This window comes from Tamandua tetradactyla, chromosome 8 (genome assembly GCF_023851605.1).
Source record: "Tamandua tetradactyla isolate mTamTet1 chromosome 8, mTamTet1.pri, whole genome shotgun sequence".
Taxonomy (NCBI): domain Eukaryota; kingdom Metazoa; phylum Chordata; class Mammalia; order Pilosa; family Myrmecophagidae; genus Tamandua; species Tamandua tetradactyla.
In genome coordinates, this window is record NC_135334.1 from 9,307,753 (window position 1) to 9,379,841 (window position 72,089).

General features: G+C 37.5%; 1 long non-coding RNA gene across 1 annotated transcript; it reads right to left on the reverse strand.

The window, feature by feature from the left end:
• Positions 1-20,770: 20,770 nt before the first annotated feature.
• On the reverse strand, positions 20,771-28,548 carry LOC143643166 (uncharacterized). Its single transcript, XR_013156166.1, has 3 exons — positions 28,460-28,548; positions 28,216-28,372; positions 20,771-21,110 (listed from the first exon to the last, which is right to left on the reverse strand). It is a non-coding gene; the product is annotated as an uncharacterized LOC143643166 (long non-coding RNA).
• Positions 28,549-72,089: the final 43,541 nt, after the last annotated feature.

A 72,089-nucleotide genomic window follows, 5' to 3' on the forward strand; every position in this document is an offset into this window, starting at 1 on the left:
GAGGGAGGACATGAAGAGGACATGGGCTGAACATAAAGAAGAAATAGAAAAACTGAAAAAACAAATCGCAGAACTTACGGAAGTGAAGGATAAAGTAGCAAACATAGAAAAAATAATGGATAGCTACAATGATAGATTTAAAGAGACAGAAGATAGAATTAGTGATTTGGAGGATGGAACGTCTGAATTCCAAAAAGAAACAGAAACTATAGGGAAAAGAATGGAAAAATTTGAACAGGGTATCAGGGAACTCAAGGACAATATGAACCGCACAAATATACGTGTTGTGGGTGTCCCAGAAGGAGAAGAGAAGGGAAAAGGAGGAGAAAAACTAATGGAAGAAATTATCACTGAAAATTTCCCAACTCTTATGAAAGACCTAAAATTACAGATCCAAGAAGTGCAGCGCACCCCAAAGAGATTAGACCCAAATAGGCGTTCTCCAAGACACTTACTAGTTAGAATGTCAGAGGTCAAAGAGAAAGAGAAGATCTTGAAAGCAGCAAGAGAAAAACAATCCATTACATACAAGGGAAACCCAATAAGACTTTGTGTAGATTTCTCAGCAGAAACCATGGAAGCTAGAAGACAGTGGGATGATATATTTAAAATACTAAAAGAGAAAAACTGCCAACCAAGACTCCTATATCCAGCAAAATTATCCTTCAAAAATGAGGGAGAAATTAAAACATTCTCAGACAAAAAGTCACTGAGAGAATTTGTGACCAAGAGACCAGCTCTGCAAGAAATACTAAAGGGAGCACTAGAGTCAGATACAAAAAGACAGAAGAGAGAGATATGGAAAAGAGTGTAGAAAGAAGGAAAATCAGATATGATATATATAATACAAAAGGCAAAATGTTAGAGGAAAATATTATCCAAACAGTAATAACACTAAATGTCAATGGACTGAATTCCCCAATCAAAAGACATAGATTGGCAGAATGGATTAAAAAACAGGATCCTTCTATATGCTGTCTACAGGAAACACATCTTAGACCCAAAGATAAACATAGGTTGAAAGTGAAAGGTTGGGAAAAGATATTTCATGCAAATAACAACCAGAAAACAGCAGGAGTGGCTATACTAATAACCAACAAATTAGACTTCAAATGTAAAACAGTTAAAAGAGACAAAGAAGGACACTATATACTAATAAAAGGAACAATTAAACAAGAAGACATAACAATCATAAATATTTACGCACCAAATCAGAATGCCCCAAAATACGTGAGGAATATACTGCAAACACTGAAAAGGGAAATAGACACAAATACCATAATAGTTGGAGACTTCAACTCACCACTCTCATCAAGGGACAGAACATCTAGACAGAGGATCAACAAAGAAATAGAGAATCTGAATATTACTATAAATGAACTAGACTTAATAGACATTTATAGGACATTACATCCCACAACAGCAGGATACACCTTTTTCTCAAGTGCTCATGGATCATTCTCAAAGATAGACCATATGCTGGGTCACAAAGCAAGTCTCAACAAATTTAAAAAGATTGAAATCTTACACAACACTTTCTCGGACCATAAAGGAATGATGTTGGAAATCAATAATAGGCAGAGTGCCAGAAAATTCACAAATACGTGGAGGCTCAACAACACACTCCTAAACAACGACCGGGTCAAAGAAGAAATTGCAAGAGAAATTAGCAAATACCTCGAGGCGAATGAAAATGAAAACACAACATATCAAAACTTATGGGACGCAGCAAAGGCAGTGCTAAGAGGGAAATTTATTGCTCTAAATGCCTATATCAGAAAAGAAGAAAAGGCAAAAATTCAGGAATTAACTATCCATTTGGAAGAACTGGAGAAAGAACAGCAAGCTAACCCCAAAGCAAGCAAAAGGAAAGAAATAACAAAGATTAGAGCACAAATAAATGAAATTGAAAACATGAAAACAATAGAGAAAATCAATAAGACCAGAAGTTGGTTCTATGAGAAAATCAATAAGATTGATGGGCCCTTAGCAAGATTGACAAAAAGAAGAAGAGAGAGGATGCAAATAAATAAGATCAGAAATGGAAGAGGAGACATAACTACTGACCTCACAGAAATAAAGGAGGTAATAACAGGATACTATGAACAACTTTACGCTAATAAATACAACAATTTAGAGGAAATGGACGGGTTCCTGGAAAGACATGAACAACCAACTTTGACTCAAGAAGACATAGATGACCTCAACAAACCAATCACAAGTAAAGAAATTGAATTAGTCATTCAAAAGCTTCCTAAAAAGAAAAGTCCAGGACCAGATGGCTTCACATGTGAATTCTACCAAACGTTCCAGAAAGAATTAGTACCAATTCTCTTCAAACTCTTCAAAAAAATCGAAGTGGAGGGAAAACCACCTAATTCATTCTATGAAGCCAACATCACCCTCATACCAAAACCAGGCAAAGATATTACAAAAAAAGAAAACTACAGACCAATCTCTCTAATGAATACAGATGCAAAAATCCTCAATAAAATTCTAGCAAATCGTATCCAACAACACATTAAAAGAATTATACATCATGACCAAGTAGGATTCATCCCAGGTATGCAAGGATGGTTCAACATAAGAAAATCAATTAATGTAATACACCATATCAACAAATCAAAGCAGAAAAATCACATGATCATCTCAATTGATGCAGAGAAGGCATTCGACAAGATTCAACATCCTTTCCTGTTGAAAACACTTCAAAAGATAGGAATACAAGGGAACTTCCTTAAAATGATAGAGGGAATATATGAAAAACCCACAGCTAATATCATCCTCAATGGGGAAAAATTGAAAACTTTCCCCCTAAGATCAGGAACAAGACAAGGATGTCCACTATCACCACTATTATTCAACATTGTGTGGGAGGTTCTAGCCAGAGCAATTAGACAAGAAAAAGAAATACAAGGCATCAAAATTGGAAAGGAAGAAGTAAAACTATCACTGTTTGCAGACGATATGATACTATACGTCGAAAACCCGGAAAAATCCACAACAAAACTACTAGAGCTAATAAATGAGTACAGCAAAGTAGCAGGTTACAAGATCAACATTCAAAAATCTGTAGCATTTCTATACACTAGTAATGAACAAGCTGAGGGGGAAATCAAGAAACGAATCCCATTTACAATTGCAACTAAAAGAATAAAATACCTAGGAATAAATTTAACCAAAGAGACAAAAAACCTATATAAAGAAAACTACAAAAAACTGCTAAAAGAAATCACAGAAGACCTAAATAGATGGAAGGGCATACCGTGTTCATGGATTGGAAGACTAAATATAGTTAAGATGTCAATCCTACCTAAATTGATTTACAGATTCAATGCAATACCAATCAAAATCCCAACAACTTATTTTTCAGAAATAGAAAAACCAATAAGCAAATTTATCTGGAAGGGCAGGGTGCCCCGAATTGCTAAAAACATCTTGAGGAAAAAAAACGAAGCTGGAGGTCTCGCGCTGCCTGACTTTAAGGCATATTATGAAGCCACAGTGGTCAAAACAGCATGGTATTGGCATAAAGATAGATATATCGACCAATGGAATCGAATAGAGTGCTCAGATATAGACCCTCTCATCTATGGACATTCGATCTTTGATAAGGCAGTCAAGCCAACTCACCTGGGACAGAGCAGTCTCTTCAATAAATGGTGCCTAGAGAACTGGATATCCATATGCAAAAGAATGAAAGAAGACCCATCTCTCACACCCTATACAAAAGTTAACTCAAAATGGATCAAAGATCTAAACATTAGGTCTAAGACCATAAAACAGTTAGAGGAAAATGTTGGGAGATATCTTATGGATCTTACAACTGGAGGCGGTTTTATGGACCTTAAACCTAAAGCAAGAGCACTGAAGAAGGAAATAAATAAATGGGAACTCCTCAAAATTAAACACTTTTGTGCATCAAAGAACTTCATCAAGAAAGTAGAAAGACAGCCTTCACAATGGGAGACAATATTTGGAAACGATATATCAGATAAAGGTCTAGTATCCAGAATTTATAAAGAGATTGTTCATCTCAACAACAAAAAGACAGCCAACCCAATTACAAAATGGGAAAAAGACTTGAACAGACACCTCTCAGAAGAGGAAATACGGATGGCCAAGAGGCACATGAAGAGATGCTCAATGTCCCTGGCCATTAGAGAAATGCAAATCAAAACCACAATGAGATATCATCTCACACCCACCAGAATGGCCATTATCAACAAAACAGAAAATGACAAGTGCTGGAGAGGATGCGGAGAAAGAGGCACACTTATCCACTGTTGGTGGGAATGTCAAAGGGTGCAACCACTGTGGAAGGCAGTTTGGCGGTTCCTCAAAAAGCTGAATATAGAATTGCCATACGACCCAGCAATACCATTGCTAGGTATCTACTCAAAGGACTTAAGGGCAAAGACACAAACGGACATTTGCACACCAATGTTTATAGCAGCATTATTTACAATTGCAAAGAGATGGAAACAGCCAAAATCTCCATCAACAGAAGAGTGGCTAAACAAACTGTGGTATATACATACAATGGAATATTATGCAGCTTTAAGACAAGATAAACTTATGAACCATGTAATAACATGGATGGACCTATGTGGAGAGCCGCCTCCCGGGTCAGGCCTAGTGGACACGCTGCAGCCTGCTCTAGAGTTCCCCCCGCCCATCAAGTGAGTCAAGATGGCGCCCGCATCCTGTTTCCGCGTATGACGTACGCGCCCACCAACCCTATCTTCCAATCACCTCTGTATACGTGGCACTAACCTATTGGGTTTGGGCACAGTATATAAGAGGTTACCCGGACAGGGTGGGTGGAGACGACCCACAGGGAGCCGTACCTGACGGCCGCATAGAGGTTGTTCCCCCGCGGGGCATCTTGTCCCGCGTGGAACCTGTAACAGAGAATGCAAGCTTAACTCCAGTAAAGGTCTGTGCTCACAACTGCTACATGTCTTGGATCTGTGTTTCTCACCAGCGCGGATTTGTCTGCGTCTCTCTGTCTCTCCTCATTGTCTCACCCGCCGGCCGGGGGCTTGATGCTGAGCGAGAAGTCGCGGACAGACCTAGAGAATATTATGCTGAGTGAATCCAGCCAAAAACTAAAGGACAAATACTGTATGGTCCCACTGATGTGAACGGACATTCGAGAATAAACTTGAAATATGTCATTGGTAACAGAGTTCAGCAGGAGTTAGAAACAGGGTAAGACAATGGGTAATTGAAGCTGAAGGGATACAGACTGTGCAACAGGACTAGATACAAAAACTCAAAAATGGACAGCACAATAATACCTAATTGTAAAGTAATCATGTTAAAACACTGAATGAAGCTGCATCTGAGCTATTGGTTTTTGTTTTGTTTTGTTTTGTTTTGTTTTGATTTTACTATTATTACTTTTATTTTTTTCTCTATATTAACATTCTATATCTTTTTCGGTTATGTTGCTAGTTCTTCTAAACCAATGCAAATGTACTAAGAAATGATGATCATGCATCTATGTGATGATGTTAAGAATTAATGACTGCATGTGTAGAATGGTATGATCTCTAAATGTTGGGTTAATTTCTTTTTTTCCGTTAATTAAAAAAAAAAAAAGAGAAGGGATAATTGGAGATGAAGGGATACAGACTGTACAACGGGACTGGATATAAAAACTCAGAAATGGACAGCACAATACTACCCAATTGTAATGCAATTATGTTAAAACACTGAATGAAGCTGCATGTGAGGTATAGGTTTTTTGTTTTTGTTTTTTTTGTTTTTTTTTCTTTCTATTATTGTTTTAATTCTTATTCTGTTGTCTTTTTATTTCTTTTTCTAAATCGATGCAAATGTACTAAGAAATGATGAATATGCAACTATGTGATGTTATTAAGAATTACTGATTGTACATGTAGATTGGAATGATTTCTAATTGTTTTTTTAATTCTTTTTTTAATTAATAAAAAAAAATGTGAAAAAAAAAAAACAAAACAAGAGTTCTAGGTCAAGTAAACAGAAGTCTAACCTGGATTACAAAAACATAGAGTCATGGTCCCTTAATCAATTTTCAGACTTGAGACAGTTTACAGACCCAGAGCCCCTTGAATGAAGGGGAGGCCAGGTCCCTTTGGGAGAGAACTCTATTACACTGCCACAAATTTATACTGTTAATCTTCCTCCAAGCCTTCCCCAAGGAGACTGATGGCCTTTTACCAGGGTAACTGTGCATTGGGGAAAAGGAAATGATCAGATATTTTGGAGGTTATTAGGCACTGGTTCAGAAGAGACATTAATTCCAGGGGGCCCAAAATGTCACTCTGGTCCACCAGTCAGAGTCAGGGCTTATGGGGGCCAGGTGATCAATGAAGTTTTAGCTCAGGTCTGTCTCACAGTGGGTCCAGTGGGCCCCGGGGCCCATCCTGTAGTTATTTCCCCAGTTCCAGAATGTATAATTGGTATAGACATACTGAGCAACTGGCAGAATCCTCACATTGGCTTTCTAACTGGTGCCCTGAGGGCTATTATGGCGGGAAAGGCCCAGTGGAAGCCTCTAGAACTTCCCCTATTGAGCAAAATAGTAAATCAGAAGCAATACCAAATTCCTGGAGGAATTGCAGAGATTACTGCCACTTTTAAGGACTTGAAGGATGCAGGGGAGGTGATTCCTACTACATTCCTGTTCAACTCTCCAATTTGGCCTGTGCAGAAAACACATGGGTCTTGGAGGATGACAGTGGATTATGGTAAACTCAACCAGGTGGTAACTCCAATTAGAGCTGTTGTTCCAGATGTGGTATCATTGCTTGAGGAAATCAGTACATCCCCTGGTACCTGGTATGCACTATTGATCTGGCAAATGCTTTTTCCTCAATAGCTATTAGTAAGGATCACCAGAAACAGTTTGCTTTCAGCTTGCAAGGTCAGCAATATACTTTCACTGTCCTACCTCAGGGGTATATCAGCTCTCCAGCTCTATGTCATAATCTTGTCCGCAGGGACCTTGATTGTTTTTCCCTCCCACAAGACATCACACTGGTCCATAATATTGATGATATCATGTTGATTGGACCTAGTGAGCAAGAAGTAACAACTACTCTAGACTTACTGGTAAGGCATTTGCGTGTCAGAGGATGGGAGATAAATCCAACAAAAATACAAGGGCCTTCCACCTCAGTGAGATTTCTAGGTGTCCAGTGGTGTGGGGCATGTCAAGATATCCCTTCTAAGGTGAAGGATAATTGCTGCATCTGGCCCTTCTTATGACCAAAAAAGAAGCACAATGTCTAGTTGGTCTTTTTTGGATTTTGGTGACAACATATTCCTCATCTGGGTGTGCTACTCTGGCCCATTTATTGAGTGACCAGAAAAGCTGTTCATTTTGAGTGGGGACCTGAACAAGAGGAGGCTCTGCAACAGGTCCAGGCCGCTGTACAAGCTGCTCTGCCACTTGTGCCATATGATCCAGCAGATCCAATGGTGCTGGAAGCATCAGTCGTGAATAGAGATGCTGTTTGGAGACTTTGGCAGGCCCCTGTAGGAGAATCACAATGCAGACCCTTAGGGTTTTGGAGCAAAGCCTTATCATCTGCTGCAGGTAACTACTGTCCTTTTGAGAAACAGCTTTTGGCCTGCCACTGGGCCAAGTTACCATGAGACCTGAGTTGCCTATCATGAGCTGGGTGTTGTCTGACCCCCCAAGCCATTAGGTCGGACATGCACAGCAGCACTCTATTGTAAAATGGAAATGGTATATATGAGATAGGGCCAGAGCAGGTCCTGAAGGTAAAAGTAAGTTACATGAGGAAGTGGCTCAAATGCCCATGGTCTCCATTCTTGCCACATTACTTTATTTTTCCCAGACCAGAGCTACGGCCTCTTGGGGAGTTGCTTACAGTGAATTGACGGAGGAAGAGAATACTCAGGACTGGTTTACAGATGGTCCAGCACGATATGCAGTTACCACCCAAAAGTGGACATCTGCAGCACTACAACCCCTTTCTGGGGTGTCTTTGAAAGACAATGGTGAGGGGAAATTCTCCCAGTGGGCAGAACTTCGAGCAGTGCATCTGGTTGTTCATTTCGCTAGGAAGGAAAACTGGCCAGAGTTACATTTGTATACTGACTCATGGGCTGTTGCTAATGGTTTGACTGGATCGTAAAGTACTTGGAAAGACCATAATTGGAAAATTGTGACAAAAAGGTCTGGGAAAGAAGTATGTGGACAGACCTTTCTGAGTGGGCTAAAAACATGAAGATATTTGTGTCCCATGTGAATGCATACCAGAGGGTGACTTCAGCATAGGAAGGTTTTAATAATCAAGTGGATAAGATGACCCATTCTGTGGATACCAGTCAGTTTCTTTCCCAAGCAACTCCTGTCATTGCCCAATGGGCTCATGAACAAAGTGGTCACGGTGGTAGGGATGGAGGTTATGCATGGGCTCAGCAACATGGACTTCCAGTTACAAAGGCTGACTTGGCTACAGCCACTGCTGAGTGCCCAATCTGCCAGCAGCAGAGACCCACACTCAGCCCCCAATATGACACCATTCTCCAAGGTGACCAGCCAGCTACATGGTGGCAGGTCGATTACATTGGACCATTCCCTTCATGGAATGAGCAGCAATTTGTTTTAACTGGAATAGACACATTCTCTGGATATGGGTTTGCTTTCCCTGCATGCAATGCTTCTGCCAAAACTACCATCCATGGGCTTACAGAATGCCTTATCCATCACCATGGTATTCCACATAACATTGCTTTTGATCAAGGAACACATTTCACAAAATGAAGTGTGGGAATGGACATATGCTCATGGAATTCTCTGGTCTTACCATATTCCCCATCATCCAGAAGCAGCTGGATTGATAGAATGGTGGAATGGCCTTTTGAAAACTCAATTATGGTGCCAACAAGATGGCAATACCTTGAAAGGCTGGGGTAATGTTCTCCAGGAAGCTGTATATGTTATGAATCAGCATCCATTGTATAGCTCTGTTTCTCTCATAGCCAGGGTCCATGGGTCCAGGAACCAAGGGGTGGAAATGAAAGTGGTACCACTCGCTATTACCCCTAGTGATCCACTGGGAAAACTTTTGCTTCCTGTCCTTGCGACCCTGAGCTCTGCTGGTCTACAGGTTTTAGTTCCAAAATGGGTAGTGCTTCCTCCAGGAGAAACAACAATGATTCCACTGAACTGGAAGTTAAGACTGCCACCTGGTCACTTTGGGCTACTTATGCCCAAAGTACTGGATCAGCAAGCCAAAAAGGGGATTACATTATTGTCTGGGGTGATTGACTCTGACTATCAGGGGGAAGTAGGACTGCAACTATGTAATGGGGGTAAAGAAGAGTTTTCTTGGAATATAGGAGATCCCCTAAGGCTTCTTTTAATACTACCAGGCCCTGTGATTAAAACCAATGAAAAACTGTAATAACCCAATCCGGGCAGGACTACCAATGGCTCTGAAACTTCAGGAATGAAGGTTTGGGTCACCCCACCAGGCAAAGAACCACGGCCAGCTGAAGTGCTCACTGAGGGTAAAGGGAACATGGAATGTGTAGTGGAAGAAGGTACTGATAAATATGAACTTCAACCACGTGATCAGTTACAGAAACGAGGACTGTAATGCTGTTTTTTTCATATTATACTATTAAAGTCGTAAGATATCGAGTTATGAATGAATATTACCCAAGGTTTTGCACCCTATTCTGGAGATATTTAATATGTTTCCAGTTTTATTCAGGACTGTTGATTATTGTTAGGTGAAAGAAAAAATGCACATTTTCTTGTTTTTATTTGGAAATTGGTTATGATTTAAGGTGATATATATAGCTGCTAAGTTGACAAGGGGTGGACTGTCATCGTCAGGTTCATGTGTCAACTTGGCCAAGTTGTGGTACCTGTTTGTCTGGTTGGGCAAGCACTTGCCTGTCTGTTGCAATGAGGACATTTCATAGAATTAGCTCATGATCACGTCAACTATATCCACAGCTGATTCCACTTGTAGTCAGCCAAAGGGGAATGTCTTCTGCAATAAGTGATGCTTAATCTAATCACGGGAAGCCTTTTAAGGAGGATTCAGAAGAGACAGGCTCTTCTGGTTTTGGCTGGTGAGCCTCTCCTGTGGAGTTTGTCCAGACCCTCCGTAGGAATCTTTGACTTCACAGCCTGCCCTGAGGATTTTGGACTCTGTGTTCCTGCGGTCACATGAGACACTTCTATAAATTTTATATTTGCAAGTGTTCCCTGTTGATTCTGTTTCTCCAAAGAACCCTAGCTAATACATGGGGTTCTAACTCAGGTGGTCTGACTCTAAATCTTTTAATCTTACCATCTAAATTATACTGGGTTAATCATTTTCTGGAGTTCAGCACATGCCTCTGATAATTAAAAAATAATAAAGTATTAAAGAAATCAACTAGGTATATTGAAAAAAAAGAAACTCAGTTTAAAAGAGCAGCTTCTTCTGAGCTAAGCTGAAGTATGGTTATAACTCAAGTCTCTGCCGATACTCAGTGCTCTCTGGTGGCACTTCAGAGCTCAGCCTCATTGCTAACAAAGAAAACCTGGAGCAAAGACAATTAGGAGCCCGGCAGTGGTGGTGGGCCCGTTTTCAAGAATGAAATGCCTTGGGCAAATTGCTTGTGCTCTGTCCTCATCAGGATTGGATCAAGAGCCCAGCCAGCTAGGATCTGCACCCGAAGCACACCAGCAAGTTGCAGGGTGCTGGCAAAGAACAAACACAGGGGAATAGAGCAGGTGCCGACCTCTGATGGAATATAGACATCTAGGGCCAGAAAATCTTGATCCTCTCCCCTCTTATTTACCACTGAAAATAACAGAAGAGAGCCTATATCATGATGCTTCTCTCTGTGTCATTTTTATCCTCAGGGGCATTCAGTTGTGCCATTTTGCCTGGACATTTTTCACTTTTTTAACAAATTTCATTTTGAAGCTCTTTGGTCAGGTCAACAACTCTCCTACATTCCTTGTGAGATGATCATCATCTTTTGCCAGGAACTCTTTGTTCTGGAAAGCCAGAGTCCAGGAAAACAAATCTTGCCTTGACACCATCTATAGAGCCAGCTGTTCTCTACTCATGTCTTAATTTCTCTGCTAAACTTATAACCTCTAATTAGAAAAGGAGTTCAAAAAGCAACACTTAGTCCCATTGCTTTATTGTTCAATCCTCTATCCAGAACCTCAAAATTATTAGAGGTACAGACCAGTTTTCTTCTTATTGCATCATTTGGTCTTGTGTTAATCAGCAGAAAAGTCAAAGTCAATGAGGTTGACGTGTCACAGAAAATGTCGATTTCCATATCTCCTTGGGTACCCCAGGTATCTTGAGGAGCCAGCCATGTCAATCTTTCTTCAGGAAGGAAGTCATTAACTATTATAATTCTTTTCTTTTGGAAAGATAATGAAGGATACCATTTTATGTTAGTTTTTATATTTATCATTTAATTTTTCCTATGAATCACATGATGCTATTTTTTCCTGATAATACAGTGTTGCTATCCTTAGAAATATCTTCATAACTTTTCTACTGTTCAACAAGATGTTCTCACTGGGGCTTGAGATAGGAAATAGGATGGGCTTTGGATGAGCAGAGAGGATGGAATTCATGACGTCATAGCTAGCAGTGATTAAGCAATAGCACAAGTCTTCTATGCTTATGAGGCAACCAAAAATCTAGCTTTGCTGAAGACTTTTTTGACAATAGTATAAATAAAGTTGGATATAAAGCGTACTGATAGATTGCATTTCAACTACACATGCTAGGCTGATATGTGCGGACTTTGCAAATAACTAAAGAGTGGTATTTGATAGCTTATATAGGAGAATTGCTTAATAGAGGAAATGTTTATGAAATATTTTCTCAGTGGCTCCGTAGAGTTTAAGTTACAGTTAAGGGAGGAGCTTCTACTATTTTACCTAGGAGTTTTCTCTCCACTTTCCAAATGGGAGAACAAAGACACGGTGAGAATTGCATTGGTGAACTCCAAAGTGATAAGTACATTCTTCAGTTCTTGCAGTTTTGTGTCCAATTCACTGCTCTAGTCAAACAAGCATGTTGCAAATGTATCTTGGCAAAAAAGGAAAGTGTGATTTTTCCAGGACTTAGTCTCTGATGTGTTCTGCTGAACCCCCACTGATATGGCTGAGGAAGGCCCCAGGTGCTCTTACTTCTCCAGAAATAAGATAAGCTACATATAATGACCCACTATGCAATGGATATTTGCTCTAAGCGATCATATCCAATGGAAATGAACTCACATCATACCATGGTGTTTAATTTCCAAGAGATGATTCCAAGAACTGACTTCCTGCTTTGGTTTATTAGTTCATAGTCCATCAGAGCTAAACAAATGAACCAAAAGCTTCCAGGGCTTAGCAGGATTTACAAGCAATTACTAGAGTTCCAAAGGCAGCATGCACTGGTAAAGAGCATCTCACTGAAAGATGGTCGAGCTGCTCAAGGAGCTCCTGGAGAGTCATCCTCATCCTGCCTGTGGCACTCATGGCACATGAAAGAGGGAGAGAAAAGTCAGTGGTTCACAAGGACGAGCCTCTCACTTCAGGCTTCTCAGTCCCTCAGACCCACTGCCTGGAAATTAGACATTTATTGTATAATTTTTTGACAGCTTCAGCCTATACCAGGAGATTCCTGGAAAGTCAAAAATAAAAGCATTTAGAAATAGCTCCTTTCTCACAAGCTGAAGTAGGGTTTTTGTTTTTGTTTTTTCTAAAAGTGAAAGCCACCTCTTCTGCCTGGGAGTGATGATACAAATGGATAAATCATCAGTCCTTTAGTCAGTTAGACTTAAGATCTAACCTTCCCGCCGTCAATGGTCTAATTGTGAAGTAACATGAGTTGCTCAACTTAAATTTCCTCCACCGTAAAATGGGAATGATGACTTACTCACTGAATGTTTGCAAGCATAAAATGAGGTGATGTGTGTTAATGATCTAGCACATTTGAATATAAAATTTGGACTGACTCATAGTTTTAGACACTGCAGGACAACTGTTGGCCTCCCTTCTTTAGAGATTGCTCTTGTAAAAATTTAACAGATGGTAGAAGTCTGGAATAGGGCATAATCTGAGGCAAGAAGATATGAAAATAGAAAGGCAGAGGGAAGACCCGAATATGCAAATTCACTCATCTGTCAAGTATCCCATTCAAAAGATGAGGGGTGAGGGAGGCAGAGAAAACCCAGAAGTAACCTTAACAGATGTACCTGCTGCCCCACATCATGGAATAAGAGCTAAGGAATAAATCTAAACAATAATTTGTATGTGTTTAGATTATTTTTGCTTAACATCATACATATTTCCCCATGTCATTATTTTTGGGGTGTGTTTTAGGAACACTATTTCTACTGGATGTAAACATTCTGACGTGGATGATTTTTTTAACCATTACCTTAGTATTAGACATTTATTTCCAGTGTTTTGCTATGACAAATAACACTGAAGTATATATCTTTACATATAAATCTTTGTCTACATTTTTGATAATTTCCTTTGAACAAATGTATCTGAGTGAAGTTAAGAGATCAAAAATGATTTTAGGATTCTCATTATATTTGCTACATATGGCAAAAAAGAAAATTTAAGTTACATTCTCAATAGCAATAAATGAAGTTGTTAGTCTTAGAAGCTCCTTGCCAGAATAAATACTATTATAAACAAAGCAATATGATTTTATTTGTAAGAAACAAGTATCTGATTGTCATTGAAATGTGTGTTTCTTTGATTCTGTAAAAATTGTCTTATGTTTACTAGCCATTAGCAGTTAATCATTTATGAATGTCTGCTCATTTCCTTTGTCCAAATTTTTGAGTGCTTGGATTTTAATTTGTTTCTTAACAATTTGCCAGAGTTTTGAATATATAAACTAGGGTTTGACAAGTGGAGAAATCAGTAAGGGACAGTGATATCAAGATTGATATAATTGTAAAATTTATGGAAATGACAGAACTATTATGAAGACAAATGTATTTATAGGAGATACTAAGTAATGTATGAGTATAGCAGGTATTTGTTCCTCTAAGAATATTATCCGTGTGAGAATATACTAATAGTTAAGATTTGAAAATGTTTGAAACTCTGTGTGGAGCTTCTTAAATCCCAGATTGAGAAATGGGGCTCTCATTAAGTGATTAATGGGAAGCACCAATGCTTCTTACATGATCCAGCCAGTATTTCTTAGCTCTAGCCGCATGCTAAAACTTAGGAGCTTTCAAAATGTGAAACTTGGGAACCAATCCCATGCCAATTAAATAATAATCTTTAGGAGTGGAAACTTGCATTGATATTAAAAAATCAACTCAACCCTGGCAATCTATATTCTAAGCATATTAGCCAGGGTTATTTTAAGAAACAGAACCAGCAGAAGATATCTGTAAATATGAGATATACAAAACCATCTCATGCAACTGTAGCCTGAAATCCATAGGGCAGGCTGTAAGGCTGCCCACTCTGATGAAAGGTCTTGACAAATTTCATAAGAAAGAGGCAAGCTGGCTGAATAAACAGTGAAAATGTTTATAAGGGAGAGAGCTTCTCCCTTAAAAGTTTTCAACTGATTGAATCAAATCCGACTGATTGGGTTATATCATTTGTGGGAGACACATCCTTAGTTTATTGTAGATGTAATCAGTCACAGATGCAATCAACTGACTGATGATTTAATAAACCAGCTTTCTGGTTTATCCACCAACAATGAAATATCCTTGCAGCAGCAGTTAGGCCAGTGCTTGTCTGACCAAACAACTGAGCACCATCACCTGGCCAAGTTGACACCAGAATCTAACCATCAAAGTCCACCCCTTGTCCCCTTGATAGCTATACACATAACCTTAAAATATGCTTAATTTCTAAACAGAACACATTAGGCATATGTTTCACCTAACAATATTCAATTGCCCTGCGTACAGTGGAAAGGTACTACATCTCCCCAGAATAGGAGGCAAGTCCTTAGTTAACATTCACTCTTAAACTTGATATCCTATAACTTAAATACTATAACATGAACAGCACAACTTATGTCATATAATAAGAAGGAAACAAGGTATAAGCAAGATATTTGCTTTCTTTACAGGAACAAACATACTCAAAACAAAACAAGGAGGAAATAAACTATCACAATCCTCATTTCTGTAACTGGTCAGGTGGTCATAGTTCATATTTATTACCACCTTCTTCACTACCCATTCCATGTTCTCTTTACCCTTGGCAAGCATTTAAGCTGGCCGTGGTTCTTTGCCTGGTGGGGTGACCCAGTCGTTCATTCCTGAAGTTTCTGGACCATTGGTAGTCCTGCCTGTGGCAGTCTTTAATTGACTTTAATCACAGGGCATGGTAGTACTAAGAGACCCCCTAGGGGATCTCCTGTATTCCAGGAAAACTCTTCTTTATCTCCATTATGTAGTAGCAGTCTTATTTCCCCTTGATTGTCAGGACCAATCACCCCAGCTAGTACAGCAATCCCCTTCCTCCCCTATTGATTCAGAGGTATGAGAAGCTTGATGTGGCCAGGTGGCAGTCTTAATTTCCAGTTCAATTAGATCATTTTTGAGTCTCCTGGTAGGAGCACTCCTCCTTTTGGAACTAAGACCTGTAGACCAGTAGAGCTTAAGGTTTCAGGGACAGGAAGCAAATATTTTCCTAGTGGATCACTAGTGGTGATTTGGGTAATGCTACTTCCATTTCCACTTCTTTATTCCTGGACCCATGAATCATGGCTATGCAAGAAACAGCTCCATAGAGTGGATGCTGATTTGAAGCATACTAGCCTCCTGGAGAACTTTGTCCCAGCCCTGCAAGGTGTTGCCACCTAGTTGGCACCATAATTGGGTCTTCAAAGGCCATTGCACTATTCTAACAACCCAGATGCCTCTGGATGATGGAGAACATGGTAAGGCCAGAGAATTCTATAAGCAGGTGACCATTTCTGTACTTCATTTGCTATAAAGTGGGTTCCTTGGCCAGAAGCAATGCTGTATGGTATACCATGAGGGTGGATAAGACATAAGTCCATGGATGGTAGTTTTGGCAAACACATTGCATGCAGGGAAAGCAAACTCATATCCAGAGTATGTATCTATTCCAGTCAGAACAAATCACTGCCCCTTCCATGATGGAGGTGGTCCAATGCTGGCAGATGGGGCACTTAGCAGTAGCCATAGCCAGGTTCAGCCTTGGTGAATGGAAGTCCATGTTGCTGAGCCCATGTATAACTTCTATCCCTACCACCATGCCCACTTTGTTCAATGACAGGAGTGACTGAGGAAAGAGGATGAATTGTATGCACAGAATGGGTCATCTTACCCACTTGATTATTACAACCTTCCTCTACTGAAGTCAACCTATGGTGAGCATCCACATAAGACACAGATATCTTCATGGTTTTTGTCAACCCAGAAATGTCTATCCACAGACCGCTTTCCTAGACCTCTTTCCTAGACCTCTTTGTCACCAATTTTCCAATCAAATTCCTTCCAGGTCCCTGACCATCCAGTGAAACCATTAGCAACAGCCCTAAGTTAGTATATAAACCACCTCTGGCAAGTTCTCCTTCCAAGCAAAACAAATAACCAGGTGTACTGTTTGAAGTTCTGCCCACTGGGAGGATTTCCCCTCACCACTGTCTTTCAAGGACACCCCAGAAAGGGGCTGTAGTGAAAATTGACTGTGTTTATGTCCAAAGGGTAAAAATTACTGGTTAGGGACAGGAAAAAAAAGATGAAACAAAGAAAAGAGAGCATAATTATTTTTAAAAAGTTCAGAAGATTAGAGGGATAGAATAACGAGCAGAGAAGTAGAAAAGTGATTATCATAAAGAAGGTCAACTCACTCTCTGAAAGAGAATAATAGCAGATTGATAAAAGCACAGTGAAACATGAAATTGTGAATGGATCTAGAGTAGCCTGTGTTGGCTAAGGTTAAATTTCTAAGTAAACTTAGAGGGTGGATTATCAGCTTGGAATGGTGATGGTGGAGTAACTTTGAAAGGTGTAGAAAAGTCCAGAAAAGAAATCAAGAAAAATTCAGTCTCTTTCCAGAGAATAATGAAGGCCAAATAAAGTTGAAATGGTACAAGATTATAGTGTATTCAGGTGACAAAATCTTGGATACCTACAATGTTCAATGCCTTCAAACAGAGATGAGGAAAACTCATCATTAAAAAAAAAAAACAACTATCCAGATGCATTAGTAATCTATTGCTATGTCACAAATTACCTCAAAACTAGCAACATCAAAGGACACATTCCATCATGACGTAACTGGGATGCTTTACTTCAGGTCTCTTGTAGACCACAAACAGGGTGCTGGTGCTAGTTGGGCTGCAGTCATTTCCTTGCTTGACTGGGGAAGAACCCAATTCCAAGATCACGTGTTTTTTTGCCGAATTTAGTTGCTCATGGGCTATTGAACTGAGGTCCTGTTATTTGCCCTCAGTTTACTTACCACATGAATCTCCAGCATGACCGCTTGTTGAAACAAAGTGTGCAATCCAAGAAGGCAGTAAAGTGAGTTTTCTAGCAAGATGGAAGTCACAACCTTCTTTGGTCTAATCATGGAAGTTACATTACATCAAATTTGTCTCATTCTATTGCTTAGAGTCGAGTCACTAGGTACAGCCCATACTGCCAGGAGGTAGGGATCACTGGGGATCATCTTAATGATTGCCTACTAAACCAGGATTATTTTAAATATGATTTAAGGAGTATTTTTAAAAAGTCACCAGAATTGACATCTTTAAATCCTTTCTAATTCTGTTTTGGTTTTTTTTGTTGTTGTTGTTGCATGGGCAGGCACCAGGAATCGAACCTGGGTCTCAGGCATGGCAGGAGAGAATTCTGCCTGCTGAGCCATGGTGGCCCACCCTCTAATACTGCTTTAAAATTATGCTTTTGCTAAAGAATTTTTTAAAAATTACGTCTCTGAGGAAATTAAAAAAAAACAAGTATCTATTTTTCAAAGTTGGCTGGGTATAAATATCAAGGAAGAAGGAAAATAGGTGAGAGGGAAGAAATGAAGGACAAATGAAAGGGAAACATTTAAATCTGTAAGGTAGAGACTGTCATAAGAAAGATGAAATTTGGAGACCATGACTCCAAAGGAGAGAGAAGTTGTTAAGACTCCACCAGAGATAAATTGGAAATTGAAGAAGTTGTGAATGTTGGCACTTTGGGTGTTGTCTTGATCAGGATGGAGGCTAAGGCCATTGATTGTGATGACAGCATGTATTGAGGATCTAAGTGTGCCATGCACTGTGCCATGTGCTTCATATAACAATTAGACAATTATGATGATGATGGTGGTAGTGGTAGTGGCAGTGATGGCATTTATCAATCGTATTATTAATTTGTTTCAGAAACTGTGCTAAATATTTTATATAGATATTTCATTTAATTCTCATACTAATCTTATAATAATAGTATTGTGCTCCTTTTTACAAATGTCAAAGTAAGCATTAAGATTTATATAACAGGGTGCATGGGTGGTTCAGTGGTAGAATGCTCGCCTTCCATGTGGGAGACCTGGATTTGATTCCCAGACCATGCACCTAAAAAGTAAAAATAAAAATAAAAAAAAAAGTTACATAACCTGTCCAAGGTCCCAAAGCTAGAAAGTGTCACAGTCATGATGCAAATCTGGATCTTACAGTACCAGTACCATGTAACCCATACATGTTCTTATTTTCACTCTAAAAAGCCCTGGAAATAGGGCAAGTAGTCTTAAAGAGTCTGAAGTCATTAAGGAAGAATATGATCCTGGAAGTCAGAATAATTCTTCAAAAAGTTTATGGAGAGATTAATGCATTTAGAAAGATAAGGACAGGTAAGTCTGAGGTGGCTGCTGAATAATGATGGTATGTAGCCTTAAAAAAGGAGGAGAAAAAGAAAAATGGTAGCAATTAGAGATAAAGAGAAGAATGGTGACATCTTTTCCACAAGAAATTTTATTTAACCTAGTTTTAGTAATTTAAGAAGGATGAGAAAATTCAGGTTTTCATAGGGAGAGAGAGAAAACAAAATCTCAGAGACCAGAGCAAATTAGGGATGGAGAGCCTCACAATGTTTTAGGAGATACCTCCTGTGAGGTTTTTTATGGTGATCACTTAATCATGAGCTAGTGAGGACCTCAAGAGGACTTTTCTTCTAGGGACTTTATATGTGTGGGTGAAATAAAATAAACATTGGTCCTGCTTTTATTATGTTTATCGTCTGAAAAGCAGGGTGACTCTATAACTTATTGTCCAAAACTGGACATTTTTATAGTGCAAGGGAGGCACCTTCAGCAATCTACTGGCATAAGAGACATAACCCAGGGCTGTTCCAAACAAACTATAATTTATGCTCATCCTACCAATGGAGAAAATAGAAAATAATAAAGAAATCAATACATACGTAATTATAAGTATGTAAGTTCTTTAAAGGAAACAAAATTTATTTGTAGAGAATGACCAAGAAAGTCCTCTTGGTGACATAAAACAAAGACCTAAAGGACAAAAAGGAAATATTCATGTGGAAGGAGAATAGTATGACTGTTTAATAAGCCCTGAGCTGGGAAATAACTCAGCCTCCCAAGAAACTGAAGGCGGTGGAGTACGGCCCAGCAACTATGGTAAGGGAGGAGGCTGAAAGAGACTCAGGGAGTAGGGTATACAGAATTTTATACTAAATGCAGAAGGAAGCCTTTGAAGGAGTTAAGTCATCTAGTGAGACCCTCTAATTTACATTTTAAAAAGTCGGGGTGGGGCTGGGTAGGAAATATTGGTCTAGCAGGTGCATGGAAAGTATATTTAAGAGGACAAGAGTGTCAGTGAAGACTGAGAGAAGTGGATAGATTCTGTATATTATCTATAGGTAAAAAAAGATATAAACTGATGCATGCATATAGGGAGTAATAGAGAAAAGAATCAAGGAGGATTTCCAGTTTTCTGGCTTGAGCCACTGGAGGATACTGGGGATGATTTCTGTGATGGAGAAGATTTCTGGACAAGACGGCAGCCAAATGAGATGGGTGAGAACATTGGTTCCAATTTTAGGACTTTATTCAGTTTCTCTTCCCCAGTTTAAAAGCAGCAACCTAAACGCCCACATTCTCAGAGTTCTCTGGATGAGGCAACAGAAATTGGCTTAGGCAAAGGCAATATATGGGAAAGCTAAGGGAGATTCATAGAATGAATGGGAGGCTGGACGCCCAGGCTTGGAAACAAGCAGAGGGTGTCGAGGCAGGAACTACAAGTAACTGATCGGGAGGCTATTTCTGGAAGGAAATGGAATGCCAACACTTTTCAGTCTTTTTTATCAATGCTCAAGAGATCATTCTTAGGAAGAGATTATGTGGCTAGCTTACTTTGTGTGATGTACTCAACTATCACCAGAGCAAGACCAAGATGAAAGAGTTAATATTTTAAATGGATTGCAGAGAGCAGACCCAAGGCACCATTTTAAATGAACTGCTGTCAGACCCAAAGCAATGTCTGACCTGTGTGCAAGGAGCTTTTGGGAGAAGAGATTTAAAGCTGAAACCACCATGCAGCAGTAATCAGGCATTCATCCAGCCACTTGGGAATATTTGAGATGGGGAAGGGTCTGGTGGATAAAACTTTCTGAATGGTACTCAAGAGAGTCATGAACATAGGTTCAGGCTTGAGATTTTTTGGATGCAGAGGGGAAGAGATATTTTCCACAAATCACTCTAATCTACCCTGATATAAAAATAGCATAAAAACTAGCATTTTATCAGGCATACTTAATTTCCTTTTTGGCCTGCATTTGGTGATAATCCAGGGGAATTAGTGAACCTGGGTCCTCTTCACTACACTGGGCTGATTTAGCTAATGAGCTGTTAATGAGCTGTTAATCAGTTATTCAAATTGGGAGGGTTGGGTGACTGAGCAGGTGCTGAACCTTGAGGAAGAATCTGCTGCAATAAAATCTTGCAGTTTCCATTTCATTGGGAGCATGCTCTTCCTTACTTCCTTTTCACTTTTTTTCTTCCATATTCTGCCAGGATCTTGAACAAACTCGGCTCTTAATGTGTCCTGAAGTGCTGATAGCCAGAGTCTGTGAGTCTTCAATATTATGTTCTGGGTGGTGATACAGACAGGAATTATAAGGAATTTTAAGGGAAACCATAGAACTTCAAAAAAGTAATACTTGATTAATCCATAAATAAATCTTCTGTAAACAGCAAACTGTAAAATTCAATATGACTATAGAATTATATGGCACATTGAAAATATTTCACAGGCATAATATCATTTGATCAGAAGAGCAGCCACATGAGATGAGCAGAGGGGGAGGTGTTTTTGAAGTGATATGATCAGGGAGGTTAAGAGACTTGCCCAAGGTCACATAAGTTGAAAGCAAAGGAACTAGATTTCACTCCTGATGCAACTGATGCCAAATTCTTTGTACTTTCCCTGGACCATGCTGCATCTTCTAGAACCTGAAGAACACATTTTAAAAGATATAGAACTGATGCCACATAATTCATGCAAGAATCATATGCATTTTATGACTTATATTAGGGTTTGTGAAACTATGGCCCAGGGAAAACCTCTTTCAGAACACAAGTGTCATCAGCTAAAATGTAGTTTCCTGCCCCATTCCAGGTCTATTGAATCAAAATCTCTGAGCCTGGGTCCCAGGAATCTGCATTTAATCAGTTTCCTGCATAGTATTTTGTACAGTCTAAAGCTTAGAAATTTTAGTCTCCAAGTTGTTTTACCCATGGCCATAGCTGACATATTTAATAAGATTAATGATCTAGTTCCTCCGCCTAGAGTACATAAAATCAGAAAATGAAATGGGAAAGAAAGGGAAAGGCTCTTTGAGCTTGGAATGCTAATATCAGGAGAGATGATATTGTTGAGGAAAAAGAAAGAAAAACTAAAAAGTAGACATTTGCATGTATTTAATAGAGAAAACTATAATAATGAATATTAATTACACCCATCCTAACTCAGGGAAAAACAGTTTAAATTATATTAAGTATCTTTTTTTTGTGAATACCAGAAAGACCTAATAAATGTATAGAAGATGTTTGTAAGGCATCTTTAAACTGAAACATATTTTGACACTTGTGTAGATAAACTTTATCTTTGTTATCTCTCTGAAATAGAACATTTGAAATACCTGGGTCCAAAACCCACCTCTGACAACAACTAATTTTGTAAACATGGGCACATTTTTCAACCTCTGTGAGCTCCAGATTTCTCATAGCTGTGAGATGATTTAAGTTATGCAGATTCAATGAAGCAATGAATGTGAAAGCCTTGTGAGCAAGGAAAAGTATTGTTTGAATGTTAGATATTGTGATCATCTGAAAAATCCCCACAAGACATTTTTATTCTTTAATGGTTCTGGACAAATGAGGCAACCATGTATTCTATTTACCAGCTAGAATTTGCAGGAATTATCTATCATATATATATATATATACACACACAGACACACTACATATAATTATATATATATTAGGTATATATTATGAATGTATTACATATGTGTATATATAAATAAATCATGTAAATGTATATTATGTATGTGTGTGTATATATATTTATCTGAAACAATTTACCTGAATATTCATGTTCCTGACCTCAGTTCCATTTTGAATTGTGTGATCCTGGCAAAATTCCCTTCACTTATTTGGTAACATTTTCTTATCTTCAGAATATTCACTGTCTATCAAAAAAACATGTCTCTAGAACCATAGAGAATGTCTTGGAAAACTGAACTCTTTGGCTCTGCCTGTTTCCTAGATGTATAACCAAATTATTATAAGTCATGAAAACGCAATTGCACTTAAGTGACTGAGCATCAGAGCTGATGGATGACCCAGACCACTCTATAATTACTTCGCTTAAAATTGAATGTGGAAATTCTAAAGCAATCATTCCACTGACAAGTTGCAAAGAAGACTTTAAAAGTTGGGTTCAAAAGTGTTCATTCTGGGGAACTGCAAGAATATATATGTTTTGTTTTTGTTGTTGTTATATGTTTGCTTTTCTTGAGTTTCATGGTTTTCGTTTGGCTTGTTTGTTTGTTTTATGATTCGGTATTTCTTCACCTCGCTGGCCTGAAAGGAACCTAAGTAAGGCAGTTTTTAGGAGATGTGCAATATTTTTAAATCTTCTATTTTTCTACTAAGCCCTAAATTTTCTCATTTTTTAGAGAGGAAAAAAAGTGTTTGTAGCTTATAGACCAACAGGTTTTGTTCAACAGAACAGAAACAAAAATTTTTCAAATCGAGGGGAAAATGGATCAACTTGTTACTACAGCAATATGGAGGGGTTTGTTCTTTTTCTGAAATCCTTGTTGGCAAAAAGAAACTTATGGGAACAAAAAATCTACGTTATCAAATAAATATCATGGTTTTAATATACCAACCAATTATATTTTTATCTTTTCCTGAGAATCAGAAAGTTTATTTTATTCATTAATCATATCATCCAATGAAAGCATATGAATCATCTTGATATCCTCTCTAATATTACCAGTTTGAATATTTTGTCCCAGTTAAGGAATGAAAGTTTTCCTCTAAATTCCCTTTCAGTGTCATGAACTTGCATTAGATAAGATTCCAAGTTCCGAGTGGTTAAAAAAGCTCCCAAACAAATGACTGTTTTAATGCAAAGGAACATGGAGGGAACTAAGGGATATTCACATTTCCTTTGTATCAGAAAATCCTGCTGATTGTCATCTTTCAAAGCTACATTAATCTAGGCCCCAGTTTTAGCAGTTATGTTGAGTCTGGAATGGCAATTGTTATTTCTGGATTTTGAAGGGCTATTTCATATATGTTTAATCCGGTATTCAGAAATAAGAGTGAAATCAATCGGATCGGAATTAAGGTAATTTAGAATACAGATGTAAAGAAGAAATTGCCTGTACTTTAGAACTTCACCTACTCTCTGAGACCAAAGGAATATTATTTAAACAATCCAAACACAGGGAGCACAGACCAAGAATGAATGTGTTTATTCCTGTATAGCTTAAATGCAATGTCTGGATGCATCCCAGAGCATATTAAGCAGGTAATCAAAAAGTTTGGCCAAGTTCCTTGAGGGATGGGAGAAAAATTATGCAACTATTACACTTTCCCACCAGGGAAACTCTGGATATTGTGCTAAATATTGGGGACACCCAAGTCAATAGGCTGGGCCCTAGAACTTGAGGCTTGCTCTTGTGGAGCTCATGTATGTAGTGGAGAAGCTTAACCTACCTATAAGTATGCCTAAGAGTCACCTCCATAGGACCTCTTTTGTTGCTCTCTAAGGCTCTCTCTCTCTCTCTAAGCCCAGCTCTGCAAGTGAAACCATTACTCTCCCCCGGAACATGACACCTCGGAATGAAAGCTTTCCTTGTGGCATGGGAGATGACCCCAGGGATGAGCCTGGCCCTGGCACCATGGGATCAACAATGCCATCCTGACCAAAAGGAGGAAAAAAAGTGTAACAAATAAGTATCAGTGACTGAGTTCAAATAGAGTTGAGAGGCTACACTGAAGGTCACTCTTATGCATGCTTCAGTTAGACATTGTTCACTATCATAACTTGCCAAACCCCAACTAAAACCATTCCTGCCAATCCTAAAGAATGCCTAGGACATTATATAAGATTCTACAAAGAGGGCGGGCCACGGTGGCTCAGCAGGCAAGAACGCTTGCCTGCCATGCCAGAGGACCCGGGTTCGATTCCCGGTGCCTGCCCATGTAAAAAAATAAAGATTCCATGCACTAGGGAAACTCTCCAAAACCTACAACCTCCAGATGGGTCTCTTGACCAGATAAGTCCTGAAATGCTGAGGGGCGAGTCCTTCCAGAACATTAACTAGTTCCATCCCTTTACCCCATATTGGTGACAGCCCCTTCCAGCATGAAAAAATTAGAATGGTCATAGCCCAAATACCCCTAAAGAGTGGGAGAAAGATCAAAGGTGATAGAGGAGTTACATAGAGAAGGTCAAGTTTAACAAATGAGGATGTTGCTGAATCATTACAGAGAAGATAGAATTTAACAAATGAGTGTGACTGCTAAATCATTATAATGATATTTCTGCTTGTCTCCAGTGTCTTGGAGTAGTCAGAAATAAAAAACAAAAAATTGTGGAACTGTAACCCATACCAAACTTTAAAATCTGTTCTATTACTACCTGTACTTGGAAATTCATTGCTTTTTTTGTATATATGTTATATTTCACAATTTAAAAAATTAACTAAAATAAAAAAATAACCACCAACAAAAAAACGGTACTTTAATAGGAAAAAACAGATGCAGTGAAATAAATGAAAGTTATTAAAGAAAGGGATACAATGGCAATTGAAGTATCCATTCATTTTGCCACTACCAAATTTGCATCTAGAAAAAAAAGCCCTTATCATTTTATAGGGAATGGTTAATTTTGTCGTAGTGGATGTGGTGTTAATGTTCTTTAAGTCTCTCTCAGACCTGGTGCAGTGACATTCATCTAAATAACAGAAAAGGAACGGCTTGATCATGCCTGTTACTGACCAGTTATTAACATTTTCCAACAAGGGCATTAGAGGAAAAATTCTGAGAGAACAATTTGTATTTCAAGAGTGGAGCCACACAAGAGAAAAATTACTTAAAAGTAATGTACTTGTGGCAAGAGCAGTTGTGTTAAGTCCCTGACTTAAAATTAAGCTTCTTTTATTTTACAGACATCTTACCAAGCCTTTGATCATTCAAGGAGTTCATTGTCTAGGGAAGAAAAATAAATTCAATAAGCATTTGTCAAAACAATTTGACTAGACATACACTCAAGATACAAAAGAGAGATTGATTAACTCTTCTTGGAAAAGTAAGAACAAGGAAAGGCTTGGGTTCAAAGCTTGGCTGTGGGAGATAAATTGTAGATATAAGAGGTGAAAGGAAGACTCCAAGCAGAGAGAAAATGCATAGGCATACACTCAAAGGTGTGAAGAAGATTCTGAAAAATATGTTCCTGTATTGATAGAGCATATTGTTCTTGAGGGAAGGAAAAAGAGATTTGAGAGACAGGCAGGACTCCATTAGGCAGAATCTTATGTTAGGAAGCCACTGATGGTTTTCTTGAAGAGGCATTACATGATCAGAACTGAATTATAGAAAAATTGTTCAGCCAACTTGGTAAGGAAAGGATTAAAAGAGATCAAGAGTAGAGATATGGCAATCAGTTTGGAGAATACAGTCTGATTTAAAAGTGAGAGGTATGGTGTTTTAATCAAGGTAGTGGTGGTGTAATAAGGGAGAAACATGATGATAGAGATTGGAGAAATATTTGCTTAGAGTTTCTAAGTCATGATATTGCTTTGATTTAGGCTAGGTGATTGATTGAATGTGGTCCTGATGTGTTTTGTTTTTGCTTTTTTTTTGCTGTTTTAATATGTTTTATTTTTTGTTAGCTCATTTAATCTTTATTACCTGAGGTGGTATTTTTGTTTGTTTTTAAATTGCAAAATATAACATATATACAAAGAAAAGAAAACATAATTTTTGAAGTACATTTTAATAAGTAGTTACAGAACAAATTTCAGACTTTATTATGGATTATCATTTCACTGTTTCAGAGTTTTCCTTTTAGTTGCTCCAAAACACTGGGGCTAAAAGAAATATCAATATAGTAATTTAGCAGTCATATTCATATTTTCTCCATAATTCCTCCTTCTCTTTTGATCTTTCTCCCAGTCTTTGGGCAATGCCCACTCTAATTTTTTCATGTTGATAAGGGGTAGTGACAATAAGGATAGTGGGATGTAATTAGTTGACAGTCTTGGAAAGGCTGGTGACTCTGGGTTTCAGGATTAACAGGAATACATCAACAGTACCTCAGCAATACCATGGGTAAAAAATTGGGGGGAGGGACAAGAGATTAGGAGAATCTCCAAGGAGAACTTTTGTTCTGATATTGGTTGAAGCTGTGTTTATCACTTCTTCGTCTCCTTGGACCACTGAAAATTGTCTAAAACTGAGAGTGTTGCTGAATGTGCAACCAAGTGAGGACACTGAAAACATGGTCTTTTTATTTTGGACATTATCCATGATGCCCAATGAATAGAGGGGGCCAAAGTGTACAATGACTGAGAAACCAAAAGGCAAACTAATGGAATATTAGGTGGCTACAAAAAGAGAAAGACATTGTGAGGCACACAACAAACTAAATGAAACTTGGGGACAATGTGTTGTGCAAAATGAGCCAGAAACAAAAGAATAAATGTATTATAGCCTATTTCAGAAACTACTTATAAGAAAATTGGAGCTTGATAGCCTTTCTCATAATGACCTCTGAGTACAAATCTACCATACCTGGTGTATACATTTCTGGCTGTCTTTCATCCACAGTGGCATCACTTTACAATCCCATTCAGTTCTTACTCAGTGCCCATTCTCAAAGCATTATTCTATTGTACCTTCCAGAACTACCACTCTTGATACACGTATGAAATTCTTCCTAGAGTATTGTTCACTACCTTTGCTTGGTTGATACCTGTCTCCCCTGAGGGCCTTTCTAATGGTTGCTGATTGTTCTCTTACATCCATCATAAGTGGCTAAAAAAAAAATGTGGGTGCTTTCTTCTAGCTCCCTATAGTTTCATATTGTTCTTGCTGTTAAAATAAAACTGTGTCCTCTGAGGTTTCTGCCCTTTGGTGTACTATTCTCTAAACACTATTATCTTCTGACCTCTAATTAATAGATTTTCATCATTAAGTAGCCTGTCCCATGAATATTCAGTCATTTAGTATTCCATCTCACTCTTTTTTTTATGTCCTAAGTCCTGCCAAAAGTTTAGCATCAACGCCCATTACCTCAAATTCCACAACAATGTGCTAATACTTTGGTTCACTTCCATAGCCTCCTCGTCTTCAAATGGCTCTCTCTAATCTCCAAGGTGTAGTGTTCCACATGTCAGAATCCTTAGGTCAAGCATCTCTCTCTCTAAACTTTTTTTTTCAATATTCTGCTTGCTTATTTGATTTCAACCTTCTGGGGACTTCCAGTCTATTGACCCCTCTACCTTTTCCCAATCTACAGTCCATTCTTTATTTCTCTTCACTTATTATATTTGGATCCACCATTTAAATAACAGTCTAAAATAATCTAAGCTCATTTCTTCTTCAATTTTTTACTTCAATTTTCTTTCATGCCCCCAACACTGAATGAACCCAAACAAATACATCTCACATACCTGCTTGAATTGCTGAGCAAAGTTCAAAACAAAGCACCCAACAAGATAGTTTTGTTTCATTGCATCTACTTGGTCTTCAAACTCAAATGCGTCCTCAACACTCAAGTCTGCTGTTTCTGTGCTCACAGCCTTCTCTCAGCTTCTAAATCTCCTCCACCTTCATTTCCAAAAAAAAATAGAAACCATGAGATGGGAACTTTTTCATCTTCTCCTTACCAGACTTAAAAAAAAAAATTTCCATTACCCATATCTCCCTCTTCCTTCTTCTGTTACCATGGAGTGTTACAATGGAGGGTTTGTCCAGGCTCCTGGCATATCTGCTTTGAATTCCATCCTTCTGAGCATCACAATGTTTCTTAACCCTTCTTACCTCATATAGTTTAGTCCACCAATTCTTAATTAAATTGAATCTATTCCAATTTGAATAAAAGACAGCACAACAAAATAGAAAACTCGCTCTTGACTGATTCATTTATCTCCAGCTCCATTACTATATTCTCCTTTTCACACATCAAAAAGATATCTATACTCTCTGTATCATTTGTTCATGAGCCATTCTCCCTTCAACCCATTTCCATTTGACTATAATTCTCAGCTCTCCACTGAAATGTTTCTTACTAAGAAAATGAATGATGTTCATATTCTCAAATTTTAAAAAATTCTCAGTCCTCATTTTAATTTATCACAATTAAAATCTGAAATACACACTTCTTTAGCTTCCATGAACTCTGTGCCAGTGTGTCACTACTTCTATGGCTGCTTGATTTTTCTTCTTTGCATAGTCAACCTATTCTCCTGAACCAGTAAATTTTGGAGGTGCCAAGACTCGGTCATGGAAACCACTTCTATTCTCAAGCTATTCTTTATCTCTAAAACAAGGATCAACATTTCTTTTTCTATACAAGGTCAATTAGTAAATATTTGGAGCTTTGCAGGCCATACAGCCTCTGTTGCAACTACTGAACAACTAAATGCTGCAGATGTAGTGTGAAAGCAATCATATATAATGCATAAGTTAACAGACATAGTTGTGTTCCAAAAAAAATTGCAGGCCAGATTTGTCCCATGGACCACAGTTTGCTCATTACAGATCTAAACCATCTCTTCCATATCCATGATGCTAATTGCTACTTAGAGAATCAAAAACCTGTATCTATTTACGATCTCTCCCTTCAGTTCCAGACTGTCAAATGACACATCCACTGAAATGTCTTAAAGGAACCAAGAACTCAAAAGAAAGACATTTAAGACTAAAGCCCTTACCCCCTGATCTTACACACAATTATTTATGGGGGTGATACAAAACACCATTCATTCATTTCAGACACAATCTCCACTATTCTGCCCCTCATTCATTCCACTGCAGTCACAGAGCTCCTTGCTGTTCCTTGAAGATGGACATGCCAGGATGGCTTCTGCTTCAGGGCCTTTGCACTTGCTTTCCCCGCTGCTTGAATAATCTACTCCCAATGTCCGTGTAGATAGTTAATTCACCTCTCTCAAGTTCTTTGTTCTAATGTCTCTTTCTCAATAAGGACTACTCTAACTATCCAGTTTAAAACTGCATAGTTCCAATCCTCCTTCCTTACTCTGTTCCAATTCTATTTACACATCACGTTCTATTTCCAACACATATCACTAAGACTCAATATGATTTACTTATTTATTGTGCTTAGGTTTTAATGTCCTTTTCATCACACAAAAGCGTAACTTCCAAGAAAGCAATGATGGTTTGTCTAATCTACGCTCTGACAAATCCCAAGAGCCTAGACAAGTGTCTTTTACCTTCTATTGAGTATGACTCAATACTTGTATTGAGTATGACTCAATAAATCCAAGATGAATGAATGAATGAATGAATGAATGAAAATATATAAAACCAAACTCAATGCTCTCACTTCATGTCTCCCATGTCATAAACAAAAGCAAAAACAAAACAGCAACAAACCTGGCCCTCTTCAGTATTACTCAGTTCTGTCCTTCACACCCCATAGACAACTTTCTTTTGGATTTTACACCCAAATTTTTCTGAAATGCATTCACTTTCTTTTCTGAATATCCAATGCCTTATCTAACCAGCCATCTCTTCTCACCTGAACAGATTTCTACCTGATCCGCATATACACTCTAGTGCTTCTCCAGAGCCATTATCCATTCTGTATCTAAAACTACCATTTGTAATATATATTTTTTGTTTTCCATGTACCCCTGACTAAAGATTAATTTTAGGCAAAGACCAAAATCCTGGTATTTACATTTCCAGCTTCATATAGAACTCTGGATATTCTTGTTATAGTTGACCTCTCAGTTCCTAGATTGCATCACAGTCCCTGACTCCTTTGGGCCTTTGCACATGCTTTTTTTTCCTGCCTGAAATGCCATCCAACTTCACTGTACCTAGCTAACACCTCCTTCTCCTTTAAGCCCAATTCAATCATTACTGTCTTAACAAAACAAGCCTTCTTTGACTTCCTAAGTCAACAACCAATACTAATGTTTTCACAGCACTTTTTAAGGAACCATCAAACTGTTTTCTATAGTAACTGAATTTTACATTTCCTCTAGCAAAATAAGTGTTCCAACTTCTTCACATCCTCACCAATACTTTTTATTTTCCTTTTTGTTTTTTTTTAATCATAATCACCCTACTGGGTGTGAAGTAGAGTCTCATAGAGCTTTGAACTTGCATACCTCTAATGCCTAACGATGTTGAACATCTTTTTATGTACTTATTGGCCACTTGTATATCTTCTTTGGAGAAATGTCTATTTAAATCCTTTTCCTATTTTTAAAATTGTGGTATTTGCATTTTCATTTTTGAGTTATAAGCATTCTTTAAATATTCTGGACACCAGACCATTGCAAGTTATATGTTTTGGCATTGGTTTCTTCCATTCAGTAGGTCCTATTTTCACTTTCTTAATAATGTCCTTAGATGAACAAATAATTTCAGTTTTTGTGAAATCTGATTCATCTGTTTTGTTTTTTGTGCTGCTTGTGCTTTTGGTGTCATAGCTAAGAATCCATCATCAAATTAAAGGTCATGAATATTTACCTCCATGTTTTCTTTTAAGAAGTTGATGATTTTTTTTTTTGTACGCTGTATTGTGAGGTCACATTTCTTTTTTTTTATTTTTCATGTGAGCATCCCGCTATTGCAGCACCATTTGCTGAATTTTTCTTTGGTTAGTTTTTGTTTGTTTGTTTGTTTGTTTGTTTGATTTTGGGGGAAGTGCATGGGCTGGGAATCGAACCTAGGTCTCCTGCATGGCAGGCGAGAATTATACCACTGAAATACCCTTGTACCCCCCAGAAATTTATGATTTTTAGTTAGTATAGGTAGGCCATTGATTCATTTTGAGTTCTTTTTTTCACAAGTATGCCTGCTTTCAGCAATGCTGTTCAACTTTGTATTGGAAGTTCTAGCCAGAATAGTTAACACACAGAAAAAAAGATATCCACACTGGAGAGGAAGAAGCAAAACCATCTGTATTCTAAGATGGTTTAAACCTATATAAAAATCTAAAATATTTTATAAGAAAATCTTTATAAACATATAAAACCCCAAAGATTTTACACACACACACACACACATGCATAAATAGTTAAAGCTAATAAATAAATACAATGAAGTTCCAGGGTTTAAGATCAATGCAGAAAAATCAATGTGTGTTTCTATACACCTGCAATAACAATACATAAAGGAAATTAAAAGAACAATTTTATTTAAAATAACTTCCAAAAGAGTAAAATACCTAGGAATAAACTTAACTAAGTATATGAAAGACTGGTACCCTGAAAACTCCAAAATGTTACTGCAACAAAGAAATTGTAAATGTATGGAAAGACATCCATTTTATGGATTTGAAGACCTAATATTGTTAAGTTGGCAAAGGGTTCTATAGATACAGTGAAATTTCTATTAAAATTCCAGTGGTCCTTTATGCAGAAATGGAAAAACTAATCGTAAAATCTATGAGGACTTGCGAAGGATCTCTAATAGAAAAAACAATGTTTACTCCTTTTTTATATTTCCTTAAAGTATAAAGTTAGGTTATTAATTTAAGCTTATTCTCATTTTAGTGTAGTTATTTACAGCTACAAATTTCCCTCAAATGCTGCTTTCATTGCACCACATAAGTTTTTGTATGTTGTGTTTCCTTTTCTAATTTCACATGTGAGTTCTCAGACTGATTTATTGTTTATAAGTTTGTTACTTAATTTCCACATAGTTGGAATTTTTCTGTTTTCCTTCTGTTATTTCCTCACTAAATTCTACTGTGGTCTGAGAAGATGCTTTGAATCATTTCAATATTTTTAAGGCCATTCAGAATTGTTTTGTCATCTAGCATATGCCATTTCCTGGAGAAAGTTCTATGTGTGTTTTGTGTATCTATTGGTTAGGTCTAGTTGCTTCACAATTTTGTTCATGTCCTCTGTCTCCTTATTGGTCTTCTATCTAGATGATTTATCCATTATTGAAAATGGGGTGATGAAATCTCCAACTAATATTGTAGACCTGTCTCTTTCTTCCTTCAGTTCTGTCAATGTTTAACCCAGATATTTAGGAGTTCTATTGTATGGTGTCTATATGTCCATATCTTTTGTCTTCTGATTAACTGATCCTTGAACAGTTGATTTTCATTTCTTCATTTTCTTAAATCTTTTCTCTTTCTGTGCCTCAGCTGGATAATTTCAAAGGACCTATCTTCAACTTTGATGATTCTTTATTCTGCCTGCTGAAATCTTCTATTGAAACTATAGGCTAAGTATAGATTTCAGTATTGTACTTTTCAACTCAGAGATTATTTTGGTTCCTTTTCATAATTTCTAACTCTTTAATGATAGTCTCTATTTGTTCATACATTGTTCTCCTAATTTTCTGTATCTTTTGCTCGTGGTTTCCTTTAGCTCTTTGAACATTTTTAGGACAGTTAATCTCAAGTCTTTGTTTAGTAAGGTCAAAATCTGTGCTTCCTCAGTAACAGTTTCTGTTAATTTCTTCTGTGAATGAGCTATATGTTCTTGCTTCTTTGCATGGTTTATAATATTTGTTGAAAACTGAATATTTTGAATATTACAATGTGTAACTCTTTATAGGAAATCAGATCCCTGCTTCTACTCAGAGTTTTGTTGTTTCATTTTGCTGTTGTTGTTGCTTTTATTTGCTGCAGACTATAGGTATTTTTTTGTAACTTTTCTAAAATAATTTTGTCAGGTGTGGTCTTGGAAATTTCTGTTACGTTAGCTTGTATTCAGCAAGTGTTTTCAGAGATTTCTTTGAATGCAAGAAGTGAGGGAGGGAGGGGTAAGGAGGAGGGTGGGGGTAACAGAGAGAGAGACAGAGAGAAGAAACAAAACCAAGAACAAAAGATGAAGAACCCGATTCACCTCAAAAAAGAAAAACTTCTCTGCCTTTGCATATTGCCTCTGTTTTGAAGCAGTCCTTCAATGCTTAGCCATTGAGCTGTGCCTTATTTTTGAGAACAGTGCCTTAGCCTTCAGCAACTGCTTTTACTGGACCAGCATTGGTCAGAAGTTTAATCTTAGGATTTTCTCAAGTCTTTTCTGACCATCATTCTTACACACTGGGCATGCACGTGGCTTTCTAAATTCCTCTGTATTCAAGGGTACTTTCAAATGTCTTAATTTCCCAAAGAAACATTCTTTCCAGATTCTTCCAAGATATGTTGGCACTCTTTTATGCCACAACCATATTTTTCCCTAAGCGGCATCTCAGAAGGCTTTTGCAGACTGATCACAACTTTTCCAATGTGATTGAGTTGTGGCTTACGCAAAACAAAAGCAAGAATCTTGTCCTTCAAGTAACCCAGGAAGATTTTCACAGACAAGCAGAGTTCTTTGTGATAAGTTGTACTCTACTTCTAGAAGTAGAGATCAGAGTCCCAAACTAGAATGCTAGATGCCGTCTTCAAGAACCCAGTAAGATGGGAAGTGGTTGGGGCATGGACAAGTATAAATACCCCGACTTTTCCTTGATTTGTCATTCATTTGGGTGCTGTAAACCTCAGACTGGTCTCTAGAGTTCTGGAAAAGTTGGTTCTAAAAATTTCTACTTGACTTTTTGATGTTTGTCTGGAGGCACAGGTGCTTGGAGCTGCCTAATCTACCATGTTCACTGACTTCCACCTTCCTAACAGTGATTTCTAATAAGGCCAGAAAATTTCACCAAAATGATAAGAGTGGAAATTATATTGCAATAAGCTGAGAAGTGAGTGGAAGTGGGAGATTGAGAGAAAACTATGCATACCACTCTTTTATGAAGCTTGACTATTTCTAAAGAAAGACAAGAAAGAAGCAGGGTAAACTAAGGATTAGCATAGGTTGGTTTGGTTTATTATGGTCTGCTTTCCAAGAGTACTTGTATCTTTAAATAATAGTAATAACACTGACCATTTATTGAAGATGTCATTGTGTATCATACTATGCTAAGCATTTTCTCCTTACTTTTATGAGAGAGGTACTATCCTAATTTTGAAAATGAGGACAACAAAGGAATGAAATGTTGGGTAACTGTCTCTAAATCACACAGCTAGCAAATAATGCACCAGGAATTCAAACCCTTATCTACCCAACTCTAATAACTATGTTTCCCCAGTATTGGTTATCCACACATCTCCTTCATGATTTTTTGCATTAAATCCTCAACCATGCAATGTTTCCTTTATTTACTCAATATTTTTTTCTTTAAATTAACTCATTTTTTTTACTATTGATTGTTTTTTTCGTGTCCAAGGGGATTATTTTGCATAAAGATAAACACCCACCAATTGTATTTTATTAAACATGCCATATATTAAAATCATATACATTTAATAAAATTGAAACAATTGTATTTGCACACATTATTAATACAATTTCCTTAAACAATTCACTAAGTTACAAATTTAGTATGGCCAATGCTTTTAAATGCTTCAAACACTTTAAATAGCAGTAAATATACACAAATACAGCTATCGTAAATGACAATGCTTATATTAAACTCTATTCTAAATTATAGGTACTATGGGTTTGGGTCATATTGTCATTATTTATGCAGTTGATTTTATACTTACCTAAGTAATAGTTATACTCATTGTGATAATTTCCTAAGGTTGTTCTGAATCATTTTTCAGAGAGTCCCCAGGGTTATAGTAATTTTACTGGACAAAAAGGACAAACAATACCATTGCACACTAACCAAGGTTAAAGAACCTATGGTATAAATTGCTGAATTCTTTGTCAAGATGCATGTGGTTTATTTTTCTCAAGGTGGCTCAAACCACAACCACATAACATCATCCTGAGCTTCCTCTTCATGCTAAACTTCACTACTCGTGTCTATAAAGCTTTAGTGTTCATGCTTTTTACCTAGGTTTCAATATTTTGCCACTTGAGAGCTTTTCTCAAAATTATACCTTCTTTGATCATTGTTTACCTGGTGTTGTCTGACTGTCCCGCCATCATATTATATTAACTTGCCACTGTTCTGCTATCATACTATATTTACTCATTTTTTTACCATTATTAAAAAGAAATGCATGCCTTACTGTTAATTTATCTTAATTAGAAGGGCCAATTGGGGGTTGTGTGTTCTAAGATATGTGGAATAAATTGCGCGTTTAGATTTCTTTTAGCAGTGCAAAGAATTTGACTCATCTATCATCTTGATACAAATTAAAAATTGGTAATTCTTGGGTATTGAACTATATACCCAAGAAAAACATGTTATTAATCTTAATCCATTCCTGTGGTGTGAATCCAATTGTAAATGGGAAATTTGAAGATGTTCTTAATTAAGATGTGCCAAAAATGAATGAGGGTGGTCTTTAATCCAGTACTGTAGAAAATGTGAGCCAATAAATTCCTGTTATTGAGCCAACCCATTATGTAGGATTTGTTTTAGCAGCTGAGAAACTAAGACAGCAATAGATTGAATAATGTTTGCTTAGTAATCAAGAGACCTCTTTCTTCCTGTATATTCTACCAAAATATGAATGACCAATTTTAATGATTCTGTGGTACTGTTTCCAATTTGTACAGTACTATTTAACTCACCCCAAGTTCCCTCTATTTTCCCAAATCTTTTTAAATAGATAAAATTAAAAACAAGTCTATGCTTTTCAATCATATACTTAAAAGAATAAAATAAAATACCCCTAACAACATTTCACTACAAACTAAATCACTGAAAATAAATTTTTTCCTTTTATTTTATGTCCTTCTTTTGTAAAGCTTCCTAGCCTTTCAAGTCTAAGATTAACCATAACTATTACCCCTTTTAATTTTCAAATTATTATAACTTGCCTAATAGTGCTTCTTTAAGTAAGCTTCTTTTTTGTTACTTTCCTTGAGATTCCTAAAAATGTCCCTGCTTTCTGTTAACTGTAATGTTTTCCAAAGCTATACAAAGTTTGTATTCCCCCAAACAACTCTCCTGAGCATTCTGGTTCCTGTTCAGTGGAAAACATTAGAGATCCAAAACCACCTCCTAGAGGTGAACATGAAAGTTGGGGATGAGTAGCAGTGCTGGGGCAGCTGCTGGTCCAGGCTTAGTCATAGTTGAATCTATTTGTTCTTTTAGGGTCATGCATTTGTTCTCAATTTTTTTAAATTTAATATGGCATATTGATGTTCTGTACTATTTGTAGAGAAGGCTGTGATTTCCATCTCTGCTAAATGTATTATACAATCATATACTTTAAAATAACTTATTTTTGAAAGGAGGGTTTAGATCAGATCTGTAAATTTACCAGACATGTACATTAAAAAATTAGATACCAATACACAAACACATACAAACACATACAAGCAAAAATACAAAGTCTGAGATTCCTGGTAACCATTAGTTTCATCTGAGAATTGTTCTATGTCTGGCGAAATGAAAGAAAAAAGATATTATCAATTGTCAGAGAAAGTCCAAAACCTAATAGCACCAAATTGAATCTTTCCAGTTGATTTAAGCAGAAAGAGAGAAAAGAAAATAGAACTGTAATAAGATTTCTTTCTATGATAGTCTATATTATTTAATTACATGTCTTTACCATCTGAAATTAACCCTTAGAAAATTCATAGCAGGATATGCCACAGGGAGTCAAACAGAAAACCATGCCTCATATTGAGATTCCAGTTGTGAAATTAGGAAGGGTTGGACATACCCATTGAACCCCTCAAATTCTATTCTACAGGAATATGCTTATTGCATGTAATTGTGGCTTTATGGGGCATGAAAATTAAAATATTGCAAATTTTGTGGTCTTTCATAACTACTTGTTGCATATTTGAGTTCAATAAATACTAGCTGATATTAAATTAGCGTGTAAAAAGTAAATATTTTGACAAAAATCATATGGCCACCAAGAGGGAAGCCAAGATTTAAACTTGGCAACTATTACTTTAGAACTAATAACCTTAATTTTTAAACTATTCACTCTTATTGGAGTCTTGATTCATCGACATGTTTAACAATTATTGAATCATTATCAGATGGACATATAAACAGGTAACTGAGAGTGAAAATTAAAATCCTAATTCCTTTTCTGGAATAGTGGCATGAAGAGTTCTGTAGTCCCATTCCCAAGAGAAATAACCATAATTGGCCAAAAATCCATTAAAAGCCTATGGAAATTGTCCTCTGGGCATGAAAAAATTTTATTCAAGTAAATATATTAATTCTTGGTAAGAGCAGCAAGAGTCTGAGGCACACTGAGCCACGGCCTGCTCACTTCCTACCACCAGGTTCAGCATAATGGAAACTCTGGTCTGGCTGGAGGTGGCCAAGAAAATGGTGCTCCCTCTTCCTACATAAAGGAACAGACAAAAAACTCCAATGATTAATGGCTGAAAACTTCCTGAATTTGATGAAAAGCATTAATCTACTTAGGAAGCGCAATAAATTCCAAATAGAATAGACACAAAGATACTCGCACCTAGACACAAATTAGTAAAAACACCGAAATAGAAAGACTAACCAAAATCTTAAAAGCAGCAATAAAAAATGGCTTTTCATGTGCAAAAGAATCCAGTAAAATTAACAGGTAACTTCTCATCAAAACAATGGAGCTAGAAGGCAGAAGAATTTAATAAAATTTCTTATATCCATCCAAAACAAGGGTATTTAAAAGTTAAGGTAAAGATATTCTCAGGTAAACAAAAACTGGGAGAATTTGGCATGAGTATAAACACTTGAAAGAAATACTAAGGGAAGTTCTTCGAGCTAAAAGCAAGTCTTTGCCTAGGAGGACTGACTCCAGTAAATAAATTCTACATGAAAAAGTACAACCCAGTAAAGTTAATTATGTAATTATAAAAGATAGTAAAAATACTTATTTCTTTTCTTCTCTTAATTTATAGCTGTAAACACACATTTGAAAAAGAATCAGGATTTCAAATCAATAAACTAACCTTCTACATTGAGACACTGGAAAAATTAGAGCAAACAAAATCTATGCCAAGCAGAAGAGAAGACTTCAAATGTATTAGATTGGGAATAAAATGAAATAGAAAGTAGAAAATAAGGAAAATAATAGTAGGTTTTTACAAACATCAATACAACCAACAAAACTTTAGCTAGACTAACCAAGTCAAGCAAAAGTGGACAAAGATTATAAAATTATGAGAAAAAGAGGGAACATCACCAGCAACTTTACAGAAATGCAAAAGAAATTATGAAAAAATACTATGAACAATCTGTTAAAAAATTAGATAATATAGATAAAATGGAAAAATTTCTAGAAAAACAATGAACTATCAAAACTGATTCAAGAATCAAAAGAAACCCTAAACAGACCATTAATAAGATTCTTTAAAGAAGTCAGGAATGAGGCCTAAGAAACAATCATTGGATTTAGTGATTAAGAGATTACTCCAATGCCCAAGTGAAATTTATATCAGAAATGCAAAGCTGGAGATGCAAAATGGTGGAATTGGATGTTGTACACATCACTCCCTGCACCAGAAAAAAAATGAATGAGCTGGGAAAAGAGGTTGGAAATTAATTAGGTGGTAAACCTGGAACCAACCTATACAGTTAGGACAACCATGGGAGCACTGGAGTAAGGGAGAGTCTGCTGAGATTTCAGCTTTTCTAAAAAAAAGTTATGTGCAAACCAGCAACCAGCCCTCGGGTTGGCTATGTAAACCCCAGCCAGGTAGAGTCAGGGTCAGCAGTGGAAATGAAAGAAGTTCCGTCAAAATGGAAACACCCAATATTCTTATAAGAACACTTAATATTGTGAAGTTGGCAAATTCCCAAATTGAGCTACAAATTCAACACAATCCCTACCAAAACGCTAGCTGGTTTCTTTGCAGAACTTGACAAGTTGATCTCAAAATTTGTATGGAAATTAAAAGGATCCAGAATAACCAAAACACACTTGAAAAAAGAAAATAAAACTGGAGAGCTCATACTTTTCCCAATTTCAAACTTACCTCAAAGCTATTGTAACCAAGACAGTGTGGTACTGGAAGAAGGATAGACATAAATATTAATGTGAAAGAACTGATAATCCAGAAACAAGCCCTCACATTTATGGTTAATTAATTTTCAAAAAAGGTGCCAAGAGAGAAATGAGACCAAATAAAGTGTCAGTGGTTGAGTGATTTCAAACAGAGTAGAGAGGTTATCTTGAATGTTATTCTTATGCATTATATAGATATCCTTTTTTAGTTTATGACATCTTGGAGTGCCTGGAGGGAAATACCTAAAACTGTAGAACTGTGCTCCAGTAGCTTAGATTCTCGAAGATGATTGTATAAGTATATCGCTTTTACAATGTGCCTTTGTGATTGTGAAAATCTCGTGTCTGATGCTCCTTTTATCCAGGCTATGCACAGATGAGTTAAAAAATATGGATAAAAAATAAATAATAAGAGGACAAAGGGCAAAAATTGAGTAGATGGAAATATTGTGAGTCAATGAAAGGGTGGGGTAAGATGTCTGGGATGTATGAATTCTTTTGTTTTCTTTGTTTCTTTTTCTAGAATGATGCAAATATTCTAAAAATGGTCATGGTAAAGAATACACAACTACATGATGATATTGTGAGTCAGTGATTGTATAATCTGGTTGGATTATGCATATGTGGGTATTTTTCAAGAAAAACATTTTAAAAAAAATTTTAAAGGGTGTCAAAACTATTCAATGAGAAAATAAGAGTCTTTTCAACAAATAACACTGGAACAACTGAATACCCACATGTAAGCAATAAAATTTTATCCCTGCTTTACACAATACACAAAAAATAAGCCAAAATATATCAAAGACCCAAATGTAAGAACTAAACCTCTAAAATTCTTACCGTAGATTATAGGAGTAAATCATTATGACCTTGGATTAGGCAGTTTCTTAGATATGAAACCAAGAGCATGAGCAACAAAAGAAAAAAAAATAGATAAATTGGACTTCATCAAAATTAAAAGGAGTTTCAAAGGACATTATCAAGAGAGTACAAAGACAACTAACATAATAGGATAAAAGATTTGCAAGTCATGTAGTCTATATCCAGAATATACAGAGCTATATCTGAAGATATATCCAGTTCGAACAACTCAACAACAAAAAAGACAAACAACTCCAATCCTCCCTCCAAAAATAGAAAGAAAATGACAAAGGATTCTAATAGACTTTTCTCCAAAGAAAATATGAAAATGGCTAACAAGCATGAAAAGATGCTAACATCATTAACCATCAGAGTTAATAAAGCATTATTTATAAGAGCCAAAAGGTGGGAACAACCCCGATGTCCATCCAGTGATGAATGGGTAAATCTAACATGGTATCTTCATGAAGTATAATATTCAGCAATTAAAATGAATGAAATACGGACACATGCTACAACATAGATGAACTTAGAAAACATTATGATAAGTAAAAAAAAAAAAAAAATCAGTCACAAAAGACCAACACAATGACCCAGTGGTATCTGAACCAACCAGTGAGATAGAAAAAACAGTAAAGAAGGCCCAGTTTCGGAAAAAGTGAAAAATGTTTTCTCTTTGGAAAGCAGGAATGTGTCATATGCATCTAATATCTCCAACATTTAGCCTAGTGCAAACCAAATGACTGACCAGGCAAACTGAAATATTTCTAGATTTCCAAATCAAGTGTCCAGAAGCTCAAGTATCTGCAGGACCATTTAACTAGAAGAATGAAGGAAATAATCAATGTTTGGGAAAAGCATGGGAAGTAGTAGCCAAGCACTCTACTAGTTTCTAAGCCTGCCTGGTATTCTATCAAATGAGGTGCCTGCCAAAGTTCCTGGTGACAAAGCTGCAAAGGAGAGATGGATACTTCTGAAGTGGAAAAGGGGAATGCTCTGCAGAATTTTGATTTAGAGCCTCAGCTGTTAATGCCAGTTGTTCCACCAAGTTCATTTAGCTAATGCAAGAACAGCTTTTGCGGTAATAACATATTTCAGTGTGAATGTCTTTTTAATAATCCTTAATTTGAGTCTTAATTCCCTTGATAGCCACTTTGAAGAGACAACTGCACTTCCAAAAGTAACACTGCGTGAGCACATTTGAGAAAGGACTAACCATATGCGTAATGCGTACCCCCTTGCAAACACACAAAGAGAGCTGTTACTTATCTTTTAACACATTATCATATTTCTTAAATCCAGTATCACCAGAGGAAAGCACTGAACCTCTTAATATGCAATCACTCAGAAATTTCATAGGCATCAGCAATTAACAGCACATACCTTATCATCCGTCAGAATCTGAGCAGGATGAGGACAGAAGACAAAGCTGCTTTTGATAAAAAGTAATAATTGAGAAAGGGAAAAGAGACAAGAGTCAAAAGCACAACTCATAAAGCCAAGGTAAGCCCACAACTATGGGGACAGCAAGATATATTTTACCATGAGATCCAATATAATTTAGCAACATTTTTTTTTTTTATCCAGTGGAGAGAGCCAGCAAGCTAACTTCAGATCAATGAGTTAACATTGATGGGTCCAGAATAACAAAGCTGCCAAAAAAAAAAAAAAAAAAAAAGCCAACCAAAAAATATGTGTGCACCCTCACCTTTCCCCTCCTTAGCTCAGGGTAGAACAAATTTATTTTCATGTTATAGAAAATGGTTCACAGAAGCACCCATATACACCTCCTCCATTCCCATGCTCTACCTTTCTTCTCACTTGCTGTAATTCTTAACTCTTGCTCAGAGAACATTTTTTGAGTCTAGGCTTGCAATTTGAGCCAGAAGGCTCTGAGAAGCTTAGACCTATCACGTGCTTAAGCAACATACTTTCCTTAATCTGTTAAGTGGAAAAACGAAAGGCTAACAAAGGATAAACAGAAGATCCTCATAACAATATTCATTATCCTTCCACTCCTTTGCCCACCCAGGCTAGGTTAACTTTTGCTGTTTGTTGGGGGTTGAATTATGTGTCTCACAAAAAGTTTCTACAAGTCCCAACCTTGGTCCTGTGGATGTGAGCCCATCTGTAAATAGACTCTTTGAAGACGTTATTAGTTAAGGTTTTCCCAAATTGAAGATGGTGGGCCTTAGTCAAGGCTGAAGTCCTTATTAACAAAGGAAATTGGATGCAGAAAGAGAAGCCACAAAAGAAGCAAGAAGCTAGAAGACAACAGAATCTGGAAAAGAAAGAAGAAAACCCGGCTATGTATATTGCCATGTGATGGAAAGCCAAGGAACCCCAAAGATAGACAGTGAGCCAGAAGATACTAAGGCTGGGAGGAAGCAAGCTTTCTACCTTCTCACACTATGAACCAACAGATTCTTGTTGTTAAGCCAAATTCAATATATGTATTTGTTTCAGCAGCTAGGACACTTAAAAAACTGTCGTTCGGGTGCTTTGTTTGTTCGTTTGATTGCTTATCATTCTGCATCTCTCCTTTATTGCACTTATCTAAATTGATTTTTGAATTATTAATTCAGTGTGTAATTATTGTCTTTGTTTCCCTGACCGTAAACTCCATGAGATCTTGGACTGTGGCTGTCTTGTCACTCAGAATCTCATGGACATTCAATGAGTATGTGTTTAGGGTAGAAGGAGAAACAGGAATGGAATATGGGAGGAGTGAAAAAGAAAGAAAGGGAAAAGAATGAAAAATGAAAGAAGAGGAAACTAAAATAGTTTTCCATTGCTTGAGTATGATACTTTTTGTTGTCCATAAATAGAAGGAATTACAATCTATAATTTAGGTCCCAATTGCCTGCTATTGGCCTACCATAGGGTGGACAAGCGGAAGGAAGATCAGCTCCATATTTTCTGGAATCCCGGGTTTGAGGCCCAACAATGCAAACATTTGAACAGAAAGAAAGAAAATCACAGCACAGTGGTGATTTTGACATACATTATGATATATATATCTCATGATGGTATTTGACCACAGTTCTCTTCCCCATGCATTAGTTCTTTTGTTTACACACAAAAGTAAAAATCACCTACAAATTGGAAAACAATGGTTTCTTATTTCCCGAGACTCCAGAGGTACAATAAGTATTATGGCAACCTCAAAAGTCACCTCTTTCAAATTTTACAAAGTACATTAAGTTCCACAATACTGTTCCAAAGAACTTTCTTCAATGATGGCAATGTTCTTTATCTGTGCTACCTTATCTGGTAGCCACTAGCCACATATGGTTACAGCATGTCTGATGTGACTGAATTTTAATTTTATTTAAATTTAAATAATTTACATTGAAATTTAAATAGCCAAATGTGGTCAGTGGTTATTGTGTTGTACAGTTTGCGATAACACCAAAACAACTTGAGTAATGAGGAAGTTTAAGTTTCATGCCCTTTGAATTTTTGATTCCTTGAACAATCTTCATAGACCCTTCTAGAACTCTTTGGCCATATTTTAATTGATTAGCTAATGACTGCACATATGTTAAATATTTACAAATAAATGTTAATTCCACCCCTAGATTCAATGCCCATCGTTAGAAGTATCCTTTTGTTTAGACAATAAAAAATGAGACAAAGAATTGTGACAAGACGGTGAAGTAGGGAGCTACAAGACTCAGTCTTTCTACGTATTGTAATAAGTAGAACAACTTCTAATAGGCAGGAATTGTCTGAAACAACTATTATGATACTCTAGAGAAAAGCACTGTATAGCATCCAGGGGAGTGGGAGGTCTGTCTCCTGGGAAATAGAGGTGACAACCAAATTCCTATAACAAGGGAACTCCAAAACAACTTATAAGCAAAAGCCCAGGACAAGATACAATTCCATAAAGACAAGGGAAAATCTTGCACATTTCTTTCTCCTTGCCTTGTCACACCTTCCTGATAGGAGGTTTGAAGCTCAAGATATTCTCCGCTTTATCACCAACAAAATAAAAAGCAGAATCTAGGGAATAAATCCCAAAATTAATATTTAAAAATATTTAAATGTACAGTGTGCAACAAAAAAAGTAAAAGTCAAACAGAGAAATGAAGCATGATGGCCCATCCAAGGGAAGAGAGTAAAAATTCAGAAAACATCAATGAATAAGACCAGAACGTGAACACAGCAAACAAAATACTTAAAAAATGATCTTGAAAATGCTCAAGAAGATGAAGGAAAATAAGGAGAAAGAACTAAAGGAAATCAAGAAAACAATGAATGAGCAATATGAGAATCTTAGTAGAAAGACAGAAAACTTAAAATGGAACCAAGCAGAAATGTTAGAGTTTTAAACCACCATAACTGAAATGAAAAATTCCCAAGAGGGTTTCAAGAACAGACTGGAGCTGGCAGAAGAAAGAATCTGTGAATCTGAAAAGAGGACACTTGAAATGAGTCAAACTGGGGAGCAGAAAGAAAAAGAATTATAAAAAGTGAAAATAACCTAGGACGCCTCTGGGACACCATCAGGTATACAAATATATGCATTATGGGTGTCCCAGGAGGAGAAGAAAGAGAGAAAGAGGCAGAAAGGATACTCAAAGAATTAATGATAGAGAACTTCCACAATTTAGCGAATACATGCACATCCAAGAAGCTGAAAGAATGCCAAACAGTATAGATATGAAAAAAAAGACAGTCCATCCAACATTGATCACATTACCAAATGCAAAGGGCAAAGGCAGGGTCCTCAATGCTGCACAAGGAAATCAGCATGTTATTAGAAGTGAGGAACAATTAGACAAGAGTGCTATTTTCTGATCAGAAACCATGGAGGCAAAAAGGCAATAGGTTGAAATAATTAAAGTATTGAAAGAAAACAACTGCCAACCAAAAATTGTATATTTGGCAAGACTTTTTTTTCAAAAATGAGGGAGAGATTAAGGCATTTCCAGATAAACAAAAGCTAAAGGAGTCATCACCACTAGACCTGCATTTGTTGCAGGATATAAGATCAATATCAAAAATTTGTGTTTTTACACCCAAAAGCAATGAAAAGATCAAGAAAAAAATCTATTCACAATAGTAACTAACATAATCAAATATCTTGGAATAAATCTAACCAAGGATGTAAAGGACTTGAACACAGAAAAATACAAAATATTGCTAAAATAAAAAAGATCTAAATAAACGAAGGGAAACTCTGTGTTCACAGTCTTATATACCATTAAGAAGTCAATCCTACCCAAAGCAATGTATAGGTCCAAAGATGTAAAGAACTTATGCATAGAAAATTATAAAATACAGGTACAAGAGTTAAAAGAATACCAAAGTAAATGGAAGAACATTTCTTCTTCATGGGTTGGAAGACTAAATATCATTAAGAGGTCAATCCTACCCAAAGCAATTTATAAATTCAATAAAATCCCAATCAAAATTGCAACAACCTTCTTTGCAGAAATGAAAAATCCAATCATTGACTTTATATGAAAGGATAAGGACCGTCTTGAAAAAGAAGAATGATGTCGGAGGACTTCCCAATCTTAAAACATGTGAAAAGCCACAAAAATCAAAACAGCGTGGTACTGCCACAAGAACAACATTGAGACCAAAGACATCGAATTGAAACCTCAGAAATCAACCCTTACATTTGTGGCCAACTGATTTCTGACAAGGTGGCAAAGACTATTCAATTGGGAAAGAATAGTCTCTTCAACAATCAGTAATAAGAATATTGGATATTTGTTTGTTAAAAAAATAGAAGGACCCCTATCACATACCTTATGCAAAAAGCAAATCAAAATGGAAAAAAAAAAAGATGTAAATATAAGAGCCAGAACTTTCAAATTCCTAGAAGAAAACATAGGGAAGCATCTTCAAGACCCTTTGTTAGGGAATGATTTCTTAGACTTTACACTCAAAACACAAGCAGCAAAAGAAAAAATAAATAGGACCATATAAAACTTAAACAATTTTTGAACCTCAAATGACTTTATCATGAAAGTAAAATGACAACCTATACAATGGGAGAAAATATTTGGAAACCCATATCCCAAAAAGGTTTGATATCTGGAGTATATAAATAAATCCCTCAATTTAACAACAGAAAGACAAACAACCCAATTTAAAAATAGGCAAAAGACTTGAATAGGCACTTCTCCAAAGAAGATACACAAATGGCCAGAAAGCACACAAAAAGATGCTCAACACCATTAGCCATCAGGGAAATGCAAATCAAAACCACAGTGCAATGTAACTTCATACACATTAGAATGGTTGCTATTTTTAAAAAAGGAAAATAATAATTGTTGATATGTGCAGAAGTAGGCATACTTATTGCTGATGGCAATGTAAAATGGTGCAGCCACTGTAGAAGAGAGTTTGACAGTTCCTCAGAAAACTAAATACAGAGCTAACACATGATTTGGCAATCCTACTATTATACATAAATTCAAAATAACTGAAAGCAGGGACTCAAACAGATATTTGCATACTGATGTTCATAGCGGCATTGTTCATAATTGTCAAAAAATGGAAGCATCCAGATGAATGGATAAATAAAATGTGCTGTATACATGCAATGAAATATTAGTCAGCTGTAAAAAGGAATGAAGTCCTGACACATTTGACAACATGGATGAACTTTGAAAACATTGTGTTGAGTGAAATAAGCCAGGCACAAAAAGAGAAATAATGTATGATGTCACCGATTTGAAATAATTAGTAGAAGCTATCTCAGAGTAAGAATCTAGAATATAGGTTACCAGGGAATTTGGTGGGATAGGGAATAAGCAGCTGAAACCTAAAATGTACAGGGTTCCTATTTGGAATGAAGGAAATGGTTTAATAATGGATGGAGGTGATGGTAGAACAACACTGTGAACACAATTAATTACCACTGAAATACGCATCTGAATGTGAGTAAAAGGGGAAGTGTTAAATTGTATCTATGGTAACAATAAAAATTAAAAAGAAAATCCATGGAACTACACTACACAAAGAATGAGCCCTAAGTCAAACCATGGACTAAAGTTAATAGTACAATTATAAATATTGCCATCATCAGTTGTAACTAATGTTCCACACCAATGCAAGGAGTTAATAATAGGGTAGCATTTGAGAATGCTGTATTTTATACATTATTGTTCCTTAAATGTGCAACTTCTCTAATAATGAAAAATGAATTATGAATAATACATTAGTCAAGCACTAAATTACTATTGGGCAAAAAAAGAAGTGAATGGGGCATTTTCTCTCAAATGTCCCTGTTAGAAAGCATTTCCCTTATGTTGAAGAAAATGCATCATTGTACACCCTAGTGGATTCTGGTAGTGCCAAATGGCGAAGGCAGATTCGGGAAGAATGGATCAATGGTGATTTGGGAATTTAAAATGAGAGAAGCCGTGTGGTCAGTTAGCATTCTGAGTCTTGATCGGGATATGGACTACCGTGGTAGTCATTCTCGAAGGGCAAAGCAGCAGATCAGCAATTGTACACAAGTGCCAGCCTGTCTGATTGCCACCACTGGCAATGTAGGCTATCAACCCTTGATCCAGATTATGGGACATATAGAACACATTTCCACCAGATTATTGCTCCCAGGAGTGCAAATAAACTTTGAGAATTATCAGAAGATTTTAATTATCCACATTCATTACATTTCCTCTCTTTCTCTCTCTACCTTCCTTTCTCATACTTAATCAATAATCATTTATTGACCATCTACTATGTCCCAGACTCCAGGATCATTAAGGACAGCCCAGTACGCTAGTTCTAACACTTACCTTTAAGAAAGTCACATTATGTTAGAGAAACAAGTACATGAACAGGATTAAAACACTGTATACAAAATACACCGTATGTATAAAAATCATTAAAAGCTAGCAAAAATCTTGCACTTCTGCTAAATGAGAGCTGAAATGAATACAATAGTATGTAGTTTTAAGTCCAGGGATAAATACCACCCTCTGAAAACACAAACACACACACACACACACAAAATGACTTTTCATACTCCAATTTAAAAGCCCAGTAAATAAGCTGGTAGACTTATTTTTCTCCTTTATTTCACTTCATAGAAAATATCCATATGATGATTTTTCCCTTTGATTTTCAAGACTTTCAAAAGGAATTGCTATTTAAAAGATCTAGGACTTTTTATTGATTTATTTTGGTTTTGCTTCAGATTTTGCCTAACTGAGGATACCAGGCATGTAGATAAAGGGATGTGAAAGGGTTGGAAACAGGCAAAGCTCCAGCTCCTGCCACCCAAGCTGGCAAGCTCTGCAGCCACACACATTTGTGAAAAACATTAGCTTGGACTTTGGTATTGGATCGTTGACACTTATATGGAGAAGGGGATGTGGTCCTGACATCTTCTCTTCCAGAGGGACCCACTGATCGTATAATTGCGTTAAATTTAAAATGTGAAACAGATTGCCTTTGTTGGCACACTCAGAGCACAGGTGTGTTTATTTCTTCATAAAACAATGAAGCTCCTATCCAAAGCCCCAGGACCCCAGGTGGATGCCCCATTTCTCTCCTCACAGCCTCATCACTTGAATTTCGTATGGAAACTACTTAACTCATTGCTCATTCCTCCCACTCTTAGGCTCACCGAATTACCCAAAGATATTGCTGAGTGATTTTGCAAAGACATATTTGGTTTTTATTATTTCTCCTAGCTTACCAATGGGCCATGGTAGTTTTTTTTATTTTACTGTCTGAATCCTGATGTGGCTAAATAGCCATCGTCAGTAAGAGAAGCACTGATTTCCCCAGTTTAATGGAAGTATGAATGGACTTGGTCCTAACCACCACCTTATCCTTTATATAATACCTCCACCCCATTGACATCCCAGTGCCCACAAAAGCATTTCAATTTCCTTACTTTTCCTACCTGGAATTAAACCACCAAAGTAAAAGTTAACTTCTTTGTATGACTAAACAGATTTTAAAAGAAAGTATATACTTATATCTATTTTTTAACATAGATCACAGACAAGAATATGGCAAGCAGCTCTTGTGTCAAAGATTCAGAATAAATAATGGCAGGTAGAGAAATAATTGCAATACAAGATGTTGGATATGATGAAAAGGTGGGAAGTAGACTTGAGGAAGGAGAGTGCAATGCAGTTTAGAAGGCCAAGAAAGCTTCACAGAGGAAGCTACTTTATAGGTTTTGATAGATATATAGAAGCTAATCATGTAAAAGGCAGGGAAGACATTTGAGGCAGAACAGTTATGAAATTATGTGTTTACAACTATAGGTATGTACAGGAACTATTTATTGAGTAGCTACTATGTGGCAGGCATTCATCTCTGAGTTTGTATACATTCTTCATTTATTCCTACTGCAACCCTATATAGCAGGTATGTGTTTCCATTTTATATGTGAGGGGTCTGGAGCTTGAAGAGCATACGTAATTTGCCTAAAGCCACACAGGAAGACCCAGAGTCAGAATTTGAAACCATGTCTCTATGACTCCAAAGTCCATCCACTCTTTTCACTATACTCCCTGTTCACATATTTTGCAAGATTTTCTCAGCTGTTCAATCTTCTGGGAAATGGACTTGGTAAGCTAACATCCTCTTCCATCCCCCCTGTCCCCACCATATCTTTTTCTTGTCATCATATAATAAAGTTCCAAGTACACTTTTTTCCATGGATTAACTTTTCCTTGGCACTCCACAGGCAAGCTCTGGGTGGCCAGGATGCCGTACTTCTTTCTGGTAGGATGTCATCTCCCTCCAATGTCTCCATTCCCTGTGACCATTGTTCCTAATTTTTAAGGAAGCTGTTGGCATGGTTATACAGAGGAAAAAGTTAATTCTGCCTGACTTTCTTCAGGATCCAGGATCTGGAAGTCAATCCAAAGTCAAGAAAGCCAACATTGCTTTTCCTGGTCATTAGGTTTATCAACTCTCTACATGTAGTGTACGCTCCATTAAAGGAGCTGCATGACATCTCCAAGAGAAACAAAACAACACTCAGGATGACAGTAGTGGAAGCTCTGAAAATAACAGAACCACTTCCTTAGGGGGGAAAAAACCCTTAAAAGTTAAGTCACTTTCTTATTTAGTTATCTCCACTCATTCACAGATGAGACATTATTCACGCCAAAGTAAATTTAGCAAAGGAAAGACAATTCAACCCTTTATTGTGGTGAATGGATTCTCATGTCATATAAGATGCCAATTTTCTGACCTCTGTGGGGTTGCTCTTGGAACTTGTTCTTCTTTGGAATTAGACTGAAGTTTGTTGTCCATGGCTGGTTAGCTGTCATGGTAAGGGCATTGATCCACTCATTCAGTGAGTGCTAACAGGCCAGGCTCATGGATTAGATGCCAGCCAGGCCCAGTCAGCCATGCTTGGTCCCTTTCCATTCATTCCACAGTGATTTATTGAAAGTTTACCAGGTGCCAGATCATGTGCTAGGCAATAAACAAAATGAAAAGGGCCTTGTTCTTACTCTGAAGTAATGTACAGTTAAATGGAAAAGATAGCCAAATAAAGCCACAGGGACAGAAAAGTCATCAGAGGACAAATGTCCAAAGTGTTCCCTGGAAATACTTTGCTGTTGCCTAAAGGGCATACCCTTGGAGGACGAATTAAGGGCACAGTGAAGAAATGATGTGCCTTTACATCTGCCTTCTGGACACCCTGAGATCAGGCACATACCCAAAGAAATACAAATTGATCAGTGTGACATAGTCCGTCAATGATTGAGGTATGAGAAAAATCCTGAAGGAGCTATGGTTAATTCCCTGAACCCTGAAGTTAGAATCATGTACATGGGACAACCTGAGAATTGCAACTAAAATTAGCACCAGGTGATTAGAACTTAACAAGTTGTGTGAACAACCCCAAGGCAGGCTTGGGTCTAGGTCAGCAACAGTTTCCTGAGAGATGTATTTAGGTTAGTGAAATTCTTTGTTGTAAGCATTTTCATACCCAAATCCATTGGCCAGGAGCATTGCCTTCTTTCCATCCTTATGTACTCTGAAGACCCTGCCCTTCCTAACCCATTTATAGCTATTCTTGGCTTTGCAGCATGAGTCCCTGACCTGACCATTCAAACAAACATAGCCGTATAAAATATGCCCCACCATCCACAATCATGGAGTAAGACAGGCAGCAGCCACCTGATCAATGTTTGCAAGATGAGAAAGAATGAGTGGATCAAAGCAAACAGATGAATTGTAGGGGGGGGAACCCTCAGGTTATATGTCATATGAAAAATTGATATAGAATAGTATGCAGTAAGATAACATTAATCTTACTATGATGCTCTAACCAAACTACCCTGCTGAATTTATATGATATTTGGAGTAACAGTATTCTTCATATCGAACAGATAAGGTCATGGAGTCATGTAGCGTAGGAATGACTTCCACAAAATTCTGTCATAATTCGGGAATGAGAGCAGACATATCACCAGTAAATAGAATAGCCCAAGAATAAGGAAACAATATCTCTGTTCTGAGAAGTCAACCGATCTCTCTGGAATGGAGAGTGGGAAGGATCTGAGCTCTGGCTCTGGACAGACTTGCAAACTAATATTAGCCCTGTCCCTTCCTGTACAGCCTACAAAGAGTTTACGGAATCTTCCCTTGCCATGCATCGGTCTTTATTCATAAAACAATAGTAATTCCATCACCACAGGATGGTGATGAGGATTAAAGAGACTGAATGTAAAATATCCCAGACGAAACTTAGTAGAAATAAATATATGCTACTGACTTACCTTAATTTCATTGCCATCTGAGAAATGTATACCACCTCTTCAGATCTGTAAAGTTTTGAGGTCCTTGGTGCCAGATTGAATCATTTCCCCAACAAAAACATGCTCAAGTCCTTCCCCTCAAGTGTTATGGGTGTGAACTCATTTTTTTTTTATTTGCATAGGCGGGCACTGGGAAGTGAACCTGGGTCTCTGGCATGGCAGGCGAGAACTCTGCCTGTTGCACCACCGTGGCCCACCCATGAACTCATTTTAAATAAGGTTTTTTTTCTCTCTTCATCTCTATGAAGATGTTAAGGCCAAACCATATCAGGATGTATCTTAATCCAATGATAAGGGAATCTTTATTAGCAGAGGAAATTTGGAAATAGTAGCTGTAGAAGCCAAAAGAGGAAAAAGAAACCAGATGGCATGCCATGGAGGTGTAGACTGAGCAATGGATTGCTGACAAGTCACCACCAAAAAGCTACAAACCTCAGAAAAAGCCTGATCTTGCCAATATCTTGATATTGTACTTCTAGTCTCCAAATGTGGGAGTCAATAAATTCCTGTTGCTTAACCCAGTCAGCATGTGACATTTGTTATAGCAGTCCTGAAAACTAAGATAATCTAGAAATCTAAGCTCCTATATTATTCTAGAAATCTAAGCTCCTATATTATTCTAGAAATCTAAGCTCCTATATTGAGCGCCTATATTATTCTACTATTCAAAAGGTCTCTTCAGAATAGCCCCCATGGGTGAGGAGGGACAGCATCAGACATTTGCATCACCTTGATCCTACTGACATGTTCTAGAAACAGGCAGCTCATTTTTGGTCTAAAGATTAACCTCAGCCTGCCTCTAAATTAGAGCCTGGCTTATAAAGTGCGCATGTTAACTTTATCATGTAGCATTCCCAGGTGTTGTAATTATTACCTGAAGCAAATAACATACTCAGAACTTTCTAGGAAATGTATACCTTTTACCCTTTAATTTCTAAAAGCAATACCATTAATTATGATCAATTCTTCTGATATTTTTGCGACTGTGGTAGGTAATTCTTAAGTATCTCGGTGCAATTTGTTATCAATCACCGTCTAGTTTGCATAAATCAGGGTCAAGTTTTCAGGGCCAAATTCTGCACCTATTATACATCATTTAAGGAAGCTAATTCCTTCCTTAAAATATGAATTAAATATTTTCAGAGTTTTATTTTTGTTCTTTTTATTTGTTTGCATTTTCACAGTTGTCTTTAGGGCTTTGAGACTGTGATTCCAACCTCACAACACTTGAGCCTCAGACCATTAGCCATCCTGTCTTCCAGCCCCATAAAAAGGGTAAACTTCATGGAAGTGCACTGGAACTTCTGGATTAGGTGTCCTTCAACCCTTTTATGCAAGGCTTAATTATCATAACCAGTTTCTCTAATTTATCTACTCCCTTCTTCTCTTATTCATGACTCACTTAATGAACCAGGCAAGGTTTAATCTCATTAATTGAAAAACTGTGAAATTATTGGAGTGTTGATTGCTTCTTTCCAGGGCTTAAGTTCTAGGAGACAGTCATCCAAGGAAGGAGGAACAAAGCAGTATTGCCTTCACACAGCAAAGTCATAACACATTAGGATGCCAGGAACAGCAACCTGAGGAAATGTATCTGACCTCTTCTTTCCTTCCCTTCTCCTGAAGAAAAAAATGTGTCAAGATGTCTCTGGAAAAATGGCTGACAGGTCTTTAGAGTAACATGACCATGTAAAGAACTCTCCTTCATTATCTGAACCTTACTTAAAGTTGGAGAAATCTTACAGCCTCCAAAGTATAATAAATAATCATCAAACATTAATGTAGCAATGTTCCAAGTCTAAGTGAAGCACTATTGACTCTGAGGAAGTGAGAGGCCTGGCCCACTAAGCAGCATGTGGACTTGTATATGTTGAGAACTTTGCCCCTGAAATAGACAATTGAAATGGTACTTCCCACAGCTTCTCCAATTGATCATTGATGGAAGGCACCATGGGTCTGGAAATATAAGTGAAGATTCCTTGCAAAGATGAACTTTGAGTTTCAGCTTGAGGAATTTTTATTGGGATAGGGTAGCTGGGTGCAGTGGATATGATACATAATCAGATCAGCATGAGAACAAGTAAGTAGATCAGAATAAGAGTGATCCATGAGACATTTCATGAAACAGTGAGGAGGTCAGCATATTTGGGAAAAAAAAATCTAAAGAGTAAAAATCTGAACAGTAAAATTCTGGATGAGCTTGCTGAAGGCAACCATATGAGGCTCATGTCCTGTCAAACCTTAAAACAAGATACATGTTATAAGTTGAAGGCAAAGGGTGTTGGAATTTCTCATTATGTGACGTGGGATGTATTCTAATAACTACTCTATGGAAATATTTCACAACTAGAATACCAAGAACACTGGCTATTTAATCAGAAAACACAATAAGATCATTAGACTTTAAGATTGTGAAGCCCAAACTTCATTTTATAGAGGAAGCCGAGCCCAGTGTCCTTCAGTGACTTACTAAGCTTGCACAACCATCTTAGCAGCTGAGAAGATCTGCATCTCCTAACACTCAATTCAGGGTTCTTATTTTTTCTCTCCTCATCGTCTTCCATTCATTCCAACTGGCTCTCCTTTCACTTAAAAAGAAAAGGCTTCTTAGACACCTTTTACCAAGGCTCAAAGCCTCTCCTTCATCCAAAAGTCCCCCTTCCATGGTAGCTTGTTACAATCTCACCACATTCTAGGGTCTAGCTCCAATGTCACCTGATTAAAGAAGGTTTTGCTGATTCTAGAAACTTGCTGTGATATTGAACCATCACAGCCCATCTTCTATCCCTAGAGTCCATGCCCTGTAGTTCTCATAGCTCTTGCTCTCATCAAGTCTTGTTCTTAGTTATTTGTATATTTACCTCACTTTCCAAGTCATAAATCCTTGCAAGATGAGAATCTTGTGCTGTTTATCTTGGTATCTCCCATCAGTTGAACACAATGCCTTCACAAAATAAGCTTCTTAAATACTAAAGAGTGTGTGGAACTACTGTACCAAGGGCATTTACATCAACTAGTAGCTAAAAGGTCCATGAGCCACAAGTAAAATTGACAGGTGTAAAAGAGAGCTAAGAATGAAACCTATGAAAATCATTTCAGAGCATTTGTTAGGATAGGGAGCCCTGACAAAATAATAATAGTGACTGTCGTTGTTATTGCCTACAATGTACTAAGCACCGATTGTGACCTGGAACATTACAAATTTATAGGCATCCTGACTATAAAGGAGCTATCAGTTGAGACAAACATCCTCCCCTTGAAACTCACTCTGTGAAATGCTGGCAGGTCTGATGGATTTGCCCAGCTAAGCTGGCTTTGGTGGGAACAAAACCAATTTGTCAAACTCCAAGGGGCTGTGAGCATAAACGTGTATGGAAAGGAAGTTTAATGTTGTCTGGAGTATGAATCCAGAAGTTTTAACCAAGGCCAGACATACCAGAAAGGAAATCGCCCTAAGACACTAAAACGGGCAGCACAAGTCCCTGTGCATTTGACTCTTATTAAATGTTGTTGGCAGGGAAGATTGACATCCTTGATTTATAGAAATGGGCCCCAGCCTCAAATTAAAACAGATATTTATAGGAATAAAAGGGGAATTGAATCCCCAAAATATCACTCTAGCCTGTGACCTCTCTTCTCAAGCTTCAAATAGTTGGGTTGAAAATGCATGCTGAGTCAACAAGTACAGCAAGTTAGGAAATCACATGTAATAGAAGCATAAGATACCTGCTGTGTGCAGACGTGGTAGCAAGTTGTCTGCCTTCAAAGAGACTCCCATCTAAAAAGGAAGCTGGGTTCATGAATGGGTTAAAAGTTAAATGAGTGTGAAAATGCACTGGGAGGAAATGGCAAATGAAAATTGATCCACTTGATTTGGAGAAGGGTATCAGTATGGATATGGGCTGAGTGCAGACGGGTTATGTAGCAGCATATACCCTAAGCCACTGTTTTCTGTCCACTGCTGGCACATAGCAAATGTGATTTATTCTATACTGGCCCATCACTCTGTATTACCCAGCATGATGCGGTTAATTCATCCAAACCTTTGCCTAATCCCTCTTAGGTTATTTTATCAGGCAGGGCTCTCCAAACAAATAGAACCAACAGGACACATGCATGTATACATATATACATATATATACATATTAAGAGATTTAATATAAGGAATTGGCTCATACAATTGTTGGAGCTGGCATGTCCTAATTCATAAGGCAGGTTGGAGGCTGTGAATTCCAGTGAGAGTGATGTTGAATTCTTGAACCTGAATTCCTTAATTGGAAACTGGAGAATTCCTTCTGATGTCTGGAACCCTCAGTTCTTGGTACTAAGAGCTCCTACTGACTGGATGAAGACCACTTATATTATAAAGGGTCATCTCCTTTACTTAAGGTAAACTGATTGTAGATGCTAATGCCATCTATGAAATATCTCCATAGCAACAATTTTTACTGGTTTATTACCATGACTCTGGTGAACCCTGTTAGTCAAAATAATAATAATAGATAGTATTTGACAACTATTTTCTATATAAAGAGTATTATTCTAGATGTTTCAAATATATTAACTTAATTAATCCTCATAAAAATGCCAAGAGGTAAGAAATAACATTCCCCTTCATTAGTTATTGCAAGAGGTTTACTCTGTTCTAATAGATCTGTCGGTGAGGAGAATTCAAGTCACACCATCTGATAAGATAGAATCTGTCTTTGCCAATCCCTCACAGCACCCAAGCATTTCACTTTGAATTTTCAACTCTACTGATTCTTGGCGCTTTGGGCAAAAGTTGCGTTTCAACATCGTGCTAGACTGACTAACATTTACCAAGCAATCATTATGTGCCAGGCAGTAGTGTAAGGAAGTTAATTAATACGAATATACATATTTAAAGATAAGGAAACTTAGAACTGGATTTACAATCCAGTTCTGTACAAAGTCAAAGCTCTAAGCCATATCAAGGAGAGTCTCTGGACTTAGACACGAATTGTCTTCATTTGTTATCTGCACCATTTTCCTCTGAAGTCCATTCCAATCTGGCTTTTATCCTTCCCCCTCCCTCTAAGATAGCTCTTTTTTATAGTCATCAGGGATCTCCTTCTTGCTAAAATCTTAGCATTTTAGAGTTGAGCACTCCCAACTTATGAAAGACACCTTCTTCTCTAGTATTTCGTGCCACCACACTCAAACCTGGAGTCTGCTGGTTGCTTATGTGCTGTGATTCCAGACCTAGTGTTTCTCACTAGTGGACTTCACTTATGCTGCTTAAGGATGCAATATTAAAAAAAAAAAAAGAATTTTTAATTAAAAAAATGGATTACATTGATAAAGAATTTTTCCCCTGCTGAATTGTTTCCCACCCAAAAGCAATCCCTTCTCGTTTGCTCTTTTGCTATTTTTCTAATCAGCCTCTGAATGTTAGAAAGACCTGGAGCTCAGGTCTGGGCTGAGCTCTTTTCTTTAATTCCTGCCCCTAGGAAACATATTTAAATACCATCTCTATGCTGATGATAGTTGCATCCTACATCTCCCATCCCAACCTCTCTAAATACCGGATTTGTGTATTTTCACTTTAAGAATCTTAACAGATAAATCAAACCAAATCTGTCCAACGTTAAACTTTTGCTAAACCAACTCCTATCCACATCTGTTTCCTCTGTTCCTCTTCCACTTTTCTCCATTAAAAAAATGGCATTGTAGTGCATCAAGCCAAATAACACTTTACTTCATCCTTAAATGAACTATGTCTTATTTCCCCACCTTTCCTCCATCAGTGAATCCTGTTGGCATTATATTCAAAATCTATCAGAAATATATGCAATTCTCTCCAACTTCCTGACCAGTCCTCTAGACCAGGTCCCATTTTCTTTTCCCCAGGTGACATTTATAGACCCTTAAATAATTTCCCTGTTCTACATTCTACTCTTTTCTTACAACAATACATTCCCCATACCCAAAGTGACCTCTTAGAGGTGTAAATCAGATTATATCAGTCCCTGATTTAAGACCTCTCAACAACTGCCCATTACACTTGGAATAAAATGCAAACTAGGTTCCCCAGCCTACTTTTTCTTCCTTCTCATCTCACACTTCTTCTCTTCACTAACTATGCTTCATTTCTACTCTGCCCTTTATTTCTAAATGTGCCACACCTTTTCCCACCTCTGGATATCTGCACTTGCTGTGCAGGACTGGGGCCTCTTCCTTCAAACAGCAGCTCAGATAGCACCTGATCCAAAAGGCTTTAGTTTGAATGGGATTTCTGCAGTTATTCTCTCTCATCACTCTTTATGTCCTTTGTAATATGGTCACAATCTGTAAATAATCTCATTCATCTATGAATTTAATGGCCTATCTCCTCCATTGGTACAAAGATTCCTTGTAGAAAGGGATTTAGTCTATCTTATATCCTTCTCATTTTTGGTACGGTAAGGACTCAATAAACATGTTTCATTGAGTGGGTAAATGACTGAGGGGAGGAAGGGTAGAGGAAAAAAGAAAGGATTACTTGTGATTTGTAAAAAAGTGAAACACACTAGAAAGTAGATAACATGTCAAATCCTAGATTAGAATCTGACAAAAATTAATGCCCTACAAAATGTTAAATGGAAAGACCTTCATATAAATTCTGTCCCCACCTTTCCTCCAGATAGCTGAGCCCCTTTGGCAGCAGAGACCAGAATGCTCTCTTTCTTTATAGGGTTCAAGGAGATGCACAGAGCAGGCCACTCTGGACATCTGATGATCTGAAGCAGACTAGGAGAATGGCTGGTGGAGGAAAGTATCCTTTCCATCAGAAGAAAAAGTCTCCAGGAAGCCTTCAAGATCCTGAATCATAGTGGAATGTAATCCAAGAAAAATGGTTTAAATATATAACATGTATAGAGATATTTGTTTTGGTGTAGATTGAGCTTAAGTCAAATACTCTGCATTTACAAATCCAATTGACTAATAAACAGCCACAGAATTTTTTCTCTTCCTCAAAAATATACCCAGGAAAATGGATGGATTTTATTATTCTACTTATTATATTTTATCAGCAAAAAGTAAAAAAAAAAAAAAAAAAACAAAACCAGATTTCTTCCATCCCTTCCGAGTTGTAAAATGAGAGAGGCAGTATGATTATACATTGCTCCAAAGTGATGCAATAGTAAAGGATTATAAATCATGTTCTTTTGTTTGTTTGGCATTTTTTTGTTTCTTTGCTTCTAATGCAAAGAGCAAAGTGATTTACCATAATTTGCGTTCTACAACCTGCAGTACATGTGACAGAAGAAAAAAAAACCTATTAGCAAAAAATGGGTTTTGTATCTGGGCCGAAAGCAAAATCGCACCATGTTGAAATAATCATCTGTTTTTACTGCCAGAGTTCATTCCTTTCAGTGACAGGTCCCCACACTTTAAACAAACAAACAAACAAAACTCCTAGTGATTTTCCAAAAAATATATTGGTCAAAACATGAAGCTCTGTCTTCTAGTCCGTGCTTTCCAGATCATTAATAACTTGGTGATGTTCTTCCTTTCAAGGAGAAAAATTATTTCTTTTAGGTTTTGTTTGTAAAACAAAACATGAGTGACTGAGTGCATTTTGCACAGTTTCTGAAAGTGGGAAGGTATGACTGGGAGACCCTTCTGCAGTATCATGTGCACATAGGCTGGGAATACTGTGGAAGGAAGAAATGCTCAAGTCGGTTTTTGTGTGCTCTGCCTTATGAGACAACGTTTTATGGCAACATTTAAGTCTGAGAAGGAATAATACATGCCTGGTATGAGGCAATTTTGTGTTCATTTTCTCTACATCCATTCAAGACATGTCAAGAGAATATATATATTTAAATGTTAGCAGAAAATAGTTAAGCTAGACTATTGCAAAGACTTCATAGTCAGCAAAATGAGGCTATATGCATAGGGGAGTTTTGATATTATAATCCATTCTGAAGACGTATAGTTTTGTGTTACATAGAGCATAAAATACTTGAAAGAAAATGTGGTGGTTTGGAGCTATCTATGTATCCTGGAAAAACATGTTCTTACACTTAATCCATTCCTGTGGAGGTGAATCCATTGTAAATAGGGCCATTTAAAGAGGTTACTTCAGTTAAAGTGTGGCCCACCTTAATCAGGATGTATCTTAATCCTTTTACTGGAATCCTTTATTAACAGAATGAAAGCCAGACAGAGTGAGAAAGCCACAGAGGGAACAGCCAAAAGTGGAAAGTCAATGGAACCCAAAAGAGAAGGAAAAGCCCGGGAGGCTGCCATGTGCACTGTCATGTGACAGTAAACGTAAGAAACAAGGACTGCTGGCAGACAGTTCCAGAAAGCCACAGAGACTTCTGGGAGAAGGTATTGGCTTAATGATGCCTAGATTTGGGGCTCCCCTAGTCTCAAAACCATGAGCCAATAAATTCTCATCATTTAAGCCAACCCATTGCATGGTATTTGCCTTGCAGCTAGGAAAGCTAAAATAACAAATATCAAGCAAGTCAACTAAGATGTTTCTTTGCGAGTTATATATTTACAATATGTTTCTGTGAGTTATATATTTACATGCACTGAGATATACACATAAAGAAGAGGTAAAGATACTTATAATAATAGAATGGTCAAACTAGGATGCAGATTTTTGAGACTTTTAGGAAAACATGAGTTTCAGTCATATGTTATAAGAAATGGAAATTTGACAGGATAAAATTCAGAAAGAGATGAGAGTATTAGCTATGAAGAGGCTGATGTTAAGTAGAGTGTCCAAGCTGTGATTTAATATCAGAGATATTTAGAGGACGAGAAGTGGTCAAGTTTAAAAATTTCCCTGGGAACTGACATGAGGAAGCTGGGAGTAAATAAATAGGTTAAGTACCAGAAACATCTGCAGAAGAATAGAAACTTTTTTGGGGCTGCAATCTACCATAATTGGCTTGAATTTGATTCTCTGTTCCAGAACTGCACTAGTTTAGTTCCTTGGTTTCCTAAAGTCACCTCTTATACTCTGACAATTTGAAGTTTGACAGGTTAATTTCTGGGATGGTATAAATTTGTTTAGACCAAGAGGAGGCTTACTTTTTTCAAACATGCATACATACACTCACAAGATCTTTAAGTCTAATATTTTTTGTCTGTGTCCCATAGTTTCAGTCATTTAATGTTGCATAATGAACTGAAAACTTACTTTTAATATGCTTACTGATTCTACACAGAAGGAATTAGGATATGATACAGTGGAGAGGGTACATCCTGTCCCGTGATATCTAGGCCGCAATTGGAAAAACACAAGGGCTGGGGTGTCACATTTGCTGGGGCTTGGAACCACTTGGAGGTGCCTTCCATATCTGACAGCTGATATCGGCGGCCAGTTGATACTTCACCTGAACTGTCAGCCAGAACCCCTACCCATGGCTTTTCTGTGCAGTCTTTTGTACATGCTTTACCTTCCTCACAGTCTGCAAGCTTGTTTCTAACTGAGCATTCCAAGAGAGCAAGTTGAAGTACAAAGCACTTTTGTGTTCTAGCCTCAGAATGAATTCTATTGGTTGAGGTCTCAAAGACCTCTGCCCAGATTCAGGCAGAGTTACAGAGACATCGACATGTGGAAGGGATGCCAAGGTCATATTAGAGAAAAGCATATGGGGAGGGAGATACTGTTGAGGCCATCTTTGAAAAATGCATGTTGCCACACCAGTAAAGCGGTAGTAAGAATATGGACAATTTACCAAGAGTAGAGAAGTATAAAATATGCTTGGCCTTTTAAAAAAATCATCCATATTGGACCCTACCCCAGTGAAGATGTTGGAGTGGGACACTTCAGGGCTCTGTCACCCCACAGAAGCTTTGAACAACCACCAAGAACAGGCAGAAACAATCTTTCTCAAAGCTCCAGGAAATAAAGCACTGCGGCAATAGAGTCAGCACTAAATGAAGACAAAGACAACTTCAGAGTTGTAGGATTTCCTGGAGCCCTGGCTGCTCCACCCTTCTGGTGATGGTAATGGCACGGGTAAATACAAAGGCCAGTACCAATGAATTTTTTATTTGTAGCTTCACTTTTTACTTCCTATAGGATCTAAAAACCAAAAGCATGATACGTAAGGATAAGTCAGTGGTTTTGGACTCATAATTTATAAATACATAATTTGTGGCTGGAACTACATAAAGGTAGGGGATGGAAGGATATAGGAACATAGTTTGTGTATATTTTTTTATTTTACTTTGTTTTTATTTCAATATAACATGCAGGATTTATTAGCATTTACAATGCTTACAAAGAAAAAAGATTCTAAAAGTAATTTAGTTGAGATTTAAGAAGTCATATTGATTGAACACTTACAATAAACTATTTCCAAATGTCCAGCTTGAACCAAAATGTAAGTTAACATTTGGTAGATATTTATGTCTGCTGTATACTAGTTATGTCTGATGTATACTAGTATATGCTAGTTTGTGTATACTATTGAAGTTAAGTTGATACCCAAGAAGACAAGATTGTTATAGATTTAAAATGCTAAATGTAAACCCCATGATAACTACAAAAATAAATATCAGAGACTATGGAAGTTCATAGAGACAGAAATTATAATACAGGTTACTAGGGGTGGGGGTGGGCAGGGAAAATGATGAGTTAATGCATAATGGTGTAGGGCTTGACTAGGGAGATGAGAATGTTTCAGTAATGGAAGATGGTAAAAAAGAGTACTGCAATATCGTGAATGTGATTAATCCCAGTGAATGGGGTGCCTGGGAATGGTTGAGATGAGAAAGTTTATATTGCATAAATATTTCCACAACTTAAGAACAAAGAGAGAAAGCATCTAAATAGATAATGACGATTAAATATGTAACACGATACTGGACTCTAGCAAGGGAAGAAAAAAGACTCAAAGGGACATTATTGGAACATATGAAAAAATTGGAATATAGACTGAAGCTTTTATATAAACATTAAATTTCTTGAAATTTGAAATTTGATAACTACCTTATGGTTCTTAGGAAATGTAGAAAGAAGAAATGAACGCTCAAAGAACATAACAGATATACCCTACACTCAAGTGTCTGGAAAATACATAGATATATATGGATGGTTAGATAGACAGAGATAGAGATAGAGAGATAGATAGATACAATGACATGGCAACTTTGGCAAAATGCTAACATTGCTGGATTTGGTATCTGAGAGGAAGGTGTGGGTAGGTGTATCTGGGAGCTCTCAGTTTTTGTAACTGCCTGGTAAGTTCGGAAGTATTTCAAAACAAAAAGTTAAATTTAAAATCATCAAATATTGAGATAAGAATAGGACAAATTAAAAATTTCCTCATACAGCAGATGGAACAGTTTAGTAAATAAGAGACAACCTCTGGTTCCCTACTTTGGAAAACCCCAACTTACTGTATTGTCAGGTCATTGCTAAGAACCAAATTGCTGAAAAAAAAGGGGTGGCTCTTCTCTGTAACTGGTTGCTAAATCATCTTGAGAACTGTGCATATTCTTGCAATCATAAAAACAAGACGATGTGCCAAATGGGCAGGACATCAAGGAATCTGAGGCAGTGAGGAAGACTAGTGGTAAGAGTATTAAATAACCAGATCACTTAAGAGAGACTAGACACATTGGAACAGAGCTCACTAACCCATACCCCTTTTTCACGTTCATTGAGAGATTAAGCAACTGGCTGACAGTCTTTGTATCCACTCAGCCATTGCCTATGTTTTGGCAGACATCCGTGTCCATCTGGACCACTTTGCACCATGAGGACTTTTGTTCCTCCAACTCATCAGCCCCAATGATCTTTTCCATTCTCCTAAACTACCCATTCCCATAGTTAAGCATTGGTTCTTGTCATCAACTCATGACAAGAGTTCTATCTTAAAATTTTCAAACATCTACTTACTATGAATGTTCTTCAAACTAATTAAGATTTTCAGTCCATTAATAATGAACTTTCCCCTAACCCATCATCTCTCTTCTCTTCTCTTGCTATCTTAGATTACACCCAAATTATTCATCTCAGATTACATGGTCCATCTTTTTTGTGATATTCTTGCCAATGCCATTAAACTCTATTATTTTACCTTTTTAAAACACATTATTTTCCTAAAGGCTTCATTTTTTTTTTCTTTTTCGAAACCAAAACTAAGAATGGTTCCTTTGTACCCACATTCTCATAAACTTTCTTGAAATGATGCATGAATGGGGGAAAAGATTTAAAAAAGATAATTGGCAGGATGGAAAACAAAGCTGGCTAATATTTTGAAGTTTACCTGAAAACATGAATCATTTCAAATGATATTTTAAAATTCATTTTTCAAAGCCTTCTTGACCATGAAGGGAAGAAAGAAATGGGACAAAATAAAGTTTCAGTGGCTGAGAGATGTCAGAGGAGAGAGGTTATCCTGGAGGTTATTCTTATGCGGTACGTAGATGTCCCTTTTTAGTTCATGGAGTATTGGAATGACTGGAGGGAAGTACCTGAAATTATTGAACTATGTTCCAGTAGCCTTGATTCTTGAAGACATTGGTATAAAGATATAACTTTTATAATGTGACTGTGTGATTCTGAAAACCTTGTGTCTGATGCTCCTTTTATACAGGGTATAGACAGATGAGTTTAAAAGGATGGATAAAAATAAATAATAGTGAGGACAAAGGGTATATTTGGACTCCACTTATCCTAAATTTATCTTAAATTCTTTAAAAGGCTCATAAATGGATCTCCATGAGATATTCATATAAAGGAAGAATATATGACTCAGGGCAGATTAAAATCAGCGAGCCTCATTGCGTATGTGACAATGATAAACCCAGCAGAAGGAGAATCACACAATGCTCTTGCCCTGTAAGAGTTTTCAGGCTAGATTATAAACAATCAAATGTCTTGGGCTTAAGAAAACACAGTTTATTTGAGGAAGATATCAGCCAGTTTCAGTGGGTCGATGGAAATACTAGTGGTCAGTGAGAGAGAGGTGTAATGAGAGAGAGTATGGTATGTACGATCTTTTTCTCTTTTCTTTTTATTTCTTTTTCTGGAGTGATGTAAATGTTCTAAAAAATGATCATAGTATTAAATACACACTTATGTGATGATATTATGAGCTACTGATTGCACAGCATGTATGAAGTGTATGTGTGTGAAGTTTTCTCAATAAAAATATTTAAGAGAAAAGCTTTCCAAGATATTCTGAGGAAGATGTTTAGAAGACTTTCAGAGCATGTCACAGTGACCCTAACTCTTCTCTGATCAAAGGCCAAAAGGAATAGGGCAAGGGTTTCTGATTGGTAAATCAATGATGTCCACCCCTCCTGTTGATATATACACATCAAGCTGGCAAATCTGTCCCACATCACCAAGGAAATACAGGTAGTATTGCTTTCCTTCCTCCAACAAACTTCTCAACAGCCTTCAGTATTATGACTTGCTTTTGTGTTTAGGGCTTCTCTAGACAATTGTTTACTTTTCTCTAATGTTGCTTGATAAAAAAATGACAGGTTTTGCATGCATGTGATGATGCAGTAAAACAGGAGAGGAAAATAGAAAATGTCCTTAAACACAGAGTCCTCTTAGGATGAATCTTGGCTCTGCATTTCCACTCAGCACCTGCCACCTCTGCTGCAGCAGAAGTGAGCACATAAGCAGGTGATGAGGTTGAACAAACTTGACATTCCTTCTCTGTTGAGCTTTGAGAAAGAACATTAATTTCTAAGCATAAGTACTTTTTCTCTGGAAATTAATGAGAGACAATTATGTTTCCAAAGATGAAAAAAGAAATGAGAGCAATAGCCAAAGATACCATTAACAACCAGCAGCAAATCGTGAGTCCTGACTCCAAATCCCTTTATATTTTGCCACCAGATGACCTGATCTCTCCACTTGCTGATCCCCAGCTGAAAATCATTGCCCCTTCCTGGAGTAAAGTCAGTATATGATGGAAGCTGGTTCCCATGTCTGAGCACCTAAGGAAAGTTTTCTATGTCCCCCACCTCCTTTAAAAATCTGCTTTCTTCTTTATTTATCTCCCTGCACCAAATCTGCCAGTCTCCAGAGGCTGAGGAAGAAGATAACTACAAGACCTCATCCTTGTATATGGCCTGTCAGCTGCCAAAATGGGCCCATGGTAGTGGGTCTTACTATCTGTATTGGAAATCATAGCAATTCATTTAGGCACCGCTGTTCCTTATAGGCAAATGTGCGATAAAGCAGTTGGCCCATTAACACTGCAGCTGCATAGCAGATTAGTCACATTGTGCTGTGCTGCCTGGTTAAAGCATCCACAAGCCACTTATGGAATTAGGGGCTGATGTTGCTGCAATGAGCTGGTGCACTGTTTGCAATCATTTACCAACACAGACAACACAATCCTGGTTTCCTGTGTAGGATTGGTGGTTGAAAATATCTGCCTCCAACATGGTACATTCTATATAGCTACAGAGTGAGGGGGAAAGCCTAGCATGCTCATTCTGTAGGGTCTCTCCATTGAAGTCAAATGACAGGTTATGAATTGAATCATACCTCCCACAAAGACATGTTCAAGTCCTACCCGCTGGCCCTTGGGTGTGGGCCTATTTTTAAATAGGATCTTTGAAGATATTATCAGTTAAAGTGAAGCCAAACTGAATGAGGGTGGACCTTAATCCAAGATGTCTGGAGTCCTTACAGGCAGAATAAATTTGCAAACAGTTTCAGGAACGAGGAGAAGATAGCAGAAGACAGATGGCCATGTGGCAGAGGCAGAGATTGAGTTATGGTTGATTGGCATGCCACTCCCAAAAAGCTGCACACTTCAGAGGAAGCGTAAGCTTGCTGACACCTTGATTTTGGACTTCTAGCCTCCAAGACTGTGAGACCTTAAATTCCTGCTATTTAAGCCAACTGGTTGGTGGTATTTGTTATAGGAGCCCTGGAAAACCAGGACAAAAGCTGATGGCCTTCATATATGCTCTCAAGAAACTGGCTGATATCCTCCTCAAATAAACTATGTTTTCTTAAATCCAAGACATTTGATTGTTTATAATCTAGCCTGGAAATTCTTCCAGGGCAAGGGCATTGTGTGATTCTCCTTCTGCTGGGTTTAATATTGTCACATATGCAATGACGCTCCCTGATTTTAATCTGCCCTGAGTAATATATTCTCCCTTTATACGAATATCTCATAGAGATCCATTTATGAGCCTTTTAAAGAATTTAGGATAAGTGGAGTCCAAACGTGCAGAACCCACTTCAATTTTTAATGCACATCTTAAATGTGAGGAAGAAATGCCCTTGGCGCAAAGGCTGAGCATATTTCCAAACTGTCACTTGAGCATATTTCCAAACCGTCACTAGGGTTGGCTTCTTTGGTCCTCTCAGTGATGTGTAAGGTCTGAAATGAGTAGATTCAAGTGCAAAAATAGCTGATGGCAGCTGATAGAGTTGGACCAATGATGGCAAATATTTGGTTTTGGAGTTTAGCGGCAAAGTTAATCATGGCTCTCAATTTCGGAGCTTGGAACAAAATGAGGAGTCAGAGAGATGTAGGAAGGGAGATAGCTTAATAACCAGTAAAACAAGTTTAAGAACCCCTCTTAAATGCATAGCCACAACTGGGTTTCCTAATACCTTCCCTGAAGTGAATGGACACACTCACCCTTGGTGTCATGTAGGAAGCCACAGACGCTCCTCCACACGTGCAGGCTACTTACTTCATGGAAGCACAGAGTAGTTGTTTTTCCTGAGGTAATAGTGTCTCAATAATGGCTACAGCTAGGCAGCTGCTGAAACTCTTCATGTCCAGAGCTCCACCCCAGATGAAATAAGGCATCATCTCTGGGGGTGGTACCTGGGCATGAGCATGAGAAAAAAAGAACCTCACTCTCACTGGGTAGTGATAGTGTGCACCCAGGATTGAGATCCATTGAATTAATCCAAAAAGACAGAGGTTCATTCCAGAAGCTACATCCGCATTCCTTTTCCCAATTCACAACACTTCCTCTCAAGGGTAAAAGTAAAGAAAAGGCCAGAAAGAAGAGTGGCAGTTACTTTCCCAATAATGTTACTTCCTGAGGATGGGGTAGAAATGTATGCAGTAGGGCAGCATGGTGGGAAAAGGAGAAAAGAACTCTTCTTAACTCTTCTTTTGCCTGGAGCACAAACCTCTACTTCATCATACGAGGCTTCTGGCAGACAGGGCTAATCCATCAAGCCCTCCTTCCCACTGAGCCCCAAACAGCCTCAGAATCCTTCTCAAAAGAGCACTATAGGAAGTAACTGATCATTTAGAGTTAGAACAAGAAATGGAAACTACGTTCCATCTTTCAGCTGGATCCTTCCTGCTGAGTAACTAAGTCTGGGTTAATGAGTCAAGTTGATGTCATGTGCACCAAACAATTCATCAAGCTAAAGGAGAAGTTGGGAGTTAATCAACGAGGCTGAGCCAGATACCGAGAGAATACAGTGTTGGGGGTTGACTGATGTTCCCCATAAAGATATGTTCAAGCCTTAATACACATTACTGGGTCTATAAACCCATCTAGCAAATAGGGCCTTTGAAGATGTTATTATCATCTATTGTGAGGACTCATTTGTGAACAGAATCTTCAAAAGATCCTATTTAGGTGAGGTCCAATTGAATCTACGTGAGTCTTAATCCATATTATCCTTAAGTGAGAAGAGTCAGTTGGTAGAAGGCAGAAGTCAACAGAAATCAGAAGAAATCAGAAGTTGAAGAAGCTAGAAAGAGAGAGATCACCATGCAAAGGACAATTCCATCACCAGAATGCTACAGACTTTGGAGAAGGCATGGCTAGCTGATGCTTTGATTTGGAACTTCTAGCCACCAAAATGGTGTCACCCTGCACCAGGGTGTTAGCCACCCATGTGTCACAATTGTCATACTTGCCCTGGAAAATTAAGACACACAGTGGTAAAGCAAGTAGCAGCAAATGGAAAATGCAATAGGAAACTCCTAGGAGAAAGGATCCTTGCTCTCCCTCCACCCCTTAAGAAAACAAACAGTTAAGGAACACAAGAGGTCAACTTAGAAAACACAGGGAAAGTATCTGGTTCAAACTCACACCTGAGAAGAGGAAAGACTGAGCTCCAAGAGACCAAGAGGCATGCAGTAAAGCAGCAAATAGGCTTCAGAGTCAGAAAATTTTTATTATTTTTTTAAATCTTTTCCCTGCTGTGTGGCCTTGGGCAAGTTTACTGATTCATCAACAGCTATTTGGTGGCCCCTGAGTGCATACTAAGACTGACACTCTTCTAGGCAGAGGGATAAACTAAACACACGGAAAACCTCTAGTGGGGGAGGCAGAGAATACAGGGGGTAAGTAAGTAAAATATATGCTGTATTAGAGTGAGTGTCTGGAGTACAGTCCCTTCTGGCAGGCAGGACACCCAATGGCAAGCCCCTGGAGGAACAGCAGAAGCCAGTGCAGCTGGAATGGTGTGAGGGAGGAGAAAGGAGTCAGCTTAACCACTCCACTTCATGGAGGGTAATAATTCCTATCACACTGGGAATATCGAGAGTAGGAGAGATGCCTAACACATGGGAGAAAGCAAATAGATATAACTTCTTTCCGTCTTCGCACCCGACCATGCTGGGTGATGTGTCTCAGTTGACCCAAGCTACCAGTCCCCAAAGACTCCTGATGTCTGGAAGGGAAGACCTAGACAGCAGCCAGTCTCTGATAAATAAGTCTCATATTTTAGACTATAGGCACAAGTTTTTCAAACCTTTGTTCCAGACCATCTCACTGGGGTAGCCAATTACCCTACTCTTGCTTTCACACAAGGCATTTGTGGACCACAAGAAGCCAAGATGAAGTTTTTCCATTTCTTGCACGTCTCTGGCAACTGGATCTGAATTCTGGGCAGCCGGTCAACACATCAGGGATCCACTAAAACAAATCATTTTGCTTGTCCACAGCAGGTTGATTTCAATAACCACCAAGAACCCATTACTGCTCTAGTTTGTTTATACTCACTAGGAGCAGTGTTGTGAATTGTTTGGAGAAACCCCATTCCCTATAAATTAGTTTCAAACAATGTTTCCAATCAATAGGCCAGCTTCAGGAACTCCCTCTTTTACCCTTTCTTTTCTTACCCAAATGGATATACAGTCATTTATAGAGGATATCCATAGGGCGAAAAAAGACATTATAAATTAATTTTGGTAAATCAAATCCTACCTTAATTTACTTGCATTTTTTTGCAAAGGTAATTTATCTTCATGTTTGCTTGATTTCCAGTTAAAAAGGACACTTGTCTTTTTACCTTTACACCTCTCTGCCCTCCAATTCGGTACTGTGTAATGTTTATCATCTGTAAAGAGACACTCAAATGATCTAAAGAAGATGACTATTTAGGAAACTCACAAATGAAACTTGAAAAATCAAAAGGAGAAATCCTTTTTTCAAGCACGAATATAGTTAGTAATGTCGATTACTGTGCTTGATTTTTTTCCACTGTGCATATTAAGCAGTTATCAGTTATTAAAGTTAATTTGGCAAAGAGTTCAAGCAACAAAGCCACTGGTGCCCTTCTCACTTCTAAGACAAATTTGAGTTCTGGGTACGAATCTCAAATTTCAATTAGAATTATTTTAATATTTCTACTTTGTTCCTAGACTTTAAAAATATCCCAAATGCAAAAGAGATTATACAGAAAATGCTCACATTCCTTATCATATCCCTTCTTCCAAACAGGCCATGCCCCCCGATAATCTTCTCTCCCCACTGTGTCACCCAGGCTCGGAAATAATGAGCTTGATTTGGGCAAATGAGGCTAAAACTCACTGAGTCCTTCTCCCAAATATGCCCTGTAATTTGTTCCTTATGGAGTCTCATTTTTCCTTCTCTGGGAAATGAAGGTAAATGAACAGTTTATATCAAGATGCAATTGAAACAAATCAAATAGTCCAAAACCTCCATTCAACAAAGGGTATGATGTAACCATGGGGGACAAGGACACTTCCATTGCAGAATTAAATACTCACTGCATTAAGACGGCAATAGAAAACAGCTTTCTACAGGAAGGCTTTATGTATTACTCCTCTCTTTACTCCCTGAATAAAACCTGGCACATAGTAGCTGCTCAGTAAATGAAATAAATACTTCAGACCTCAGCTATAAAGATCCAGGCTGCAGAGTGCCTGGGTTTTAGTTTCAGTGCAATCATAAATAAATTATATGGGATTTGGAAAAGTCACTTAATTCATCTCCAAAAGGATGGAAATATTAAACTGGTCACGATTCATATGATGTGAAAATTTCCACAAAGTAATGACAGAGAGAGATGCTGGCTATTTTTCATTTAATTAAATTAACGAAAGTGTTACAGATCACCCACTATGCACCAGGGAATATAATTGGTGTTAGGTTACAAAGAAGAAGAAAATAGGACCCTGCCGTGAAGAAGTTCACTTTTAAAAGAGATTATGTGACGCAATGAGGATACTTTCAAGAGGCAGAAGTTATAAGAATGCCTCAACCAATTTCCTTTTGAAAGAACCAAAAACGAAGGTTCTGGCTTCATTTATATAATGCTTTTTGAAAGATCAAAGAGGCACCTTTTCCCAAAAACAACTCAACTAGAAACAAGGGGAAAACAAGTAGAACAGAAGTCCAAATTGAAAGAATACTGAAAGATACTTAATATTAAGTATCAATATTTAATAACAGCTGGAAAAGAGTTGTTGAAGCATTAGGTATTAAATGTAATTGAAACAAAGTATTCTTATTCCCAGTGTGGGGGTATGTGAGAGGAGGAAGGTCCTATTATTTTCTGCCCTGTCTCTTCCCCCAAACAGCTGGAATATTCCCT